Source organism: Triturus cristatus, chromosome 6, assembly GCF_964204655.1.
Source record: "Triturus cristatus chromosome 6, aTriCri1.1, whole genome shotgun sequence".
NCBI lineage: Eukaryota > Metazoa > Chordata > Amphibia > Caudata > Salamandridae > Triturus > Triturus cristatus.
The window spans coordinates 1,210,614,207-1,210,686,295 of NC_140589.1; positions in this window are offsets into that span (position 1 = coordinate 1,210,614,207).

Consider the following 72,089-nt stretch of genomic DNA (forward strand, 5'->3'; position numbering starts at 1 on the left):
GCTTACATGTTCTGTTTCTGGGATTGGTCTTTATGTTTTTTTACAGCAATAGTACAGGTGGAGTGGCGCAAATGAAGAGGTGTTGGGCTGTAAAAATGTGAAGTGAGAACAGGAACATAGTTCACTTTTTATTTTCGTATGTACAGTGGAGCCCTTTAAAGTGGGTGGGGTAAAATAACTTTAGGGTTTGGCCTTTTATTTCTCTCCCTTTCTCTCACTCATGCACTTATTATTTTCCCTTCATACTTTTGTTCTTCCTCTTTCATCTCCATTTCTTTTCTGTCTTTCACTCACACTTTCTTTCTTTTCCCCATTTGTCTTCCTCTTCTCATGCCAGACTGCCCAAAAATGGGATGTCCTAATATATTGCAGTTCCTTTTTTGGTAATTAATGGTTGTGGAAATACAGCCTCTTGCAAACAACTATGCTGCTCTATATGCTTTACATAATAACAGATACAATATTTAACTTTAGTTTTGATTATTCAGAATATATTGAAGCAATATGCCAGATATGTTGCAGGCTGGATGGATGGGTGGATGGATCATTGATTTGATGAATGGACAGATAGATGAGCGAGATAAATAGGGAAGTATAATATGCACACATTATAGAGACCTCAATAGAATGATGGTAAAGAATTCTTACTCCTTTGTTCTGTGAGATCAGATCTGAAACCCAAAGATATTCACAAGGTTGAATCCCAGAGGAGCTTATTACCTAGTCAGAATTCGAGATGGTGATGAATGGAAAACAGCATTCCATACGAAGTTTAGCTTGTTCTGATACCAGGTCATCCTTTCACATTCTGCAGATCTCCTGCACAGGTTCAACATTTTATAAATGAAATATGGAGAGTTCTTGGACGTGTTCTGTCTAGTCTATTTAGAGGATATTTTGATATTTTCAGACTTCTTGGAAACTCACAGACCACGTGTTAAGGCAGTTTTAGAAATGATGAAAGATCATCATATTTTGGCTAAAAAGGATGAATGCATTGCCCAAACCACTACTGTAGAGTTATTTGAATATATAATTACACCTGGGAGAGTTCCGAGGTATGCAAAGAATTTGTCAGTAATTGTTCAGTGGCCCACAGCCACTTCAGTTAAGGGAATTAATAGATTTTTAGGCATAGCTTTTTTGACAGAAAGTTCAGATCTATTACCAAGTTATTGCATAAAGCAATTTTGTATGGTCAAATAAAGCTACCATAACTAACTGATGAATCATCTTACACCAGACTCAAGCAGCGACAGCCATACAGGCACCTATTGCAAGAATCACAGAATCAATAGTCCAAAAGTAATCCACTTTAATCCATATGCATTCCAATATTCTTCTGTAATTACTAAATTCACACAGAGGCAGCATTATTCCAAACTTTAAATGCTGAAGAAATGCCCATCTAGGCTTTTTTCTGCAGCATGTTAGAATGCATGTTTTATCTTGAGTAACCATGCACATATTCACCCAGTGCATTTCGGGTAGACAAGCCCTTGTCAGGGGTAACTGTAATCTAGAAGAAGTCCTTCCGTAACCATGAATAATCTCATGAAAAATGAACCTAAATAAACCATTAAAACATATGCAACATACCCTCCATAAAGTGAATACAAAAAAAACCACTACATCATGCTCCACCCATTATCGCCACAAATTTGTGCTGAATGTAAACCCAAACTTTTTTAGAAAAACGAACAAAGAAATATTCTATACTGAATGAGTGTGTTATTATGCAGTGAGTTGATTACACCCCGTGCTAATAGCAAACCCTGTGCAAAAATCCAAAATGTGCCACCCTGACCTCCACCAAACAACGGGGCATATTTACGAGGAAATGGCGGAGTGTGGAGCTGTGCCAAATTTGGTAGCCCTGTGCTCCACAATTTCCAAAACGTAGGGATGCACCATATTTACAACAATACAGTGCACCCCTGTGTTTTCCCTTGTGTTTGCACTAAGAATAGCTGACTAGCGCCAATGCAGGAAGGTCTCCCTTCCTGCAATAAACTATAATTAATGGTGATTTGTTACTTCTATGGGTGATGCAGAATACAGCACACATAAAAGTAGCAAATCGGCATTATGTAATGATTGTTTATGTGCAGGAAGGTGTCCCTTCCTGCACATAAACAATCATTCTCTGCAACACAGGAAGCCTTGCACTAGGTTGCAAGGGTGGCTGCGCTGGCGCTAGTCAGCAATTTTTTAGTGCCAACGCTAAGGAAAATACAAGGGTGCACATATTGTTGTAAATATGGCACATCCCCACGTTTTGGAAATGGTGGAGTGCAGTGCTGCCTTTTGTACCGCTTTGTTCGCCATAAGTTGGCAGGGTATGCTCAGACGTGAGTCCCTTGCTCACTTTGCCACTGGATTCAAGCAAGCCTGGCTGAAGACGGCTGAAATGCTAGAAACCGGTCCTAGGAAGCTTGTTTCCGGTCCAGGGAACGCATGGCTTGGCAGTTCGGGCTGGACTGTTCCCATGAGGCACAGGGTCAGACTAATTTGCATATGGTCATGTCTGAACTGGGGTGGCAGAGTGGGCTTAAGAACAGTGATGGATCAAACCCAGATCTGTTGACTGGGTGTGAGTGTTTGATTGGTTCTGATGCTCCGACCATCACCACCCCCTTTTGTACCGCCAAATTAGGCGCAGCTCATTCATGGCGTTTTGCAGAATGCAGCACAAATAGAAAAAGCAAAAACGAGGAGAAATAAAAGTATTTCTCCTCGTTGCACCATTTTAACGCCTGTTATTGCATGGCTTTAGTTTTGGGCGCTGCCTCAGAGTTACACATCCTGTAAATATGTGGCACCATCAAAAAGCAATGGATGTTGCGGTGGAACACCCACAGCTACACTCATTGAACGCCCCGTTCATGTTAAGTGAAACGGGGCTGTATTTACAAGGTGGCGTTAAGCCACAGAAAGTGGCTTAACGCCGCTTTGTATGGAAAAGGGCATAGTGACACCAGAATGTTGCTAATAGTGACGTTCTGGTGACACTATCCCTTTGTAAGTATAACCCAATAAATGCTACAAATATATAACCTGCAACTCCACTGTCTCAACGTCGTGACCAGCAGTGTGATCCCTTCAGCTAGCATCCATAAAACAAACGAATAGAGTGAGCTGACCATAAATCACCCTATTAACAACCCCACAGATGACACCCATGCTGTGTAGTTTAAACAAAATTCTTGACCGTAGCCACTGGCTCAGAAAATAAACATTAAAGAAATACCTAATCCACAACATTAACACATATCCTGCCATGAAAACTTTAAATCCTGCTGATAACTAAAGTGGCAAAATGATAAAATAAAATATGCTTTAAGAATCACATAACCAGCAAGTGAAAATGGTGTAAAACCTAAGGATGAGTTAGTGACAGCTATCTCACGTTTGGCACAGCCTAATAAGAAGGAAGAAGTTCAATCTTTCTTAGATATGGCAGAATTTTATGCCAGTTACGTGCCAGATTTTGCTAAAAATTTGTGTTGTATCAGGGAGCTACTCAAAAAAGGAACTTAATTTGAATGGACAGAATCTTGTCAGAATTATTCTAATGGTATTAAATGTGCTTAGTTGTCAGCACAATCACTCAAAAGTTTCCAGCCAGGCTAACCATGCTGTGTCATTACTGCTGCATGTGACAAGGGTGTGGGATGTGTCCTTAAGCAAATGCAACATGGAGAGGAAGTCACAATAGCTTTTGCCTCCTGTGCTCTAAGAGGAGCAGAAACGCGGTATTCCACTATCAAGAAAGAGACTCTAGATGTATTTTGGGCTCTCAGGATATGTAAGCAATTTTTATCGGGTGTGCATTTTGTTGTACAATGTGATCATAAACCATTACAAGAGATTTTTGGAAAGAAGGGTTTGGACTGTGTCTCTTAACGTATTTGTAAATGGATTGCGGGTTTGCAAGATTTTCAATTTGTAGTGAAATATATTCCTGGAAGTGAGAGTAAATCGGCAGACTGTATGTCAAGATTAACAAGAAAAGCCCCATCCTTTTCATCAGGGTGGGGCTGTGAACCCTGGTGCTTTCCCATGGTCCTGTGTACCTCCTTACTTTGTGAAGTTCTCTCCTCTCTCATGGTATAAAACAATCAGTCTCATGAGTTCCAGCAACTCAGGTGCCCCCTTGGATCCTTGTCCCCCTTTTATTATCAACAAGGTGGCTAGCATGGTGGGGGGGCCACTGAAAGATCTATTAAATGAGGTCCTCAGTTCTGGGCATTACCCAAATATCTGGAAAAAAGCTTCAGTTCTTCCCCTAGTGAAGAAACCCTCCCTGGACCCTCAGCTTGTGGAAAGCTACAGGCCAATTTCCCGGCTTCCATTCCCTGCCAAGCTGCTAGAGAAGGCCATAAAGGAGGAAATTCTGACTTGTTTGGACACTCATCAATGGCTATATTCTGCTCAATATGGTTTCAGAGCAAACCATTTTACGGAATCAGCTCTGGTGGCTGCAGCAGAGGAAGTAAGAGAGAGGGTGGATAAAGGTGGCAGAGCAGCACTAATTCTACTGGATCTCTCTGCCGTCCATCATGCGCTACTTATTAAGCATCTGCATGCCTTAGGCTTTAGGAACTCTGCACTAACACTGCTGAGGTAATTTCTGGCAGACAGAATACAGTGGGTGGAGATGGGAGACGCAAAGTCCAGCCCCTTCTCACTCCCCTGTGGGGCGATGCAGGGCTCGGCACTTGGTCACACTCTTTTTAACGTGTATGTTACCCCTCTGGTAAAGCTCATCCACAGATTTGGTCTGACTATACTGTCCTACGCGAACGATGCACAGATAGTGGTATCCATCTCATTACAGGCTGAGAAAGATGAAAGCAATTTTTGCAGATGAATGGCGGCAGTCGCGAGTTGGATACGGAGCAATTGCCTGAAGCTAAACTCAGGTATTGCTTTCTGGGAAAGAGACCTCCTTTTGGAATGCATCCTGGTAGCCGTTCGAGCTGGGCAACCTTCCAAGCCAGTGCAGAAGGTAGGAAACCTGGGAGTCATTTTTGACACCAAATTGTGTTTCTCTGCCTAAATAATGCGGTAACCTCAGGGGGCTTTTTCAAGTTGGGGTTCTCCCAAAAATCCTCCCGTTCATTCCGTTTGACTTACAGAAGACTGTAATGATGGCCCTCATCACATCCAAAATGGATTACTGTAATGCTCTTTATCTAGGAACCTCCAAATACCTGATAAAAAAATTGCAGTCCCTACAGAACGCTTTAGCATGAACACTTCTGAAAATTCCCAAGTTCAAACCAGTTTCTCATCTATTGCATGGTCTTCACTGGTTGCCAGTGGAGAAGAGGATCTCTTTTAAAGAAATGTGCCTACTGCATAAAGCTCTTCATAAGACAGACCATCTTACTTCCAAGAACGGTTCTCGTGGTACACGCCAAGCAGAAATCTTAGATCTAGCTCTGCGTTTATGGTCATCGTTCCAAGAATTAAAAGAGTAAACTGGGGCGGCAGAATGCAGGCCTATCAGGGGGGAAAGTTATGGAACTCTCTTCCCCTTGCTCTCTGTTCACAACCGTCACTGCAGCTATTCAGAAAACAGCTAAATACCTGGCTATTTCCACTTTAATGAGCAGAGTCACCCAGGTTTCTCCCAGCCCACTGCCCCTCTTTTCGGCTTTTGATCTGCTCTGCGCTAACACACCCGCGGGTAATGCGGGCTCTATAAAATTATTTCATTCATTCATTCAAGTTCCAGGTGTAGGAGAAAATGATGGTTCTTAGTGTGTTGAGAATGATGTTAAAGTATGTGTTGTGACTGGTAGTTGCGTGTCAGAAAATGAGTGCTGGAAGGGTTAAATGAGAATAAGAAGTTGAAGGCTGTGAAAGAAAGTTTTGTTTCAGTTAATGGCTTGTGATGACATTTTGATGGGATTCATCAAACTTTCAAAGGAATTGTCAGTCAACAATGGTACTGTACTGAGAGGTTGTAAATTGGTCCCTCCCAATAGTATAGAGCAGCGTCTTGTATGCTTGGCTCATGAAGGACACCAAGGCATGACTAAAACAAAGGAAAGACTGAGAACAACGTACTGGTGGCATGGGATGATCCGATAGTGGAAAGGATTGTTAAAGATTGTGAGGAATGCATCTCTCATGGTAAAAAGAGAGATTACAAAAGAAGTGTGAGAAGATGTTTCCTGGGATAATATGGGACATATTAGCTGTGGCTCCACTTCCAAGTGTGTGTTGGTCTTGATGGACACACTTTCGAGAAAGCGGAAGTCATGGTGACATCTGAAATTACTACAGCATCTGTTATGAAGTTTCTGTCAGTATAGCACAATTTAGTTGCCATTGATGACATGATCATCAATTTTCAGGGATTTGGAGAGAATATGTTTCTTGATTGGCAGCTAGTGAAGGAGCGTGAGGATGCTATCAATCAATCAATCAATCAATCAATTCACTGCCTCATTGTCAGTGAAATTGCTCTCCCCCCTCGCAGCTCCACCATCAAGTGAGGCCTTCCCCCGAGCTCCTGCACTCTCAAGTGCTGGTGTTCGAGACCCTCCTCCACCCGCAGGTTTTACCTGCGCCTCATCCCTGGTGGTCCAGTGGACCTGCCTCCTTTCTCTCGCTCTGCTCTTTCTCTCCGTTTTCACTTGTTTTTCACTGATTTCAATCTCCCCCTTTTACTATCCTTTTGTGTCTTTCCTTCGTTTTCTCTCCTTTTTTACTGATTTCAATCTCCCCCTTTCACTCCCCCTCTGTGTTTTTCCTCCGTTTTCACTCGTTTTTTACTGATTTCAATCTCCCCCTTTCACTCCCCCACACTGTCTTTCCTCCGTTTCCACTGATTTAATCTTCCCCTCTCACTCGCCTTCGGTGTCTTTCCTCCACTTTTCTTGCACCTTTCACTGCCTCATTTTCACTCTTTCCTCTCTTTTTTCCTTTTCTGCCCGTTTTTCCCTGCCGCTGCTGCCCCCGCAGCCCCTCCCCCAGCACGACCAATGCAACCGGCCCAATCCAGCTCCCCTCCCTGCTCCTGCCTCCCAGCTGTCCAGCCCTCCCGACCCCTACTTAATGGCGGCCGCTGCACATCTGCTCAGCGGACGCAGGCAGCGGGCGCACCGCTGGCGCGCCAAAGGCGCACCAAAGGCAAGCCCGTCGGCGACCGTCCGCGACCCAACCGCGACCAGCGCCAGGAACCCTGGACCTCCTCAACGCCAACGCTATGATCCAGCGGCACTCCACGCTCTCAACCCAGGACGCAACAACAACTGCAAGCTAGCATCACCAGCCGACACCCACAGACCCTTCAGCTGTCACCGCTGCCGGCACACCTGCAGCACCTCCAAGACCAGGGCCCGGCGCAACTCACCCGCAAGACCACAACCCAACCGAAGACCCTGCAATGCATCCTCCTCAACGTCCGATCCCTCCACAAACATGCCACTGAAATCTGGGACCTCTTCGACAGCACCCCCCCGGACGTAGCGTTCTTCAACGAAACATGGACCAACACCACCTCGAGACCGGACATCGCCATCGCCATCGCCATTCCCCAAGGATACAAGATCTCCAGGAAGGACCGCCCCACCCGCCCGGGTGGAGGAATCGCCATCGTCCACAAATCCAACCTCCCTGACGAGCCCACAGACCTGATGGAACACCTTCACTTCAAGATACTGGCCAGCCCTACCACCACCCTCCAAGGAACCCTCAACTACCGACCCCCTGGACCCTGTGGACTTTTCGCCAAACTCCATCACAGACATCATCTCCCCACATGCCATTGCATCCACCAACTACACCCTACTGGGAGACCTCAACTTCCACCTCGACAACCAACTGGACCCCAGCACCACATCCCTCCTGGACAACCTCCACAACATTGGACTCCGCCAGATCAAGACCGAACCCATGCAGTCAGTGGACACATTCTCGACCCCCTCTTCACAACAGGCAACTTTCAGCCACACCACCAAACTCCAATGGACTGACCATCAATGCGTCCACTTCATCCTCAGAACACCCTTCATCCACAGACACCTCCTCCCATGAAGAAACTGGTCCAGAATCACCGACGACCAGCTAACCTCATCACTCAGCAACTCCACTCCAACCATTGCAGAAAATGACGACCCCAACACCGCAGCCCGAACCCTGCACAGATGGATCTCCGACAGCGCCAACACCATAGCCCCCCTCAAGAAAAACAACAACACCCACGCCAAGAAAGCCAGATGGTTGACCACCGAACTTTGAGAGTCCAGACGCACTTTCCACCACCTCGAAAAGGCCTGGAGGAACACCAAATACACAGATGCCTACAACAACTTCAGAGCCGCCACCAACGCCACCACCAACTCATCAGAAAAATGAGGAAAAAGGCGATTGAAGACAGAATCTCCACTCATGCACACAACAGCAAAGAAAGCGTCAACATCATCAAGGAGTTCGCCAAACCCACCAGCGAGTCCACTGACATCACTCCCTCCCTCACAAGACCTCTGCGACAAACACAGCACCTTTTTTCACCACAAAATCAAGAGCATCTACAACAACTTCGACGAAGACAACCAACACACTGAACCCTCATCAACCACCCCCGACACCCTGAAGCCAGTGATCGACAACTAGACAGCCCTCACCACCAAACACACACTGAAGACGATGAAGTCAATCCACTCCGGGGCCCCCATGGACCCCTGCTCCCACCACATTTTCAACAGAGCCGCCGACACCATCGCACACATGCTCTGCCACACCATCAACCGCTCCCTTGTCGTACTTTAATATTCGGGACCGCGTAGGGGACAGGGCCCTACCCCTGTCTATCCCGGTATTAGCAAACCGCAAATGGTTAATACGGTATGTACGAGTGCTTTATATATCGTTCTAGCTATGAATGCACTGTGTACACGTTATTCTGCTTCACTACGCGGGTTCCATTTTGGAAGCGGTGGCCATCTTGTCATTGCCCTCACATAGGCTACAATGGAGCAAATACGGGCCTCACAGTACATGGGCTTCTCCTCTGACTTCTCTGTGACCTGGGCAGCTGGCTCTGCTCCCCCGGGTCAAACTGGTCTCACGAGCTCCCCTTCCTACATCCACCTGTGATTAGCATCAGGGCTTAACCCGTCATAAAACCCTTTCATTCTACACGAGCCTCCGGCTAATCTCTTTCACACCTGACTGTTCCTGCTTTATGACTTGTTTCCCAAAACAGGAGATGCTCATGTTTATTGGGGGGTCTATTGATATCCGATGTGGGATCTGAACCTTGCTGTGTAAATCATTGTGGGCTGGCCGAACTGGAATGTGGGATGGTCATCATGACTTTGCTTTTTCGTTTGTAATGTATACTTGTATATTGCCGTATCATAAACCTAGGAATGTATGCTTGAGGCAGGAAAAAGCGTATTTAAGATGAAGTCCGTTCCTATGATTTTCAGCAGTCTCCTGAGAACATACACGCTGTTGTACTTCTAGGATACCTGTAATTGGTCTGCAGCCAATAAACGATTCTTTGACTTCACCCAGAAGACTCTGTGTTTCTGTAGGTCTGGAACAGGGTGAACCCAGAAGTCATAGGGTGTGTGCCCCTGCACCGCTGGGTCTAAAATACCCAGTACTTCAGTTTGGCGCCCAACGTGGGGCGATTTCAGCAGTACCAGTCCAAGCCAGAGGTTCGTGGGGAGCTTCGTGTGGAAATTCCGGAGGAAGGCCGCCACTTCATCGACCCCTGCATGTCGACGTGGTCCGAAAGTCTTTTCTGCGAGGTTCTCAGCGTCCCGACGGCTACGAAGGACTGCTGCCCTGATTAATCGACCTGTTTTGGACCCTTGACGAGTTTGAGAGAGCGAAACAATCGAGAGAGTCTTCTGGTGACGCCATCGATCAACAATATTCAGTTAAGTATAAGTGGAGCGTCTCCCATTTGTTTTGGTATCCCTCGGGATCGTTTGAATTGGTAATTTGGAGTTTGCAAACGCCAAAGCCAGAGGACTCGTGTATTCACGAGACTATCGTAATCGATAATCCTTTGACGTTTGGATCTAGACTAGTGAGCGAAGATGCCTGGTTCTGGAATATTTGGTAGATTGTTTTGTTTGGGTTGTGGAAAAGATTTCCAGCTGGAGGAATCATGCCCGGTTCCTCCGGTTGGAACTCCAACTTATGAGCTCTATGTAAAACATGGCGTAGGCCCCATTGCATATAACGAAGTATGGATCCACTACACCAGGAAAGACGGTGTTTTAAAATGGCCCCAAAATGGTAGTTTCGATACCGATATTTTAGATAATTTGGAAATTAAATTGTTCAAAAAGAAAGCCCGGCCGGCGATGTTTGACTCTTTCCGCTTATGGCGAAAGGAAGCCAAACAGAAGGAAATTAAGCTAGCGAAAAAGAATAAAAGAGAGAGAGGTATGACAGTAATGCAAGCAGCAGTACAATTCAAAGACAATGAGGAGGAGCAGATGAATGAGCAATTACACAGGCAGCGTAAGTTAGGGATTGACAAATGTTACCCAGCCTTACCACACTCTAAGCAGAATGAGTTAGAAGAAAAGGAGAAAGATCCCCTGATGTCGCATTTGTTGAGTTCGCCACCCCCGTATGCTCAAAATGCCACGGCGCCTCCCCAGCTTGTGAATATGCCACCTCCAGTTAATATACTGCAAGCCTTGCCGCAACCGCCAGCTGCTTTGCAGCCGGCTCCTATCCCTGTAGCGCAGCCCTCTCAAGGGCCGCCAGTTGTGCTTCCAACTGCCCCCGCACTTCCTGCGACTTTGCCTAATTCAGCAGCTGCCTCCCCTGACACTCTTCTTTGCACCACTCCAGTACCTGTTTCTACATCCTCTTTTCTTCCCTCTGTTTTTCCCCCTGTTTTCGCCTCAGCCTTTCCTTCAGCGCGACAGCGCTTAGCTAATGTGGTTACTACGTTAATGTCGCCTCTCTTTGAGTCATCTGGTACGACTCCTGGTTTACAGCGTAAGCAATTGCGCAGTCAATTGCCTAACCCTGATGAGAAAAAGGTAATAGATAGCATGGCGCATAGATGGATTGTTTTCCCTTCACTGTATGATGTGGAATCAGTTGTCAACGTTTTCCATCAATGGGATGCCCCAAAACAGAGATATGTGTTTGAGAAAATGTGCGAAATTCTCTGTGAAGAATTGGAGGATAGTGGTAAAAATCCGAGCCCGCAGGAGTTGTGTAGAGTGAGGTTTGATTTTGGAACTGGTATAATTGTGGACCGCGAGGTAGATAAAGCAGTTGCGGTTGTATTGTCCTTCAGGAATGATGATTGTCAACAGTCATTGTTTGAACAAGATGTCCTTGTGGGGAAAAAGGTAAAAGCGCGACAATACCCCATGAGAGAAGTTCCCCCGGTATGGAAGGAAGCAGTTGCAGCTGATGCCGGTGCCGGTATCGCCGCTGCGCCAGCGCATTTCCAGCGTGTTTGGGTGCATGTTCCATGGAAGCGCTCTGAGGTGTTAGCGCTTAAGCAGTCATTACCTGATCCCCGTAAAAACCCAGCAGGTTATTATAAAGAGTTGTCACAGACGGCAGGGTCATGCGTTATGAATCTGGCCGACATAGACATGTTGTTTGGTAATGTTGTTCCACAGCCTCTATGGGGGTCAATTCATAATGCAGATCACGATGCAGAACTAGGGGATACATGGGCTAACATCATTGCTGCTGATGCTAGACAAACTGGTGGCGCGAAACCAGAGCCTTTAATAGCTGAACTGCCTGGTAGAATCATCACGTATATGAAGACAATAATGCCTGCGATGCGCGTAAATTGGGACAAGTTATCTGCATGCAAGCAAAAGAAAGATGAGACAGTGTCAGACTTCTTTACTAGGTTTGAAGAAACGTTTATTGACCACAGTGGGCAGGATATGAGTACTGAGGGTGGCCAACGGTTATTTGTGGATAAGTTTGTGCAGAATTTACTTCCTGACCTGTGTAAAAAGTTGAAAGACTCAGAGAGTTCTTGGGCTGTTTCTTCTTCAGCGCAAATACTGGCTACTGCACAGTATTATGAAAACAGAGATAAAGACGAGAAAGATAGGACAGAAAAGAAAACGAAAGAATTAAAGACAAAGGTCCTTTTACAGCAGGCTTATCCGCCACGTGGAGGTCAGAATAATTATAGGCAACCCCAAGGTGTCTATCACCAACCCCAACAATTTCAGAACAATCAGCAAATGAACGGGTATTATCAACCACGTGTCCCTGTAGGTCCCAACCAATGTTCATACTGCAAAGAGGAAGGTCATTTTAAATATAGTTGCCCTAAATTGATGCAACGTAACGGAAATATGTATGGCGCCAGAGGAAGGGGTGGTCAGCAAGCTCCTAGAGGCAGAGGGCGAGGAAATGCTCCCCAGAATGTGCGTCCTCTTCCGCCCCAAAGCGCCATTAATAGCTTTGATCAGCAAGCCAATGCGACTAGTAATACGGCTCAGTATTATAATAATGATTATTATGCAGAGGACGGCGATGCAGACAATAATGATTACTAGGACAGCCATAGACAGAGAGAGGGAGTTGTTTCAGTGCCAGTGGATCAGAGCGGACCGTATGTTGAGGTGACTACAGCAAATGTAACGGAGCCCTTTCTGCTAGACACTGGTGCTGCAAAGAGTTCAATCATGCATTCAAAACTCCCTGGCGCACCTTTGTCTGGCGATATAAATGTTTCAGTAGGTTTTTCTGGCGCCCCAGTTAGGAACCCGATTTCTAGTCCCATGTCACTTTCTATTGGACCTTACGAGCTGAAAGCACCCCTGATCTTAACAACAGGTTGTGGTGAGAATTTGCTAGGATTAGATTTGTTGAAAAGATTGCACGCTACACTGTATTGTTCTCCTTCAGGAGTACAACTTACATTAGGCAAGAAAGTGATTTCCCCGATGTACTTGTCTAAAAATACAATGCCACCTGAATTGTCATCCCTTCCGGATGCCCTTTGGGCTACTGGTCCCAATGATGTGGGCCTCTTGGAGATACCGCCATACGTGGTGACTTTAAAAGCTAATGTCAGACTGCCACGTATTCCCCAGTACAAGATCTCTAATGAAGGCCAGAAAGCATTGTTAGACATTGTCAGCGACCTGATTAATAAGGGTGTGATTGAAGAGACAAGAGGCAACGTTTGCAATAGTCCGATTTTACCTGTCCTAAAACGAACGGACCCTTCACAGCCACCTGTTTACAGATTTGTGATTGATCTTAGAGAGGTTGATAAGATTGTTGTGCCACAGTTTCCGGTTGTCCCTGATATAACTGCCTTGTTAACGATGATTCCAGCCTCTGCTGCATGGTTTTCAGTGATCGATTTAAAGAATGCTTTCTTTAGCATCCCAATTGCAGAGGAGAGCAGAGACATTTTTGGCTTTAGTCTGGGAGGCCGAAGCTTCCGCTTCAAACGCGCTCCCCAGGGCTACTGTGAGAGTCCATCCATATACAGTCAAGCTTTGAAAGCGCAGCTTGATGCACTTGTTTTACCTAGTGGCGCTATTCTGATTCAGTACGTGGATGATTTACTAATCGCCGCGGATACTGAACAGATCTGTAAAGAAGCCACATTGTCGTTGTTGCGCCATTTATCCGCTTTCCATCACAAAGTGTCTCTCTCTAAGCTGCAATATTGTCGACAAGAAGTGACCTACTTAGGTCATCTCTTGTCGAAGGAGGGAAGGAAACTGACCCCAGAAAGAATTCAAGCCATTGCACAGTTGAGTGTGCCAAGAACACAGAGAGAAGTGCGTGCTTTCTTGGGCATCACTTCATACTGTAGGCATTGGATTCCTAGTTTTTCCTTGTTGGCAAAACCTTTGTTAGCCTTAACATGCAAAGACACACCGAATCCTATCCCATGGTCCGAAGAGTGCCAGAAAAGTTTTGTGGAATTGCGCAATGCATTGTGTTCAGCACCTGTGTTGGGTACTCCTGACTACAGCAAACCTTTTACATTGTATGTTCACGAGAAAGATGGATGTGCGTTGTCAGTGTTAACACAGCCTTTTGGCGACAGACCGCGCCCATGCGCGTATTTTTCATCAACCTTGGACCCTGTAGCGAGGGCATTGCCGAGCTGTCTGAGAGCGACAGCTGCTGCAGCAATGTCTATCCGACAATCTGCTGGTTTGGTAATGGACAACACATTGATCGTTATGGTTCCACATGCCGTAGACACATTATTAAATAGGACCAAGACACAACACTTGACTAGTGCGCGATTATCAGGCTATGAGCTCACACTGTTAGCCAATCACATACACATAAAGAGATGTAATACGCTGAATCCAGCTACGTTATTGCCAATTACAGCAGACTCAGATGAGATTGAGCAACATGACTGTCTGTTCAGAACAGAAGAAGAGACGAAAGGGAGAGTAGATCTAAAAGATACTCCCCTGACTGAGTGTGATGGTACTTTATGGGTGGATGGTTCGTGTTTTAAGCTCCCTAATGGTGACACGACTGCTGCATATGCTATCACGACTTTACACACGGTCGTGGAAACTGCACGAGTGCCACATAATTCGGCCCAAGCAGCAGAATTAATCGCCCTCACAAGAGCATGCGTGTTGTCTGAAGGAATGAGAGTGAATATATACACAGATAGCCAGTACGCCTTTGGCGTGGCTCATAATTTTGGGCGACTGTGGAAAGAGCGTGGGTTCCTGACGTCGCATGGAGCTAAAATTCAGAATGGCAAGCTGGTGAATGATCTCCTTGAGTCACTGACCCTACCGTTACAAGTTGCGATCATGAAATGCAGTGCGCACAGGAAAGTCACAGATGATGTTGGACGTGGGAATGCGTTTGCTGATGAGACCGCGAAAGAAACAGCACAGAATGTGAAGACTAGAATGTATGTTGCAGGCCCCGCAAGATGGGTAGATAATGTTGGGATGTGTGAGAACACAATAGAGAGTGTGAAGTCGCTTCAAGCTGAAGCCACAGAGAGAGAGTTAAGCAAGTGGAGAGAAAGTATGGGTAAGTTGGATGAGAATGGTTGTTGGATTGATCTGACAGAACATAGGCGATGGTTGTTGCCTGACGCATATGTGCTTCCAGTGGTTACTATGGCACATGGAATGGCACATATCAGTACGAAAGGAATTTGTAAGTTGTTGGCTCCAGTATGGCAGAATGCTGGGATTCCCAAGTGTGCAGAGAATGTGGTCAAGAATTGCATGGTATGCTTGAAGTACAACCCTGGTAGGGGAACCCCAACTCCAGCTGGTCACTTTGCACCCCCATCATGTCCATTCGAAGTTTTGCAGCTGGACTTTATTCACATGGAAAGATGCAACAACCTGAAATATGTACTGGTGGTTGTTTGTGCTTTCTCAAAATGGATAGAGGCTTATCCTCTGAAAGATAACACTGCCCTATCCACAGCCAAAGCCCTTGTGAAGGAATTTTTCCCTAGGTTTGGAATGCCAAGAATGGTGTGGTGTGATAATGGAAGTGAGTTCGTGGGTAAAGTGATGAAGAATGTATGTGAAGGGCTAGGGATAAAGCAGAAGTTCCACGCTGCAAATCACCCCCAATCAGCTGGACTAGTAGAGCGCTACAATGGAGCCTTAAAGCTCAAGCTGGCCAAAATCCAGGCGAGCACCGGTCTTAAATGGCCTGACGCTCTGCCTTTAGCACTCCTGTCCACCAGAATGACCGTACACTCACGAGTGGGACTTAGTCCTTACGAAGTGGTTTTTGGCCGCCCGGCCAACGTATGGCGTGTACCGAGGCCTACGAAGTGTAGTGAGATTGAGCATCCAGTACTACTCGATTACCTGTATGATTTGACTGTTAAACTGCGTGTTTTGCACCAACAGGTACATGATACTCTTCCCCAAGCTTCTGAACCTCCTGGACACCCTATCAACCCTGGCTCGTGGGTCCTGATCCGAAATTTCCAGCGCAAGAGCAACGACGAGCCTCGCTGGATCGGCCCTCACCTTGTGCTTCTATCGACAAGATCAGCGGTGCGAGTAAAAGGGAAGAAGCACTGGATCCATGGTACCCACTGCAAAGTAATCCCCTTGCCTCTGCCATATGACCGGTGGGTCCAGGAGGGTATCGCTGACTCTGAGGCAGACACTGTACCTCGTTTTATACCATTCAGTGACGCACGCATAAGAGGCACAGTTTCAGACCAAGAGAGTGACAATATTCTGCAGGAAGCTGTGCCACCATCAAATCGACTGGACACCACTGAGCCTGAACTTTTGTTCCAAGACCAAACAGCACTTGGCCGTCTCCGCTATAATCTGAGACCAAGGCCCATGGACTAATAAAGATTTCCTTACTATTTCCTTTTTGACATTTTGGCTCTCCCATCTGAAGGACTTTCTTGATTTTTGTTTTTCGAACCACCATCCGGGTTCTGCCGCAGGGTCGCGGTGCCAAGACTTTGGGGTACAGGCCGAAGACGTTAGGTCAACGGTTCTGGTTGGTCTAGGGCGTTTCCCTGGACTGACAGGCGTACTCCTTAGCAGAAGAAACTCATCCGCCGCGAGCGGCCCGATTAGAGGATGGAGTTTTTTAAGATGGAGAGACCCGTTGAGGAAATGAACTTTAAAGCAAGGATGTGTAGAATTGTAAAAAGTAAATGTTTTGTATTTTTGTGCCTATTTACACTATGTGGTATAATAATGTTCATCGTAGGATTTGTGTTTTTCTCCGCTCAAAAGCCCATTGCACCCACTGAACAGCCTATACCTCTTTCTACTGCCTCCTCTCACTCTTTTCACCCTTTGCCTGAGCACGAACAGACCAGACGATCAGAGTTCGTAAATAACTCGTTTATCCAGCTCTTGCACCAGCACCAACTAGTAATGAATACGACCAATTGCTGGGTGTGTGGGTTAATGCCACATACCATTAACAAGGGTATTCCTTATTTGGTGCTGCCATTTAGTTATAATGGATCGTCATGGGCATTCCAGACCATGTTCCTCTATGCTCTAGATGCTTACTCCCCGCGACAACCGCGTTCCATCAGAACGGGTACAAATAATAAAGCCTTAGTGAGAGGAATTGCCGATATGAGTAGGGATATTAATGCATACTCATCCATTCCCAAAGAAGAGCTGAGACCTTATGTAGGATGGAACGCGACGGGGTATAGTATTAGTCTGGGTGAAAGACAGCGAAAAATCTCATCTCCAATCTGGGTCGTACCCCACATGGGTCGGTTCTGCTTACAGGGTAATGGTCAGAATCCTAGAGCTCAGCTGGGAAAAAGTGACTGTACTGAAATGTACACTTTCCCGTCACAGTTTTCCCCTGCGTTTTTGACTGCCAAGGGTACATATTTCATCTGCAATGACCGAGCATATACATGGTTGCCCCCTGATTTCTCGGGCACATGTTATATTGCGAACTTGCTACCGCCGACATTCACTGCTGCCTCTGACTATCACAAGACCAGAGTTGTGAGAGGCGTGATTAGTAAGGAGGATACTGCCGGTCAAGAAGCGGGAGACTTCTTCTTGGGTTTCCTGCCGTTTTGGGGACCTATGGTCAATAGTAGGAACCTGAGACAGCTGACTCGTGTGGTTGAATCCACTGTCAATGTAACGGCTGGTGCCCTTGGTAATCTGACAGCTGAGCTCCAAGCGGATCGCCTTATGACTTTGCAGAACCGCATGGTTCTAGACGTTATTCTTGCAGACCGCGGTGGGGTATGCAAGGTCATCCAATCTAGTTGCTGCATTTTCATACCAGATAACGCTCCAACAGTCTATCAAGCCATCTCCAAACTCCATAAAATATCTGAATCCATACACGTGGATAAGGGAGACTGGTCACTGGTGGGGTGGTTCTGGGAATTGATATCTGCCTGGGGTTGGAAAGTTCTGATGGTCATTGGAATGATCTTAGCCATTCTTTTCCTGTTCTGTCTGTGCATACAGTGTGCTCCTGCGATATGTGGCCTCTGTGCTACCTTATGTGTAAGGAAACCTGTATCGAGGGATGAACTAAGTAATAGGATGATGCTACAGCAACATCTCCATGACTTTGTGAACATTGACCTGGACTCGGATTAAGATGAGTATAGTGATTGCCTATGTAAGGGCAAAAGGAGGGTCTGTAGTACTTTAATATTCGGGACCGCGTAGGGGACAGGGCCCTACCCCTGTCTATCCCGGTATTAGCAAACCGCAAATGGATAATACGGTATGTACGAGTGCTTTATATATCGTTCTAGCTATGAATGCACTGTGTACACGTTATTCTGCTTCACTACGCGGGTTCCATTTTGGAAGCGGTGGCCATCTTGTCATTGCCCTCACATAGGCTACAATGGAGCAAATACGGGCCTCACAGTACATGGGCTTCTCCTCTGACTTCTCTGTGACCTGGGCAGCTGGCTCTGCTCCCCCGGGTCAAACTGGTCTCACGAGCTCCCCTTCCTCCATCCACCTGTGATTAGCATCAGGGCTTGACCCGTCATAAAACCCTTTCATTCTACACGAGCCTCCGGCTAATCTCTTTCACACCTGACTGTTCCTGCTTTATGACTTGTTTCCCAAAACAGGAGATGCTCATGTTTATTGGGGGGTCTATTGATATCCGATGTGGGATCTGAACCTTGCTGTGTAAATCATTGTGGGCTGGCCGAACTGGAATGTGGGATGGTCATCATGACTTTGCTTTTTCGTTTGTAATGTATACTTGTATATTACCGTATCATAAACCTAGGAATGTATGCTTGAGGCAGGAAAAAGCGTATTTAAGATGAAGTCCGTTCCTATGATTTTCAGCAGTCTCCTGAGAACATACACGCTGTTGTACTTCTAGGATACCTGTAATTGGTCTGCAGCCAATAAACGATCCTTTGACTTCACCCAGAAGACTCTGTGTTTCTGTAGGTCTGGAACAGGGTGAACCCAGAAGTCATAGGGTGTGTGCCCCTGCACCGCTGGGTCTAAAATACCCAGTACTTCACCCTGGCAACCGCCACGTTCCCCGACAACTGGAAACACACCAAGGTCAACCCCCTCCTGAAGAAACCCTCGGCGGACCCAACCGACCTAAGAAACTACAGACCCATCTCCCTGCTCCCGTTCCCAGCAAAAGTAATCGAGAAAGCCATCAACAGCCAACCTGCCACATTCATCGAAGAGCACAACATCCTCGACTCCTCCCAAATCCGGCTTCAGAAAAAATCCCAGTACGGAAACCGCCCTCTTTGCTGCAATAGACAACATCCGCACCCTACTGGACAAAGGAGAAACAGCAGCCCTCATCCTCCTCGAACTCTCAGCGGCGTTAGACACAGTCTTTCACCGCACCCTAATACTCAGACTCCACGAAGCAGGGATCCAAGACAAGGCCCTCAACTGGATCTGCTCCTTCCTCTCTGGCATAACGCAGCAGGTCAGACTCCCCCCTTTCCTCTCTGACCCTACACCTACCACCTGCGGAGTCCCCCAGGGGTCCTCCCTCAGCCCTACACTCTTCAATATCTACATGGCTTCGCTCGCCCCCATCATCAGAACCTACAAACTCAACATTGTGTCATACGCAGACGACACCCAACTCATCCTCTCCCTATCCAACGAACCCAATACCGCCAGACCCAATTTTCGAGAAGGCATGGAAGCCGTCGCCAAATGGATGAAAAACAGCTGCCTACAACTAAATACCAACAAAACAGAAGTACTCATCATGGGCCCAAACCCCGACGCATGGAACGACACCTGGTGGCCCCCCGCCTTCAGAAGCCCGCCCATCCCCACGGACCACGCACGCAACCGGGGAATCATCCTGGACTCTGAGCTCAAAATGGACCGCCAGATCAACTCCGTCTCGTCCTCCTGCTTCCACACCCTCTGCCTCCTACGTAAGACCTTCAAATGGATCCCTCTCGAACACAGAAAGACCGTCACTCACGCCATGGTCACCAGCAGACTCGACTACGGCAACGCACTCTACGCCGGAATAAACAAAAACCTCACCCGCAAGCTACAGAACATCCAGAATGCCGCCGCAAGACTGGTCCTCGACCTGCCAAGACACTGCCACATCTCCCAGCACCTGCGAACACTCCACTGGCTCCCCATCGAAGCTACAAGATGCTCACCCACGCCCACAAGGCCCTCCACGACACCGGACCAGCATACCTGAACAGCCGACTCAAATTCCACGCACCCCAGAGGACCCTACGATCTGCCCAGCTCTCCTACGCTGTGGTCCCCCGCACCAGAAAGACCAGATCAGGAAGCCGCTCCTTCTCCTTCCTCGCAGCCCGAGCCTGTAACGCACTGCTACTCCACCTCAGACAGACAACAGAGCTCCCCATCTTCGCAAGCAACCTAAAAACCTGGCTCTTCGACAGACCCCCCACCCCCTTGATGGACTGGAGCCTGCTAACCCCCCCACCCCCAGCGCCTTGAGACCCTTACGGGTGAGTGGTCGGATTTAACAAACACCTGATTGATTGATTGAGGTATGATAAACTCAGTTGATATAGAGCAAGATCTTCTTCAATAGCTTTAGCCACCAGAGACAAGTTCTGGCAATGGAAGAAACTTTGGGCCTCCTTACGATGTCGGGCGGACTTAAGTCCGCCTGAAACCGTCTAGGTCCCCACCTCCTAATTAGGATGCAGCAAACACTGTTTGGTCTCATTCCTATATTTCCCTATTGGAGCATGCATTACTGCCATAAACCAGCCGTAATACATGCTCCTGAAGGGAAATGGGAGGTGCTGTTCAACCCTGTACCTCGTGGCAGGCACCTCAAGGTGACTGCCACCTCAAGGTGCCTGCCACAAGGTGCAGAGATCAACAGGGAGGCACCATAGGTGCCCCATCGGCCCACAATCGGAGGCCACGCACACACAAGAGGGCTCTGCTGGGGGCCCCCAAACACACTTTCTGACATGGTTTCCATTGTCGGACAGGCCGACATGCAAACCATGACAGAAACCGTGCATCGTAATCCCAAGGGTGGAAAAGCCGCCCTTTGGGATTACGAGCCAGTTCTGACTGGCCGAAGGGCTCCTTGAGCCCATTAGAATCCACCCAGAATAACTGACGCTTTCAATTCCGAACGGCTGATACATAATCAGCTGGTCAGAATTGAAACCAACGATGGGGATCGGAAAGCCGACCTTCATCGTAATCGGCCCCTTTTTGTTCACCTGATAGGTCGGTGTTGATGTAGGTACTTAAATTTGCTTTGCAATGTGATGGGGCAGGTCCCATTATATCTGGCAAGCTGGACGGATTGCAGTTTTAAACTAATCTTTTTGTGATAAATAGCTCACGTTTTGTAGTGTTAAGCTTTAGAAAGTTGGCAGCCATCCAGTGGCTTATCTGTAGTAAGAGCATAGAACTGGGAGTTCTGGTACAAATTCAGGCCAGGGTGGAAAGGATGTGTGAAGAAATTCTGAATATAAACTGTTTTTGTCAACATAAATATGGAAGAGGAGCCCTTTTTAATGAAGAACAAACACCAAAGGAGTCATATAAATGTTAAATTGAAGTAGTGACAGGATTGAACCTTGTGTGTCACCACACCTAGTGCGTTTAGGGTCTGACTTAAATTGTGAAAGAAAGATACTCTGAGACCAAGTGGTGAGGAAATATTTAATCCACTTCAAGAATTGTTGCGCATACCCTAACTCATTCTATCATGGCTCCCAATGACGTATCTTCAGGGGGTGTATGAAGTGTGGCACACTCCCCAAATATCCCCTAGTCTGGTCGGTCAGCCATGTGTTTTTTGGGTGACTAGGATCCATTCTTGGCGCCACTGATAGGAGAGTGTTCTCTTAGGCAGCAGAGATGTATGTGAGATGTGGTGAGAGGGCTGAAGGCCTCATGGATGCAGGTGTGATTTAGAATTGCTCGCTGGCATGGGTATTTGGGTGGGCCTTGTCACACTGTTTGCCCTATTGACCTAACGTTCAACATAAAGAACAGCAGGCATCACCTGCTGATCTCCGCACCGCCTCCTTTTCCAGTTCCTCTTAAATCTGCAACTATATGAGTCTACTTTCAGCATAACCTCTCTACAATCTGAGTCCATGATGAATCTCTCTGCAATCTGAGTCCATGATAAACCTCTCTGCAATCTGAGTCCATGATGAATCTCTCTGCAATCTGAGTCCATGATGAATCTCTCTGCAATCTGAGTCCATGATGAATCTCTCTGCAATCTGAGTCCATTATGAACAGAAATATTTACACCTGGTTTACAATCGTGTTGAAGGGAAACACATAGCTACCGAAGGATTCCATATGAAGTGGCAGTTTGAGACTGTTCTAAATATTTAGTCAACACCACTCTTCATGATGAGTTTTTTTATCAAACAATTGCAATATCAAATGTAAACCTAGAGGTCCAGGAATACTTGGTACTCATGGTCAAAAGCCTAGGACTGCCGGAAATTGTCACATATGACATGCGGCCACTTGGCAACTATGTATCAATTGACTTATGGCACTCACTGGACATCAGCACTGAGAGTAGGGTCAGGGTAGAAGTATGTATACTTAAGAGCTCTTGAAGTAAGGAAAAGATAATATCTGGAAAGCTGAGAAAGTAGAGTAACAATCAGATGTGGAGCCAGGACACAGTCAGGTCTCGAGAGTAAACCCAGCATGGTAGTGTCATGGAGCAATGAAATCAGGAGAGCACAGCAAGACGAGTGGAGTATAGAAGACAGTATCAGGTGACTGTGAAGTCGAGTGACAATGGCTTGTTGTGGAAGGTACATGCAGGGGGCAATTTAATCAGAAGACAGTCAGGCAAGTGCAGCCATAAGGGTAAAGTCAGGAGGGGGGTGTCTGGGAAGTGTGGTCAATAGTCAGGAAAGAGCAGCTTGGAGTCTGGGGATTCAAGACACTTGAGTCGGACGAGTGAAGGCAGGAAATAGAGGATTTGTGAGTTATGAAAATAAAGTCATGAATCGGAGAAGCCAGGAGAGAGGATTCAGAAGAGCAACAACACGAGTCAAGAGAGCAGTGATATGAGAGTATGGGCAGGAAAGTGTAGAAGAGAGGGAGCAAATAGCAATTTGAAGTCAAGAGTGAGAGGAATCAGGAGATTTGAGTTAGGAGTTGGTGGGGTCCTTTGTCTGAGCAATCTGAAGATTAGAAATTACAAGTCAATGTAGTTGGGGTAGTGATAAGTAGAGAGATGAAGAGTGGTGCCAGGCATCGGTGGAGACAGCAGAGTGGAATTAGGAGGCAGGAGAGGCAAAAGTCTGAAGTCCAGAATCAATTGAGACAGAAAAACTGCTTTACAGTTAGACTCAGATTAACAATCAATGGAGTGTGAATTCAAATGAGCCAAAAAAAGAGGAGTCAGATGAGTAGAATCAGGACCCAGTAACGTCAGAGAAGTGGAGACAGTGTAGTTTAGTCAGGAAAGATGAACTTTAACAGTGTAGTGAGTTCCCAAAATCAGTGAGAAGAGGGGATAAAGTAATAGAAGAAAGCAGTGTCTGTAAGGTCATATATAGGAGGACCTAAAAATATTGGAGTCTGGAAAGAATTAATTCATTCAATTCAGGAATCAGTGGAACCATTAGAAGGGAGTCTTTAATCTGGAGACAGTTGAGGCAGTAGTCAGGGGTCAGTGGATTTAGGATTTTGTCTTCATTTGGTGGAGTTAGAAGTTTCCCTTGCTTTTTCACAATATACCATTGCATTTCAAGCAACGTTTACCATAAGAAATCAACACACACACCTCCATATTGGAGACACAGACAATACTGCTATCTCCTAAGGAATGGGCTTCGGTGACTTGTCCTTCCATTTGTAGGTTTAGCAAATCTTAACCTCCTTCCCAACTGGAAGCCAAACTCTTCATGCTCCCTCAGGGCATTATCATGGTGACATTTTTACCCTCCTCTATCCCCCTTACATGGACTCAAGGACAAGAGGACGACGATGGCTCCATCATGGAAACAAGCAATATAATATTTTTGGAGATCAGATTAATTCTCAGGTGGTCCTGCAGAAATAGAGATGCTCCTGAAAAATCATGCCGCGGCTCTCTGGAGTTAGGTTCATTCCATTTCAAATATATTACATAAAATAGGGAAAAAACTTACAAGACACGCAGACGCAATCACACATACAGAGATTGTATTGTGCAGCAGGTGCATTAACCCGACCAAGCAATTTTACTCGCAATGTAACCTCCTTTCAGGTTATACACGGAACTCAGTCACTCAACCTCCTGGAGCTGGTAACCTGCTGATGTCACAGAAGAGCTCCGGAATTTACTATGTGGCAGTCACACTAATTGGTACTCAATTTTAAGATGGCATTTACTGTCCACATTTCCTGTCCATGACTTGACTAACAGGAGATGTAGCAGCTGATTAATATGCATGTTGTAATTCGCCTACCATATGGGCCAGTTCAGTCTTGATACGCTTTTGGACCCAGTCCAAAATCCTGTAAATGTAGATCTTTCATGAGAAACCTGCGCCTTGTAACATTGCTTGGGATACAGTTCAGTTCAGTAAATCTTTATTTCGATGATTAAAAATGATCATAAAAATACATTTGGTATAAAATTCATATAATTTACATTTCTGAACTGCATTTGAATAAAAGCAACACCAGACCAGATTGATACAATTCGTACAAAGGGGTAAAAATAAAAGATACAGACAAGGGTCAAACCTGGAGCCAGTGAAAAGAGGTGGACAAAAATTTCCAAATTCTCTACACTCTGTTTTATGCCCACAAGTCAAATAAACAGCAAGCTTCATCTCTTCAAGAGGAACATCCTTCTCATAACTGTGCAAAAGTTCTGGTACAGGGTATTCTCTTGCTAAATCTCCTCTGCCATTGCTAGGACGTTCACAGCATAATCTCTGCCATAGTATGGCGTTAGTCAGTTCACATGGAATAAACCCTCCTGGGGTCCATTGGAGCACTTGTATTACCTAAATAGTTGACTTAGGAGCTCTTGTGGATCACTTTGTAGGGTTTGTTCTATTTGTCTTCTAAAGCTTGGCTGTAAATACATTTCAAAACCAGTGCCTTTTACATTCCTGTTCCCTAGTCAGCATTGCTTTCTGGTCATATCGGTCCTTCAACAGCTCTTGGTTGGCTTAAAGTTTATTTTCTGCTTTATTTAGCAACTGTGCTGTTAGCTTTCTGAGGATGAGAGCATATTCCACTATGTCCTTAGTAGGGGAATCAGGAGTACCTTTCTGAACCTTTCTAATTAAAGTCAGTGGGTGTGATAAGTTGACCTGGTATTTGCTGTCCACTAATTAAATTGGACACCTTGCATCAGTCCAAACAACCCTTATGGTGATTTGAGAGGTCTAAGATAACCTTAAAAAGCTATCTTGAAGGAATATTAAGCAGCTTGTTTTACCAGAATGCAACCTTATTGTATTGGTTAAATGAAAGGAGAACCACACAGTAGTTATAAAAATATGTATTTATTATTATAACACACTCTCAATTTCTCACAGTATTTGCTACAAGCAGACAAACACAAAGCACACAATGCTATAGCACAGAAACAATCGCAAGTAGCACTAATACACAAAGACTCCAGAGGGAGACCAAACCATATACTAAAATAGTGGTATAAGAACCACGACTTGAGTCAAGACAGTGTCTGAAGGATGTAGAATCGCTGGGACCCCAAGGAACCACCCAAGGTGAGTAAGTAGTGATGCCATGGAGGATGGGGGCAGTGTGGGAATACGACCGTGTGCGCCGTGCAATTCTCTGGGAGGGTCGCGGTTGCAGTTTTAAATTTTAAGGACCCTTCTAAGTGGACTTTGAAGAAACCCCGTGGAAGTTAGGAGGTTGAAGAGCCACCCCACCCGTCGATACTGTAGTACCAGAGTTACCTATCCCAGGGAAGCCGGGTTCATAGTGCTAAATTGGCGTCAGAAACCGCCATCGATCTCTATGGAGGACTTAGAAGAAGAGCCAATGCTGGGAAGAAGAAAAGTATCCGAAGGAATCCAAAGGTGGATTATTGAAGAAGAGTACCTGAAAGCAGAGGGAACAGAGTCTGGGTCACTCAGGAGTGACCAAGGGCTCGGTAGACGAATGCCCACCGATGTCAGGTGATTCAGGTGCGTTGAGGGGATTCTTGACTCTGCAGCCACTGGGACCAGGAGACGCAAGGATGACTAAGAGCCGGATACGAGCTGTCCCACGAAGGATGTCGAGTGCTGAGGGGTAGATGTCCAGCGGGAGCACCTACAATCCTTGCCAGCGGCAACCCGATGAGGAAAGTTACGGTTTGGACCAGCAAGGTCCAAGAGACTAACCAAACACAGGGGAGTCAGGAAAGGCCTGGAGCAATCAGGGAGCCTAAGAAAAGCAGTGTTGACCCTCAAGAGGACCTCGAGTAGTTTCACAAAGCAGAAGCCCACAGAGAACTCGGTGTGAGAAGGCTGGAGTTCTTTGTAGGAAATGGTGCCAGAGTTTGGGGCTACTTAGAGCCCAGTGCACTTGTTTTGGAAACGCCAACAAGCATATGCACTTGCAAAAGTATGTGGTGCTCAGGGGCACAGGTATTGCAGTCCCCATGAGGGATTCTAACCTCAAACTGGGTGAGAGGGCAGATCGGACCTCAAGAGACTTGGGAAACTACCTGCTGTGTTGCTGGAGACTTTGGAGTCCGTAGGAGCTCTGGAGCAGCAGACCGGTCAATCGTGATGAGGTGCTTGCAGTTGCAGGGGCATGAGTCCTTCACTCCAAGGGAGATACCTTCAGTTATCCTTGATGCTTCACAGGTCCTGCATGGAGCCTGTATGGTGCACGGGCACAGACAATGCTTTGGACGGAGTGGGAGGCAGAGTCGGGCCCAAACGAAGTCCAGCGTAGTCCAGAGTGTCCAGACGGTCGAAATTAAGTGGTTTCTGGTTCAGAATCTTGTCCACCTCGAATCTAGGGTACTACAGCCAGGTAAGATTCAGGGGACCCTCCCAGGGGAGGGTCTTGACAGTGGGGAGGTTACTCCCATGTCCTTTGTCCAGTTTCGCGCCAGAGCAGGAGCCAATGGCTCCCAGACTAGTTTGAACTGGACTATGCACAGGGACACCAAATGTCCCCTTCGTGCAGACTTTCGGTCGCTAGCAAGCGCACCCACCCAGGCTTATACACTAAATCCTGTCTGGGAGGTGGTCACACCTCCCTGGGACAGGATGCCTATTGTTCTGCCTCCCCCTGCTCGAGCTTGGCTCAGTAGCAGTAGGGCAGAAATGTGCCTCTGGTCAGCAGAAACCCTTTTGGGCTGCCCGGGACTAGAAGGCTGGTACCGGGAACATCAGGGACCTCACAAAGCTCATTTCTGAGGGGTGGAATCATACTTCCCACACCGGTTACCGGTGTGGGGGTATGATTCCACAATGTTTGAACATGGTAGGGTTACTTTCAGCCATTTTAGAGTTGCTCATTACGTGGTCGCATAATGACACTCTATATGTCGTAAATTGCTGATAGACTCAACCCGGGAGAATGAACTCCTTAGGCTGCAGGGGTGTCCTGCTCATGCATGGGCACCCTCTCACTTAGCAACCTGCCTTCAGTATTGTCAAGGCCTGCTATAGAGGGGACTTATAGGTTTTTAGTGCATTGACCCTTAGATATAGGAAACCTATATCTAAAGTAAGAGGTGCATGCACCATCTTACACAGGCCGCAATGGCAGGCTTGTAGTTCCATTTTGCATGGCCTCTCATTGGTGGCATAATACATGCTTCGGCCCATGGGAGGCCTCTGGGGTACCTATGACCTGGGGCCTGGGCCTCTGGAGTACCTATGACCTGGGTACATGGGTACCATATACTATACTGCCTTCAGTATTGTCAAGGCCTGCTATAGAGGGGACTTATAGGTTTTTAGTGCAGTGACCCTTAGATATAGGAAACCTATATCTAAAGTAAGAGGTGCATGCACCATCTAACACAGTCCGCAATGGCAGGCTTGTAGTTCCCTTTTTCATGGCCTCTCATGGGTGGCATAATACATGCTTTAGCCCATGGAAGGCCTCTGGGGTACCTATGACCTGGGTACATGGGTACCATATACTAGGGACTGACAAGGGTACCCCAGTATCCAATCTGAAGTGTACCTAAGTACATGCCATAACAGTTTATGGAGAAAGCAGATCGACTGGGGTCCTGATTAGCAGGATCTCAGTCAGACTAGTCAAAAACCAGCTTAGCACCAGGCAAAAAGTGGGGGTACACATGCAGAAAGATCCTACCTTCCTGCAGTGGGCCTTGAACAGGCTATACAATCAGGACTTCACAGGAACTGAACCCATATTCTAAGAAATCTCTTGGCATGCGACATGGCAGGAGAAGATCCCACTTCTCCTTATGGTCTCTGGATTAGTCTTTTTCAATCTGTTCAAAGTTGTTTTAAACCATTTGACTGACTCATTGTTCTGGGAGTGATATTCCTGCCTGATTCCACGTCTCTTACATGTAAGAGGAAATGAAATGTGTTCCAAAAGGTACAAAGGAATGTCTTTTTGATTACCTTGGTATGTGTGCTCCTCAGAGGTACCACCTCTGGGTACCTGCTGGCATGATCCAGAACAACAACAAAATATTTTTTTGTACTATGCCAAGGAAATGTCATAGAGTCCAACCACATTGATGCCTACCCTCTCTAAAGGCGCAATTACCACTGGGGGAGACACCAGTGGAGATGTTGACTTACCTCCAGACCTGCTACTCACTTGACAGTTGAGCAGGCCCTATAGAACCACTCTGTATCCTTGTGCATACCTGGACAATAAACCAGAGTACTAGTCCTTGTTTGCCCTGATAAAGGAACATTGTGGGCTAGTGTCAAAAGAAAGGTCCTGTACATTTGAGGAACTACCATTCTTTTTTATACTGCCATCTAGCTCATTGGTTTGCTAACAAAAATGTGTCTTTAGAAGCCATGCTCTGTTTTCCATCCACTCATGTGGTGAACTTGTCCTTGGCTTTCTTCTGAAGACTTACTATAGTACAGCTGCACTTTTGAACTCCTCTCAAGATGGTTCTCCAGCAGCTAGCCGACCTTGCTGCTGTGGCAGCAACCCAGACTTCAATGCATTTTCTGCCTCTGGGGCCTCATCCTCCTCTCCATCAGTACAAAGGGCAATGGGTTACCAGTATGGAGTCTTCTCAGAGCCTGACCTAGTTCTCTCTCCTCTACCCTGCCTCTGGCCTTTACCGTTGTCACAACTTCCACTGGAGCAGTGGTGGCTGGTGACATTTGAAAGTGGTGAGGCGTAAAAGTTAGGGATGACTTTTGAGGGGCCAGCGAGCACTGCATTTTCATTTACTTTCGCCTTGTTCTTATTTTAAAGACTGTGCACCCCCATAATGGGGGTCCCATCACACCCATTTGCACAGAATCACAATTACAACAGGAGTACATGACCACTGCCCTGTGCTCTCTGCAGAGAGGCCAAGGATTGGATGGGCATGTATTCCGAACACATTTTTGACTGACTGGCACACACTGTGAGAAACTCACAGTACCTTCAGCTCTAGAGCTCTCAATTGCAGCATAATACGTAGTGCTGCTGGTGTGACTCTGTTCAAAGGATGGGTGATCAGGAATGAAAAACTGCTCCAATGTGTTCTGGCCTGAGATATTGAGTGAACTGATTTATAAGGCGGCTGCGTGCCTCTTCTGCAATATCAGTTCTGTAGTGTAAGGGCAGCACCTACAATGCAAATCATGTAATGAAGCTGGCACCTTCTACTCAACTGTTTGTTTGGTGTGCTGCTGACGTACATGTGTTTCTGAACAGTGTGTAGAAAGTTAACACGACCTATGCTGCGACTGCAGTCAGACGTATTTGAACACATTAATTAGATAATGAGTGGGCCAGTGCGAAATGTTGACTAAGCCCCTTTATTGAGGAAACTACAACTGTTGCCTCTATTGGCATATATGGGAGCATAAAACGGCTTCCTGCAGTGACTCACTGTGGGTGTACATCATAGTATGTACTGACTGTGTTGGTCTCCAGCCTTGCCACCGGCAGACAAAGGCCAGGCAGGATGCAATCACAGAGCCAGGTCCATACAAACAGAGCTGAATTTCATGGTGTTGGCATGGTTCACGCTGCCTTACATCACAGATGTGGTGGCAGATTTGAGATTTAGTACATTCTGCTAAGTAGCATTGCTAACAATCACAGTCCCATCTTTTTTAATTTATCCTCAGGTTTATCATAAACAGACACCCCAGATTCAGTCCTTCGCTGAACTATGTATCATTACTATATGCATCTATAGAGACCGATACATACAGATCGTGTCACATGGTCACAGCCACACTTTGGAAAGATGCAGGCAGACATGGCAAGGCAAGTAGTGCACCGGCCTGTCTGTCAGCGGCAAACCTCAATCAGAGCTTTCAGATATCAGCTCCTACTAGTATGAATGTCAAGCTCAATCTAATATTAAATATACCTCCCTGGCACGAAGTGAATGCAGTGTGTTTTCACCTGACTTCTACCCTATGTAGCATCACAAGTGTACTCGAGAGAGGCTGGGTCCCTGTGCCGAATGATAACCTTTCAAACCAATTAAATAGCTTTCCAGATCCATCCCGGAGTAGCTAGGGTACAGTTTTCTTTGCATTCTGGAGATTGCATTACAAGAACTACAAGTCCCAGAATGCAAAGATGCAGACATGTCAGCCCGTTAAAATAATCTGTGACGGCTCACTATTTAAGCAAACTCTCGGTTATATTAAAATAAGGACTTCAACAAACATGCCCTCAGTGGGACAGATATAACTATGCATTTACGCACTCTGTAATATTAGAAAATAATGTATTATCGAATTTAGCGCCGCTTGAAAAAGATGTAGCTGGCGCACATCTGAGGGGAAAGAGTGAGCAGGGGCCCCCGAGGTGGTGAATGGTCAGACAGCTTATTTTCAGGAAAAATACAGGTTTCTTTCAAGTACAACATAGACATAGTGCTAGCAAAGAACATATATGACATTGTGCCATGAGCTTGCCTATGGACAAACCGGTCCTCAGTATACTTCACCAGTCACCCCAATAGCAAGTAAAAAAGCATGAGGGCAAGCCCAGTAACCTGGACTTTGGAGTGTCTATGGCTATGCTTGGAGTGAAGATTAGCTTTACTGGTTATAGCTTATAAGAGGCAGGCTTGAACCTGAGTGAGTTATTAAAGGTTTCTTATAGGGTAAAATAAATGTAAAAACATTATTTTCCGGTGACATTCAGTCGGGCCTGCCTCTGCGCTTTCCTTTCACTGTTGGCCCTTCCTTCCCTCTCGCCGCTGTCTCTTCCTTCCAACTGCCGTCGCTTCCCTTTCCTCTTACTGCTGTCGCTACCTTCCCTCTCACCACCATTGCTTCCCCTCTCACCACTCCTCCTTCCTTCCCTCGTGCTGATGGTTCCTTCCCTCTCACCTCTGTCCATTCCACCCCTCTCACCACTGTCGCCTTCATTCCCTCTTAGCGCTGTTGCTTCCATCTCTCCTCTGTTGCTTCCCTTACCTCTCACCAATGTCACTTCCTTAGCTCTTATTGCGGTCTGTCACAAAAGATCAGCAGTCACTATCTTTCCTCCTGTCCTCTTTCGTTCTTGCTTCTTCTCACATCACACTCTCTCCTTTTCCTACATTCTTCTTCCTTCCCTCTACTGAGGCTTCACCCTGTCCACCTCTCATCCGTTTCTCCCCACTCTCCTACCCATATCTCGTCCATAGATCTGTGACTTTAAAACGGACTACAGTTGCTGACTTCCCCTGAGGGCGCCAGAGGAACAAATAATAATTTATATATATGATGCTGACAATATGCCGATTACTGTTTTTAAGTAGGAACAATAACAGCAAGTGGTGTCATGTGGCAGGGGCAGCAGGGCTTCGGATCAGCAAATAAATCGCAGAATGCCTCTGGTAATTAACCCGCTGAGCCATCGTTCCTGATAATAGCATCACCAGGCACCCTGCTTGCAGTATCACTGAGGCACTGCTGACCCACAGTATCACGAGGTACTGTGTACTCTCACAAACCCAAAGAACTCTAGAGTATCACCAGGCACCGTGCACGCAGTATCACAAGGCACTGGGTACTCACAGTATCACGAGGCACTCTGTACTCGCAGTCGCGGCTCACATCGCAATACTCGCGGGGTGGAAGGGGGAGGTTTGCACAGGGGGGCGGGGAATTAAATTAGAGAAAAGAAAACTTACCTGACCGCCGGGCCGCGCCGCCTCTGCTCCTGAGCCCCTGGCGCCTTCACGAAGAGCACTGGAGTGGCAACCCCTCTCAGCCAATCCTGGCGCTGCTCCAGCAGCGCCAGGATTGGCTTAGCAGGGTTACTCGCCGCCCGCCTGGCCATTAGGAGACTGATGGTTGCGCCTTTGATCAACCCTCGCTCTCCTAATGCGCAGACGCCAGCCAGAGCAGACACTAGTGCGCATGACTGGGCTGGTCGGAAAAATTCTCCAACCTTCACCAGTCATGCGCACTTGTGCTGCTGCCTGCCCCTGGTCTTCACTCTGATAATGCATCTCAGTCAACATGACGCCGGACCGCCCACCCCCTTCAGACTCTGAAGGGTTGGGCGGTCCGACGTCATGCTGACTGACATGATTGTCAGTTCTCCCTCGGCATCTCTGAACTTAAGTAAACTGACTCAGTTTACTTAAGTTCAGAGATGCCCCAGTGCCCCAATGGACGCACCGCCACTGCTGACTGGAGGTTGACGTGCAACCTGTGCTCTGCTCAATCATTACTGACATCATCCATACCATATAGGACTCAAGTCCTGCATCAGACCTGTGTCAATCAGGTTATTATCCTAAAGGCTTCTAGCTCCCTGCTTGTTTCCCACCCTTTAACCAACATGACTGCCTTGCAGTTGACCTTTAGTTCAACCCTTGCAGGCAGATCTTACATGTTATGCCAGAGAAATCGGGGATAACCTTCTCAAGTATAAAACACTTCCTCTTTACCATAATCTATCGATGCTCATAACCTTCAGGGCAAGAACCTTCTCCCATTGATACCCATATCAAAGACAAAAACCTAGTGTGTGAATATTTGAGCTTGAAAGCATCTGAGTCTCACTATTAGATGACCATGGCACCAACTTTTGAATGCCATTGGACACTCTCTAATCCTCATCCCACAAACAGCATGCTGTCTATTTGGGGTGCAGCTGGTAAAGGATCCTTAATGGGGCAATCCTTGACCAGCCTTCCTCCAAGGAACGTAAAAGACAATTACCACGCTGGGCACATAGAAACTCCCTTCTTTATCTTTGTGTTTCTGATTTCCTAAGAACCTAGCACCCGTAAGTCTACTGTCCTGGTCGGGAGCCCCAAGATCCATTTTGGCTCTTCTCTTCCAGTTTGGAGCCGTTATGCTAGGAGTTCTATACCGCCCCCCTTCAACCAGAAACCATGCTGATCCAAGCCCTTGTTTATGCAGTGGGCTAGCTGCTTATCAGCCAACACAGCAAGCTTTTCTTGATTCCTTTTTGTGAAGTCAGACAGGTGCAGCCTAAGTTGGGTAGATCATTCTTCTCTGTGCTGCTCAGCCACCATTGCCTTGTTAAGAGGCTGATATTCTCTTCCCTTCCACCCTTTTCACCTACTAATTCCATTCATAAAATATATCATGGATTCTATTTTCAATTAAAACCCCACATACATTCTTTATCTACCAAAATCTCTTCTAATACTAGGCGTGCTAAAGCTAACATTGTCTGATCTGAGCTTCCTTCATGTGCCTATAGTTCAAGTTGTCATCCTCAGACATTGAGTCTCTCCATGAAATAAAACTCAGTATGGCCGCTGCCTTGGTAGTTCTCATTCAAACATTATGTTTTACATGGTGTCTCATAGCTAACAGACCATGCCAAAATATATGAGTTAACTAGCAGAAAAAACAGCTGTGATGCACTCAACAAGAGTCAGTATTGAAACAATATACCACTTTTACACTAATAAATAAGCTTATACAATCATGTGTGCACCAGGTTAAGTGGCTCTGCAAACCACTAAATACAACAGTACAAGTGAAACCCAGAAATGTGTCTGGGGATGCCCAGTGCACTACGAAAAAACACTATCCAGTGTGAGTCCAACACTTTTCAAAACTTTACGTAACAGTATATATCACATGAAAACATATTTCAAAAAAATGAGTCCAAAGATGTTCTTAGTATCAAACGGAATCAAAACGAAGTCATATTAATTACACGACAATTCTTCTTTATTGTCGAAAAATGACCATGTTCATGGTTGCTGTAGCATGAATCCACATCAATAAGTGTTCAAAACAATCATAGCGATGTGCGAATTTCCCAATGCATTTCGGGCTGATAAAGCAAAGCCCTTCGTCAGGGGAATCTGAAATGCATAAACAATAATGGTCTATATACTTGACATAACAAAATGTGTATATAATGGTCTTAACAATATGGTTCATGAGGGGACAGGACTATCGAAATATCAACAGGAAAAAGATGGTAGTGGAAAAGAACTGAAAATAGAAAGGAAAAAATCGATCCAGTGTAGAACAGGTCACCAAGCTTGTGCTCAAGAGCTCAACAGATATCATAGTGAGCGAACCATCACCATGAGCCGTGATTAAAAACATTCCCGAGGTCTAAGAACAAACTAACATACCAATGCACGATCGGCAAATCAATGTCTGGTGGAGTAAACACCGGACAAACGTCCAACGAGTTATGAAGCCTGAGAAATCAATGAACATTAAATAAGCAATCAAATGGTGTTTGGTGTGAAATAACCGTCACCAGATAGCGTGCTAAAACCTTACCCCGTTCTTGGGTTATCGGGCGCGACAGTGTCGGACCGATTCCAGAAGGGATTTCAAAAAATAGCTGAAAAATATAAAACCACGTCAAGTACCTAAACAGGCTAAAACCAGTCATTGTAAGTTGGCGAAACTAATATACATGCACTAAAAAACGGTCAAAAGCGCTTACCCTTCACGGTGAAACGGACGTCTCATCACCCATTACGCCAGCTCTCGCGAATGGAGGCGAGTGTCTGGCATAATAAGGAGCATGCGCGTTTGAAAAAAAATCACCCAAGTGGAAAGAGGACTAGGTGAAGACCGACGGTGGCCATGATAGAGAGTGCATTGGTTGTTAAATCGTGTGAAAATGAAAAAAAAGAAAAAGAACCAGGTGAAAGAAAAACAATACCATTCATATAAAAACAAGACAATATCATTGCAAAACAATCAACATAATTCACATGGCAGGAAAGCCACAGTATCAGAAATATACACAATAGCTCAAAGAATTTTTTATACAATGGTGAAAAAAAAAAAAATTAATAATAATGAACAGAAATTTTTTGTTATGTAGAGTACCAGGCAGAGAGAGACATCATAATTACAAGGTACTCAGACTACTATAGGAAACATGATAGTTCAAATTTATCATTCAACCCCATGGGGGAAAGTGTCTGCAGAAGCCATATCCAGTGAGCCTCACGTTGTGATAGCATTTTAGACATATTTCTTCCAGGAAGAGCCTCAATGATTTCAAGAACTCCAAATCTGAGCTGAGCTATAGTGTGTTTAGCTGCTGCCCAATGTTGTGCGAGCGGAGAACTGATGGTTTTAGTTCGTATCCGACTCTTATGTTCGGTGATTCTAGTTTCGCCAACTTACAATGACTGGTTTTAGCCTGTTTAGGTACTTGACGTGGTTTTATATTTTTCAGCTATTTTTTGAAATCCCTTCTGGAATCGGTCCGACACTGTCGCGCCCGATAACCCAAGAACGGGGTAAGGTTTTAGCACGCTATCTGGTGACGGTTATTTCACACCAAACACCATTTGATTGCTTATTTAATGTTCATTGATTTCTCAGGCTTCATAACTCGTTGGACGTTTGTCCGGTGTTTACTCCACCAGACATTGATTTGCCGATCGTGCATTGGTATGTTAGTTTGTTCTTAGACCTCGGGAATGTTTTTAATCACGGCTCATGGTGATGGTTCGCTCACTATGATATCTGTTGAGCTCTTGAGCACAAGCTTGGTGACCTGTTCTACACTGGTTCGATTTTTTCCTTTCTATTTTCAGTGCTTTTCCACTACCATCTTTTTCCTGTTGATATTTCGATAGTCCTGTCCCCTCATGAACCATATTGTTAAGACCATTATATACACATTTTGTTATGTCAAGTATATAGACCATTATTGTTTATGCATTTCAGATTCCCCTGACGAAGGGCTTTGCTTTATCAGCCCGAAATGCATTGGGAAATTCGCACATCGCTATGATTGTTTTGAACACTTATTGATGTGGATTCATGCTACAGCAACCATGAACATGGTCATTTTTCGACAATAAAGAAGAATTGTCGTGTAATTAATATGACTTCGTTTTGATTCCGTTTGATACTAAGAACATCTTTGGACTCATTTTTTTGAAATATGTTTTCATGTGATATATACTGTTACGTAAAGTTTTGAAAAGTGTTGGACTCACACTGGATAGTGTTTTTTCAAAATATATGAGTTGGCATGTGTATATGTATAAAATGCTTTGGAACCTTAGAAATGTGTTCCCCAGGTTTGGAGGAAGAATCATCTTTTCCTGAGTTCACCTTTCACTCTACTGCAATCCTGAGCTTATGTTTCTTCCTTAATATTACTAACGTCTTACCTCTATCTGTTTCATATTTTTTTTATTTCCTTTTGCTGCCTTACCCCCTTTCTGTTCTATTCTTCTCTATCCATTTTCTCCTAGAACTCATTCCTGTTTTTTTCTCCACTCTCCACTCTCTTCCTGTTACTGGTGAGCTAATCTCACATTCTCCCTGTCAAGTTCTCTTCTGAAGCCATAGTTTTCTGAAGGCTAAATTGGAGAGTCGTGCTTTTAGCTTTAGTTCTGGTGATAGGGAAAACTCCAACATCAGAGGGAAAGGAATGTCACAGGGAAGGCCCAGGAACACCCTTGTGGATACCCTAGTGTAGGCCTTGGTGAAACCTGCATTTGAAGGATCTAAGACCATGCCAACACAGCTCTTCCATGGTCCCTTCCACTGAACCCTCCCGAGTCTCCCACAGCCCTCTCCAAATTTCCTGGGAGGACTTGTTTTTCTAGCTGCCTCCTCTTAAACTATTCTAAACACCATATCCAACACATTTACCTCAACTGGTCTAGCCATTACTTCTTCTCACCTTGTATCTGCCATTTCATTGTGTAGGTTGTGATAGAAATAAAGTGAGGCTTAATACATAATAATTGAGGCAATGAAACTGGAATCTAAGGGACCCACCACTGCCATCAATTGTTAGAATTGATTCAGGAGCCACAGAGCACACAGGGGTTACCTTCAAGAAACGTCTTCTAACTACCTCTGCTGCCACACCAGTAAGAAAAATCATCAACAATTGCTTAACTATGGAAATATTTCCAGAGGATCTAAAAATGTCATTTATATGCCCACTACTAAAGAAAACATACCTGGATCCGCGTAACCGCGACAACTACCGACCGATTACAAATGGACTTTTCCTGGGTAAACTGATAGAAAGTGCAGCATTCACCGAGATGTCACAATTCATTGAAGATAATTAAGTACTTTCAGACTTCCAAACAGGATTCCATCCAGGAAGAGACACAGAATGTGCCCTCATTGCCATCTGGGATGACCTTAATAACACAGTTGACCGGTTTGGGGTTGATGCATAACTTCTCTTGGACCTCTCAGCTGCATTTGACATGGTAGACCATGACACTCTAAGACAAAGATCCTACAAAGCCAGCATAGAGGGGGCTGCTCTCAACTGGATCACATCCTACTTTCAAAACAGAACTAATGTCATCCATACCCCCCCTTTCTCGTCCAAACCGTACTTCACAAAAGCAGGGGTGCCTAAAGGCTTTATCATCTAACCCATGCTTTTCAACATTTACATGAAGTCATTACCGGCACTGATCAATTTAACCTCACATGATATAACTATGCAGATACTAACTTAAACTGGAAAGCACCAAAGACATTAGAAACTCACAAATTTTCAGTTGTCTCAGAGCCGTGGATCAGTGGATGGCATCAAGCCATCTGCAAATACTCCTTCAACTGGAAAGCCCCAAAGACATTAGAAACTCACAAATTTTCAGTTGTCTCAGAGCCGTGGATCAGTGGATGACACCAAGCCATCTGCATGTGGCAATTGGAAAAATGATGACCCACTCCCCGCCTTGCCTGATAATTTGGGAACACCGCCTAAAGTATCTAAGGATTGAAGAAACCTCGGCATTGCCATGGACTCCAAGCCATCAAAGAATGCCCAAGTAGACAAACTAGCAAAATCAAGCTTAATTGCTATAAAAACTCTGCAACGCATCTCCCACCCACCTGGGATTTCCACTCAAGGTCCAGGCTCCTATCTCTCTTGTTCTGTTTAAATTTGATTCCGCCAATAACCTCTACCACGGATCATCTCTAACAACTATGAAAAGACTACAATGGATTCAGAACTCTGCTGCCAGACTGCTCTTACATATAAAGCCAAAAGCCCACTTCTTCCCTTCCTTGAACTTTGGATACTGATTGCCAGAAGATCCATACTCAAGCTGCTTTGTCTCACCCACAAAGCAATACATGAAACAGGATCGCTCTTAATCAGGTATAAAATCACCACATACATTAAAAAAAGAACCTCCTCTCTAGATTGGCACCTTGCCTCGAAATCCCACCATACAAGAATAACAATATAGGGGGCACATCTTTCTCTGTTTAAGCAGCCAAACTATGGAACTCTTTAACCCCTAACATAAGATCCACAGATAACAACTACCTCATCTTCAGAAGACTACTCAAGATGTGGCTCTTCCCCACATAACCACCATGCTCAAATGTAAATATACAGCATATCCCTCTGTATAGAAGCATTTATGTGGACTATAAATGTGTACCTACATATGTGTATTGCTTTGTATAAAAGTGTATAATAATTATATTTATAAATATATAGATATTTGTTAATTCTTCTTAACAAATGAATATATTACTTATGGTTCTACAATTGCTTCACTATTAAATTACAAAGAAATATATATTTAGAAACAAATAAATTTACTTAAAGTACAGAAACACTTGAATGTCTGCGTTTATTAAATATAGCTTAAATCTACATATATTACCATCCTTGTACAGATATACCTTCCATGTACTTATGTATCTTTATGTTTATCGCTTTACTTCTAACTCAGCATCACCAATGCACTACCCTAAATCTCACCCTATACCTCTCGCAATATATCCTTTACCTCCATTCCCTAACTCATCTCGAACCTCATTCTACTACTCTCTCCAATGCACTACCCTATTTCTCACCCTATATCTCTCACAATATATCCTCTACATCCACTCCCTGACTCATCCCAAGCCCCTTTCCACTACTATAAACCACATAATAACCCTTTCTAGACTCTTCCCTCCTCTACACCCTTGCGTCATCTCATCCCTCTTTTACTATTCTGATATCCCAAACAAGCCTTTCTAAACCCTTCCTTCTGACTCTTCCCCCCTCCACCCACCTTTACCCATCCCAAACCTGCTCATACTGCTATGAGCTAAAAAAAAACTTTCTAGACCCTTCCCTCTTCTATCCCTTCACTCTATTTTAATCCAACTAACAGACTAACATGTCCACCACTCAAATTAATGTCATATTTCCCTATACTAATTCCCCACTAATCCTGTTTGTGTTCCAGAGTAGCGTACTAATCGTCAAAAAGCGCTTTGACACCTCATCAGGGGTAGCAAGCGCTATATAAATGCAAACTCTACCCTCTTCTATTCCTCCTCTATCCTTTTACAATCCAAATGACAAACTCAATCAATCAATCAATCCTTTGTAAAGCGCACTACATACCCGTAAGGGTCTCAAGGCGCTGGGGGGGGGGGGGGCGCTACTGATCGAACAGCCAGGTCTTGAGTATCCTCCTGAAGGTCAGCAGGTCTTGGGTCTGTCGTAGACTCAGTGGGAGGGTGTTCCATGTCTTGGCGGCGAGGTGGGAGAAGGATCTCCCGCCGGTGGTTGTTCTTCAGATGCGCGGGACGGTGGCGAGTGAGAGGTCGGCGGAGCGTAGCTGGCGGTTGGGGATGTAGAAGGAGAGCAGTCTGTTGAGGTAGGCTGGGCCGGTCTTGTGGAGTGCTTTGTGTGCGTGGATGAGGAGCTTGAAGGATATCCTCTTGTTGACGGGGAGCCAGTCCAGGTTTCTCAAATGGGGGGTGATGTGGCCGTGTCATGGTACGTCGAGGATCAGTCGCGCCGAGGCATTTTGGATGCGTTGTAGTCGTTTGATGAGCTTAGTCGGGGCTCCCGCGTAGAGGGCGTTTCCGCTGTCGAGTCTGCTGCTGACGAGGGCCTGGGTGACTGTCTTTCTTGTATCTGTCGGGATCCATCTGTAGATCTTGCGGAGCATACAGAGGGTGTTGAAGCAGGAGGAGGAGACGGCGTTGACTTGCTTGGTCATTGAGAGCATTGAGTCGAGGATGATTCCCAGGTTGCGTGCCTGGTCGGTGGGTGTCGGGGCTGCCCCCAGTGCCATCGGCCACCTGGAGTTGTCCCAGGCTGAGGGGTTGGAGCCGAGGATGAGGACCTCCGTCTTGTCCGAGTTCAGCTTCAGGCGGCTGATCTTCATCCATTCCGCGACGGCCTTCATTCCTTCGGGGAGGTTGGCTTTGGCGGTGATGGGGTCCTTGGTGAGGGAGAGGATCAGTTGAGTGTCGTCTGCATAGGAGATTATGTTGAGGTTGTGCTGTCGGGCGACGTGTGCGAGCGGGCCATGTAAATGTTGAACAGTGTCGGGCTGAGGGAGGATCCCTGGGGTACGCCGCAGATGATCGCGGAAGCTTTGGAACGGAATGGGGGAGGCGGACACTCTGGGTTCTGCCGGAGAGGAAGGAGGTGGTCCATTCCAGAGCCTTGTCTTGGATCCCTGAGGCGTGGAGGCGTGCGCGTAGTGTGCGGTGGCAGACAGTGTCGAAGGCGGCGGAGAGGTCTAGGAGGATGAGTGATGCGGTCTCACCATTGTCCAGCAGGGTTCTGATGTCGTTGGTGGCGGTGATGAGGGCAGTCTCAGTGCTGTGGAACCCTGACTGGGAAGGGTCCAGGATTCTGTTTTCTTCGTGGTATCGGGTTAGCTGTCTGTTGACGATTTTCTCGATGACCTTGGCTGGGAAGGGGAGCAGAGAGATGGGCCGGAAGTTCTTGAGGTCTCTTGGGTCTGCCTTAGGTTTTTTGAGTAGGGCGTTTATCTCGGCGTGTTTCCAGCTCTCTGGGAAGGTCGCGGTCTCGAAGGAGAGGTTGATGACGTTGCGCAGGTGGGGTGCAATGGAGCTACTTGCTTTGTTGAAGACGTGGTGCGGGAATGGGTCTGACGGGGAGCCGGAGTGGATTGTGCTCATGGTCTTGATGGTGTCATCAACGCTCATGCTGGCCCAGGCTAGCAGGGGGTCGTGGTCGATGGTGTGCGGAGGGTCTGTTGTGTTGCTGTCTGTTGGGGCTGTCTGGGTGTTGAAGCTGTCGTGGATGTCTGCTATCTTGCGGTGGAAGAAGGTGGCGAGGGAGTCGCACAGGGCTTGTGACGGCGGGATGTCATTGGTGTTGGAGCTGGGGTTGGAGAGTTTCTTCACAATGTTGAAGAGCTCCTTGCTATTGTGTGCATTGTTGTCAAGGCGGTCTTTGAAGGAGGTCCTCTTGGCCGCCCTGATGAGGTGGTGGTGGTGGTTGCGGATGGCGTCCTTGTGTGCTGCGTGGCTGTCCGGAGTTTGTTCACTGTGCCATTCCTTCTCTAGTTTCCAGCTCACATGTCCACTACTCCAATTCATTTAATATCTCCCTATACTAATTCACCACTCATCCTTTATGGGTTCCGGAACAGCATACTACTCGCTGTAAAGGCATTTTGATGCCTCATCAGGGGTAGTAAGTGCTATATAAATGCAATTACTATTACAATACAATCTAGTACATCTCACTTGACACTCAGGCAACCAAAGTGAGAGTCCAAGGGAGGCGGTGTGGGGTTAGGATCTCAAAACCCAATAACTTACAAAATAACTCTTAATAAATCGACTGTTCAGGTCTCTCATATATGGTTGTAGTTGAGTGTCAATATATTAACCTACACAGGAACACATGTAGTTGATTCCGGTTATGATTAGGCGTCCTGGTGGTGGAAAACCTTATGTATGTATTTTTGGTAGAAGACAGTATATTGCCATGGTTGGGTGTTCGATACGTAGTGCGGTTATCTCCTCAAAAGTAAGCAAATGTTGGTTAAACCACTCCTGTAGTTTGTTTTTGAGTTCATAATTGATTTAGTTGGTGGGATTGTGTGCATGTATTAAGTACAATGTAGAATCTCCCAGCGCTACCAGATTTCCTGTTCCGGCCTCCTTTTGGTTTTAAACCTGCACTCCCACTCCTCTCACTGTTTCTTCTCAATGATTTAGACCGCAGGTCGTGATGACTTTGTAAATGATGCCGCTGGTTTTGAAGATGATGCTGGCCAATAAGTGGAGCTAATTGAGTTCTATTAGGGGGATGATGTGATCTTATCCAAAATGTATTCTACTAGTGACACCCACTTTTGTATTCATTGTATTACACGCAGAAACATCCACACACAAATGGATGCAGTTTATGAGCCAGCTGTAAGGGCCAAACAAGTTAATTTAGATTAAGAAGGGTGTAATGATGTGCCTGTCCATGATATACTAGACCCTCTGTATACACGCTTGATTGCTATTTGTGCTGAGGCAAGATAAAATGAGTCTAAAAACTCCAGTGGATCACTTATTGAGGAGCTCACTTTCAGAGTCATGTAGGTGACATGCCTGTTCCATTGGGACATTCCTCTTTAAACTAAGGGATATGATAGGACTGTGATTACACGTCATGGAATGATTATCCACATAAGATATGTGTGCATTGCCAGTTCTTATTTGTCCTTTAGCTATTTATTATGAAGCTTGTGACTTGAACATATCTATCAATGCACCAAGGCTGTCCAGACCTATAGTTCAATCTAGCACTAAAATCAAAGTTTTTAAAACCCTGTTTTGTAACAGAAGAAAGCAGTGTCTTGTTCGTCCTTAAGATGCAGATGACCTTATTCAAGCCTTATTCTACACAAATTCCTTAAAATCCTCTCTCTCTAGAATTAAGAACTATCACCCCTAATGTTGAGACCTATTCCTACCACCAAGGCAATCGTGAAATGTGACCCCTCCAACTCCTGTGCTTCCATATTGATGAAAATCTTCATCCAGGCTATGGTTTAGCATGCTGGATTCTACCTTCATAAGTTCGAGAATTTAATACACATTTTCCTCCCTCAGTATCCGAAATTTGCAGCTGGTGACTTGATTATGGCCCTGCGGCCTAAGCCAGTCTCCTGAAAAAGAAACATGCCCTATTAAGAACTGTTGAGCATGATGTTTTCTGGTTACTCGTCAACACCAAAAAATTGGATCAATTCACCCCTGCTCTCTCCTATCCCAAATCACTTTCTATTGAGGCATGCTGTCCTGTGAGAACTGTATGTCATACAAAAATGCGAACATCCAAATTTAAAGATATCTAACACAGAAGCTAAATGGAGGCACTTGTACCATTTTTTGCAAAATGGAAGATCTCTTCCCAAACCTTCTTTAACCCCTTCAGTGCCCCGCACTTTCCCCCTCCTGTGCCGGGCGTTATATTAGCGGGCGGGGTTCATGACGAGATAGTCTTGTCATGGGCACAGCGCAACCGTGCTCCATGACGAGACTATCTCGTCATGGGCATAGAAGAGGCTAAGAAAACCATGGTTCACAGATCCTTCTATGGCAATGCTCCCAGAATCTGTAGTGCCCACTCTTTACATATCAAGAATGCTCTTCTGTTCAAAACTATTCATCACTCTAAAACAGGGGTCTTCAAACTGGGGGTAGCCCCCATAATGGGAGGCCTCAAGTGATCCCAGGGGAGGCTCCAGGCTCTGGCTACAATAATCATTTTGCAGATAGCAGTGCTTTGTTTTCAGCAGAAGCAATGTCATGGGCCATAAGGAACATCTTTAATCATTTATATCCTGGCTAGGAGAAGGTGTCAAACGGGAAGGGACTTAAAATATTCTCTAAAACCTCCAACCCCAATTTTATATGTTAGTAAGGCCTGCCTGACCAGAATAGTCTGTTTGCCTATCATGCATTTGATTGCCTTTTTAAAACTGTAACAGTTATTAACTGCAATATTTAAATAAGTCCTGACATATTTAAACATTGCTACTTTAATAGAATAATTGTGATTTTATTTTAAGTAGGGCTCTGGTGACTTTTTTTCAAGGGGGCGAAGCGGCGGCATTAAAAAGTTTAAAGACAACTGCTCTAAAAGAATCTGCTCCTTAAAAAACATCTACATTCGGATACTTAATCATGGAACCATGTAATCTCTGCAGATCCGGTTAGTGCAGCTCCTTGCCTACTGTTCCCCTATTCTCTGAGTAGTCTACTCTCCTGATAGTCTCTGTACACCTTTATTTACTCTGGCCGCTATCCTCTCCGTAAAGTTGCATTGTCTATCGACTATTAGCACCCCGGATGGAACGTTGCTGAAATGGAGCAAGCCAATCAACCAGGACGCTCCCTTTGTGTAATATAGCCACACCTAAAGGGCTGGAAAGAGGGTGTTTTATGTCCCAGCATGCCTTGCGGCAAATCTCCATCTCCATCCGCAATTCCTCCGAGTCCCAGGGCAACCCTGTGGAGAATGGGGAGCGCAGTAGCAGCAGGAGCTGGCTGTCATCAGAAACATCGGATGGAACAATGCCTTCATCACATTCAGCAGCCGGTCCTTTGACAAAAGTTTGAAAGAACTATATCTAGAAGGGCCACTTGGTGGCAGCAGATGCTCATTATTTTTAAGTCTGCTTTTCAGATCAGTTAGATGCAAACGAAGTGACGTACTCGACTCAGACAACGACACTTAAGTACCTGAGTAAATTGAAAACAAGCACTGGCAAACCAGATAGGTCTCGTCTTTGAGGCGTATTGGCTCGGCTAGTGTGCTGTGTTTTGTTCGTCAACAACAGAGGAGTGGATAGCGTAGGAACTAAATGGGAGTGGGCTGGAAGAAGCAGGGTGCAGGGGGGAGGCGGAAGAAGCACACTTGCAGGAGCCGCCCATTTATCATTCACTGCTCCAACAAGGAACGCCCCATAATCAGTGGTGGCTCCTCCATAGGGGCGTGGGGGCGTCTCCCCACTGCTTTCTCGCAGCGCGAGAAGCAGAAACATAAAATGGCAAAACTACCATTTTATGTTTCTGCTTCTCGCACTGCGAGAAAGCAGAAGTACCTGGTTGTGGGCGGGCGGGCGGGTGGGTGGTCCTGGTCGAGGGCAGGGGGGGAGTGGCTTGCCCACTGTTGTGGGCCCTGACTGCTTTGGTCGGCCCGGGGCCAACCAAAGCAGTCATGCGCACTCTCCCTTTTCTCTATGTAGGCTGAATGGCCTCCGATTAGGCACCCGGCTGGGGCGCTGTGCGCCTGCATCTTACCAATCACAACGCTGCCATTGCGATTGGCGGAGGGGAGGGAGGCTGCCTGTGGGTTGCAGGGCTGCTTCCTGCCGAGGATTGGAGCAGCAGAAAAAGCGCGAATCGGGACCCGGCCAGGAGCTGAGGCGGCCTGGAGAAGGTACGTTTTATTTATTTTAATTTGACATAAAAACCAACAAGGTAAACCACAAAGGTGTTTTGCGCTAAGACAAGGGCACCTTTTGGATAATAAATACACGCTGAGATTTTGCAAATTGTTAGTATATCTGGACCTTAGTTTGTGACTGTTCAGTGATTACGTGGCAGTTGATGAGTTACATTGCGGATTTATCAATGAAGTGTGTATCTTTTCATTTTTTTGTTGATGGAATATGTGTGCACACGTGCACAAATGTACCGTTTACATATGCAATGTGAGATTTCACTGATTTACTATTAAAAAACGTTTTTCACGTATTTGAGTGTACAAAGAGTATTTATACAGCAAAGCACTTCAACTTGGTGATGTGAAAAGTATACAAAACAAAGGGCATGTTTGTAGAGTTGTGGAAGGCTGGGGCTGGAGCTTTGTGGTATAATACATTCTTGGCCCCAGTTTGCACTGTCAGGTGATGGGTTTTGAATCCGTTCCAAATCAACCCCTCATCCTGTCGGGGCAGGATGAGGGGTTGATTTGAGCACAGCCCGGCTACCAATAGGTGGGCAGGGCAGCGGGCAGAGACCCCCATAGTTCTCTGTCCAGGGGGTACGTAGGCGTCTCCTCCAGTGAGGTCTTGAAAACGTGAAAGAGGGCGACAACGTCACTGTGCCTTCTGTGCAAGTGCTGTGCGTGGTTGGTCATGAGGCAAAGCTTGGTGGCCACTTTCCAAAATCACATGGCGATAACCAAAAGAAAAGAAAGGGGTGCCAGGTGCCCCAATACAATTTCCACACCATCATTTAGAGTCATTCCGGGAGTTTCTTACTTCCAATAGCCTGATTGCTGCTGAAGGGGAGGAACTAACTGAATGTGCGCAGTGAAGGAGCTTGGACACTCTAGGCGCTGCACAGGTGAGCTGCTGAGTCACAGGAGACCGCCACGTGTGAAGGTCAAATTCTGCTGACTCAGTGCACAGGTACACCACAGTAAACTGGCATCTTCCCAGTCTGGCTTTGTGAAAGGCAGAGCTGGTCCATGTGCACCGCGCTGCACAGCAGGCTGTGCTTTGTGCAGGGCCAATGGAAGCAATTACTGTATAGAGGGCCTCACGTGTGCTTCCCATTGCCCCTGGCGTTCGTGCAGCCACTTAAAGCCTCCCTGGGGGATGAAGACCGGGGGGTGTTACTTTCCGTGGCTATATAGGTAATAGTGCGAGTGTGTAACCACTGTGACCTTCGGAGACCAATTTATCAACTTTCCTAAACATAATTCCCTGGTCTTTTTGGGGGTTTTTCCATACTGAGTAGCCAGCATTTCCCTAATAAGTTCTTATTGGTTGACTTTTCCAATTTTAATGTGATCTTGAGATCCTCCATGCAATGCAGGTTCAAGCAGGGCACAGTGTTTCTGCTGCTAGCAGAGTCAGCGTTATGAGACTATTTAAATGTGCTCTTTTCTTGTTTATGCCGTATATGAAAACTGCCATTGTGTTTAGCTAAGTTATTTGAACATTAATTTTTTGGGACTGGTAGTTAAGGGCTTCGACGGAAGATTGCAATGTTCTTAGTAGAGAGGACAAAATATCAATCGTCTTGTTTGCTTTCCTGTAGCTTGAAAAAAACTTTCCAGCTTTTTCCCCCCAAACGGCATTTCGGAAAAGCGTAATTTTGTCCAGCGGTGCATAGGAGTCTCAGATGGCATGGGTCCCCTTATAGAGCTAGCTCTGCTCTGCAGAGATTTATGACCTGATGACATTGAATAATTCTTAAAACAAACTGTTTAAATACGATTTTCCTTCAATTTATTGTGAATGTAGGTGGTGTGAGAGGCTATTATAGACATTTTTCAGAGGAATGCGGTTTGTTTCATGCAACTTCCATATAAAAAGCTTATTTTACATCAAAATGGACCTCACATGTGAGAGATGTGAGGTTGTCACAGAGATTAATTGCAGTACTATTAGTGAGCATTATTGATGTTAAAACTAGAATTTAACAATTGCTTTATTAACCTTCTTTCTTTCTCAAATATGCGTGAAAATGCATCATTTGCCCGCTCTCTTTTTCAAAAGAACCCCCCCGGACCCCTCTTGTGGCTGTTGGGCTAGCTCACTGCACTTGCTCGCCACAAGTCACCCATCACAAACTTTTACACCTCACCACTTTCAAGACTCACTAGCCGCCACTGCTCATAATGCCCTGTGAGGGCCTTTTAGTCATATTTTTTGGATCCTACAAAGGGCAGGAACTCCACCAAGCACTTTTTTAAATGTATGTAGGATTGCTGGGAGCGTAGCAGCCCTTCAGAAAAACAAATTAAATCTCCTGGGTCATTGTATTCATAACCCTAAAGAGAGCTTTACTGTGTGACTATAACAGAACTCCAAACTGAATCAATAAGTTTGTCAGCTGGGCCCTGTGTAACCTGAAAAAAGTGCCCAAAAAAAACCTCAAGGACTTTTTTTTCATTTAACTGTTAAAAATAGTTTATGAAAATCATTATTATTAAATATTGCAATGAGTGAAATAATAAAAATAAACATTTGATTATAGTCAGTGGTGAATTTCTGACACAGCCAGTAGGTCCGCTTTCTACATATTGATGTGCTGACCTCTTCATAAAGCCAATAGCCCCCAGCTTTTTATATTTTGTTGTTTTACTCTTTACAATTACAGTAGGTCTGCCTTACTTGGAATGGAGGGGGAGGGGAGCTGCGCAGACCTTTAGCTGTGCACAGCTGGGGGTGTGGACTTGGCCGCAGCAGCTGTGTGTGACTGGTGTTTGCGTGCCCTTAGGGGGTTAGGAGCAGGACATGCACACCACCCCACGCAGTTCACTGAAAAAAACCAAAGGTTAAAATGACGTTATAGTTAGGAATTGTAATGTCAGACTACTCATTAAAAAAAAGTCTTAAAAGTTCACTGAAAAAAAGAACAATTAAGGTTATCTTAAAACAAGCCCTACACTGCTTAATCGCCTCCCATAATACATCACTCATAACATGACCCATGACATCATTGACAGCATCACTGCAAAATCTGAATTTACTTAATTAATCACCGCACCTTGCATGGCATTAGCGTCAGTTACAGTTACTTTAGGGTGCAAGTTATATATTTACTTGAGATAACTATAACTGGTGAATTTCAGTGTTTTTTTAATTTAAAAAACAGTATAATTGACACTTTCCTTTGGTTTTTTCAATATATATGAGAGGCAATTAAGCAGTGCAGGGCAGGGCTAGTTTTAAAATAACTTTAAACTGAGTAAGAATATTCGCGGAATGTATGAATTTCTATCTGCCCTTGATGACTTTTTATATGCCATTATTTGCACCATGTGCACTTTAATATTCAATAGCATGAATACCATATGTGCCATTCATTTTGTGGATTCGTAATACAATTCTGAGATTTTAACTATTATGGATGGAACATTGTGAATAGAACTTAACATTTGAATATGAAAATGTTTTTATCCCCAAAGGCCACACTGTTGCGTTCAACTCATTATATTATTCGGTGATAAAATATATTTGTGTCATAATAAGATGGTGCAAAATTATTAACAGTTAAGTGTTAAGTGTCGATAGTGGGTTATGTGGCCCAAAGGAATTAGCATTTGAAATTATGAGTCATCACTTGCGAGATTTCAAAGTCCGCTCTCACTCTCTTCTTTGGTACACGTTACATGTTTAATTTGGTAAATATGGGCAAAAAATTGCGTCTTGGCATCAGTAAACAAGGCTACAGCCTAAATGCAGTCAATGTATTTCGACAATAAAAATCTTTGAGCCCACAAAGGTACCTCATCTGAACACGGATCATCACATCCAAGTACTTATCATTGAGAACAGAATCGTAGGAGAATATCTACGTATTTCTTTCCATCTACCTGGATACGCTCTAATATTACCTTTGAGAGGTTCCCCTAGAACTCGTGCTCATTCAAGTCACTTACCGAGGGGACTTTACTGGATCTACCAAGGTTACAGCATTATACATAGTACTTTGCCCTGAAGAAGCCCATGCTTGGGCGAAACGCGTTGGCTGTACTGAACCTTGACATCATCTTGAATAAAGATCACGTTAGAAATACAAGCAACATCGTGGACTCACTCTTTACCAGACATTCATGTGTTTTGTACTTTATTTTTACGTTTTACTGTATGTTGCCTCTCATACCCCGTGTTAAATGTCATGAATGATGTAATATGTGACATCATCAGCAGTGGATTGCGGGCGCGCAAGATGTAGTTAGTACAACTAACTATATCAGAGGAATTTCAATGGTTTTGTTCGAGTGAAATGTCCAGCTAATTATAACACCCCTAAAACCTATTGTTTTTGCAGTGAATTTCAAAGGTTTTTTAAATGCTAATTCCTAACTATATCAGGCCTGAAACCTATGGTTTTTTAAGTGAATTTCAAAGGTTTTTCAAATGCTAATTCCTAACTATATCAGGCCTGAAACCTATGGTTTTTTCAGTGAATTTCAAAGGTTTTGTAAATGACAATTTTTTATGTATTAATTGTTATACTGATTTTTTTTATACTGATTTACTAAATCTTTTTAACTGTTTATTTTTAGACATTTTATTTTTTTAATTACATCATACATTACAATACAAAATATACTTTCTCAGAATGAATTACTTTAGTTTAAATACTTTGCAAATAGGCAATACATTTTTAAGTACAGTAGTTACAGTTGTTGCAATGGGCAACACAATTTCAAACACAAAGCAACATTGATCTCAATGTGAATTTCTAGTCAAATGCAATTAGTTACTTTATGGATTGGATCCGAGATTCAGTTCTTGGACATCTCCTGTAAACAGTTGAGTAAAAGCGTTTTGGTTACAGTAGTGATTTTTAAGGATTATTATTGTATTTTAAAAGTTGACACTTAGAATTTTTTTTACATAGAATCACCAATGTTATCCTAAGGCAGTAAATTCGCTTAGCAGGTAAGTAGTGTTATCGTTACTTTTTCTTACTCAGTGGTGGATCCTGGATCCAGCACAGGTGAATCTCCTGTAAACAGTTGAAAGAATGTGTTTAAGTCATACAGATGATTTTTTAGGAATATTTGTAGTTTGTGAAAATAGACACTTAGAAACTTTTCTGCTCAAAAGCACACAATGGATTCCAATGCATGAAGGGTCAGTGCTGGGCTAAAAGATGCAGCCCTGGGTTCTCTCCTGATAACAAGTGAGTAAATAGGAATTCGTAGTTCGGCTGATTTTAGAGGAATATTTGTACGTTTCAAAAATGGACACTTAGAAACTTTTCTGGTGAAAACCACACAATGGATTCCAATGGAAAGAAATACAAGTTACTGGTAAGTATGCTTAGAATTACTTTTCAGGGTCAGTGCTGGTCTAAAAGATGCAGCACTGGGTTCTCTCCTGATAACAAGTGAGTAAATCGGAATTCGTACTTTGGCTGATTTTAGAGGAATATTTGTAAGTTTCAAAAATGGACTCTTAGAAACTTTCCTAGTGAAAACCACACAATGGATTCCTATGGAAGGAAATACAAGTTACTGGTAAGTACGCTTAGCATTACTTTTCAGGGTCAGTGCTCGGCTAAAAGATGCAGCACTGGGTTCTCTCCTGATAACAGGTGAGTAAATCGGAATTCATAGTTTGGCTGATTTTAGAGGAATATTTGTACAATGGTGAAGGAAGGGGGCGGGGCCTGAGGTGACATGTGCAAACACGCCCTGTGGCGTGTTTTAAGTTGGGGAAATAATTCCTGCGGTCCCCTGGGGGCCAACTAGCCCACCAGGTACCTCCAGTATGCGCCAGGGAGCTGCGTTGCAGAGAAGTGTTCAGAGGCCACGCCCCTTTTTACAACACTCTGCAACGCAGCTCCGTGGCACTTACTGGAGGTAGCTGGTGGGCTAGTTGGCCCCTAGGGAACCTCTGGATTGAAGAGGAATCAATTCCCCAACTTAAAATGCACCACAGGGCGTGTTTGCACAGTATCACCTCAGGCCCCGCCCCCTACCTTCACCACTGTGCAAACGCGCCCCGTGGTGCGTTTTAAGTTGGGGGATTAAGTCCCCTTGAATCCTGAGGTCCCCTGGCGGCCAACTAGGCCACCAGGTACCTCCAGTAAGCGCCACAGAGCTGCGTTGCACTGAGGTGTCAAAAGGGGCGTGGCCTCATTACAACTCTCTGCAACGCAGCCCCCTGGCACATACTGGAGGTTCCTGATGGGCTAGTTGGCCCCCAGGGACTCCCAGTATTCAAGGGGAAATAGTAGGGGGCGCGATTGCAGAGTGGTGTAAGGAGGTGGCGTGGCCTCCTGCCCGATCCCGTCTTTTTTTTTTCTTCTTTGTTTTAGAAGGGGGCTGTGTAGCCCCCCTTCTTTTTCAATTTTTTTGGCCCTGGGGACCCCATCCCCCAGGGCCTGCCCCCAATTTTTATTTATTAAAAAAAAAATCGGGAAGGGGGCCGTGTGGTTTCCCTCCCGAGGCCATAATTTGCCCCGGGGACCCCATCCCCCGGGGCATGGCCCTTTTGTTTAAAAAAAAATATTTTTATGGAGGGGGGCTGCGTAGCCCCCCTCCTGTGGTCACTTAAGGCCCCGGGGACCCCATCCCCCGGGGCCGGCCATTGTTATATATATATATATATATATATATATATATATTTTTTTTTTTTAATTTAATGGGGGAGGGGGTCGTTTCCCTGCTCTCGCTTCAATGAAGCAAAGCAGTTTGCAATGGCAGGGCGGGAGCTGCGAGGCTCCTGCTCTGCCATTGCAAACAGCAGTGTCCCGGGGTGGGGATGGCGGTCCCCGGGGCTGGGGGGCCCCCCGCATATACAATCTTCGAACCCCAGGGGTGGCAGTCCCCGGGGCAGTGTGGGGGGGATTGGGACCCCCCCACACTTTTTTTTTACTCTGCCCGCAGGATTTGGCCCCCCCGGGGGCAAATTACCACATTCAATGCGGAAGCCTGCGCTGAATTTTTTTTTCTATCGGGAGGATCCGGAAAAAAAATAGGCCTTGGGGGACCTTGTGGGACCCCCCGAGCAGGCCTAGGGGGTCAGGGTATTTCTACCCAGCCCCCTTGTCGCGTTTTGCGCCTTTTTTGGGGGGTTTTCTTGTGCCTCGGTTCTACCGAGGCACAAGATGGCTGCCAACACTTCCTGATTCAGAGTGTTGGCAGCCAATTAGCATACAGCTCGTTCTCGGGAGGGTGCGCGGATCCTCCGAGGCCATAGCTATATATGTACTTTTACCTCTAATTTTCTCAGGAACTACTGAATGGATTTACACCATTTAAGCAAAAGGCACGAGTCTGAACTGAGGACTACCTCTTTGCCAAATTTGGTGTAATTCCGTTCAGCAGTTCGGGCTGTAGCTGCGTCAAAAGGTCATATGGGAAAATGCATGGGGAAAACGTGTTTTGGCACCCCGCTTTTTTCTTGGACCCCGCTTGACAAATCACAGTGAAATTTTCAGGATAGGAGCAGACTGTAGCTGGCCAAAAGTTTGGAAAATTTCACGAAGATTCATCAATCGGCGCCAACGTTATTCCAAATAGAATGTTGCGGATTTCCTATGGAAAATAGGTCCTAACTATATCTACCTACTGGCGACCGCCAGTAGGTAATATATATATATATATATATTTATGCTCTTGATTTAGGCTTCACAAGAAAAGCTTATTTATTAGCAAAATTGTTTTGTACATTATTAATATATATTTATATATTTTATATATATTTAACTATGACAAAAAATGTATTTACAAAGTTATTTATATATTTATGAATCTAACATATACTTTCGCAACAGTAGTATTTTGTTTAGCTCCTTTTCAACTGAACGCGACGTAACCAGAACATCCAATGTGTCACTATAAAACAATCATGTGTTTCACCGGAGGGTCATGTGATCAAGGCTGTGTGTACACAGCCGAAACACGTCATGCTGACTTTGGAGTAATAAAAGCACGGAGAAACTTTATGGCACATCTTGTGGTCTGTACCTGTTGGTGTTGTGCAATCGGCACAGTACTATTGGAAAATACTGCAATTTTGGTGGAATACGGCAGTTTCCGCCATTACGAACCCTCCTCTCGTTTTGGGCTGGCTTGGTATGCGGCTGACCTCGCTGAGGCGATCATCTGACTAACCCGGACGGAGTAGACGATTAGTCAGCCCCCCGTAATTGGGATCTGCAAAGCACGTTTGTCGGCGGACTCAGAGTCTTTTTGGTGAACCTAGCTGGTGTTGGAGGACGCTTACAGGATAACCGAGGATCTCTGGGGTAAGCAGACATTGCTTGATGGACTTTCTGAATTAGCGGGTGAGAGGATTGTGCTTTCAATTTATGCGCGATACACGCTGAACGATATTAGCGTGTTCGTGAGTGCTTGAGTTGTTTATTCTCCATTGAACATGTCGACGTCAGCGGAGACGCTCCGGAGCCGTGAGGCAATAGCGGATGCTTTGTTCCTTAATTTACCGAATATGAATGACAATATTCAAGCCACCAATACGGAAACGAGTTCCCATAATGATTTAAAATCGTCACTAAGAAAATTGAAAAAACTGCTTCTCAAAGAAGTTACCAAGTGGTGGGAAAAACGCTCATTGGAACAATATATGGAAGTGGGGCGCGTACCACGGGGTTGAGGGTTCTCACAGCACCATCATTTGAGAACCTCAACCCCCTAATGTTGAAAGAATGGGCCACAAATAATTTAGAAGCGTCTATGAATATGGTATGCATCTTGATCAAATATGCAGAAATAGATCGTAAGGAAATCATAAAAGAAATAGAGCAATTAAATCAAGAGCTTGACCAACATGACAACAAAGAGTTTGTAAAAAAGAACAGAGATGAAATTAATGTTCGATTATCTAAACATGAGGAAACAATAAGAACACGTAAACAATTTAAATTAGCGCGAGACAAGCGTGATTATGAAACAGGTAGAATTTTCACGTTTGCCCGCAAATACGATACAGCAAAAAGACAGGCTCTAGTTTTAAAATCCCCTGCAATACCTGCACAAAATATCTCTAGCAACATGGTGTCAGATGTGGATACTAGTCCAGCAACTAGCAGTATAGATTCGGAGGATGGGGAATCCGTTAACATGGCACATACCCAGGCACTGACAAAATATTCACCTTCAGAGGAATTGGGTTTTTTAATAGAGGACCGGCGCCAAACCTTTCGGTCGCGGACGCAACAACAAAAGAAAGACGTAGCAGAAACAATGAGCGGCGCAAACAAAGGAGGAAATGCAAGAGGGCGAGGCTTCGCCAAGAGAGGCAGGGGAAAGAAATGGTGAATAAGACTCCAACAACCACAATTCCTGATAATACTGTGGTTAATCTATCAGATACAGTGCTCACCAAAGCAGAATCTCAACTTCTATCACTGGGTTTGTCTTTTTGCCCACGTAATAGTTTCAACTATGTACAGACTCGAATAGTTGTTTTCAAATTTACACGATAGCTCAAACTGAAAAACATTTCAAACTGAACAAAGTACAAGATCAGGCAACAACTATATCTACTACAGAACGCCTCACTAGTAAATTTCAAGTTGCAGACACCAGCATTCTAAAAACCATACATGCCTTATCAACGAATGGAGAAAGTATTACTGGTTCAACACAGGATGATCTGGCGTCTATGGGCATAATGAGTAACCTTCCATGCAACAGTCATTTCAAGCCACCTTCAACGTTTATACCTCTTATGCCAAAAGATGCTATCGATACCTTTAATGACATTGTAATTGAAGAGTTATAAAAAACATTGCAGGTTGTATCATCCCGAAAACAGAAAAGATATAAATATATGGAAATACAATATGCAAAGTTAATGAAAAAGAAAAAATTAAGAAGCAACTCTAACCTCATTATTAATAAGGCTGATAAAGGAGGCAACATTGTTATTTGGCCACGTACGTTGTATATGGAAGAGGCGAACCGACATTTGGAGGACAACCTGTGTTACAGGAAAGGATCATTCAATGACATTAAATGTCTTAAAGAGACTGTCTTCAAAGAATTAAATCAATGGAAGAGGGAAGGTTTATTAAGCAAGCAAGAACATAGCTTTCTGAAAAATGAATTTCCGGTTACACCTACACTTTATTTCATTCCGAAAATTCATAAACAAACTATACCAGTACCAGGACAGCCGATTATTTCAGCCCAAAGGAGTGTCCTGGAACCTATGTCCAAATATGTGGATCATTTTCTGCATGAATCAGTGGAAAATCTTCCTTCCTATATTAAGGATACAGGACACTTTCTGTCAAAGTTAAATAATGTGAAATGGGAAGAAGACTATGTACTAGTAGTTACGGATATATGTACCCTGTAAACAAGTATTCATCATGCAAATGGACTAACAGCTGTAAAATATTTTTTAGACAAACGTAATATGAATTTTAGTCACCATAATGGTATGATTCTATGTATGATACAAATATGTCTAGAAAATAACTATTTTCTTTTCAACAAAGAGATTTATCAGCAGCAGAGAGGAGTTGCCATGGGGGCTTGTTTTTCCCCAACCTATGCCTGTTTACATGTTGGGTGGTGGGAGGAGCATGTCCTCAGGGGCACCCATAAATTGATGTTTGACTCCAATGTAATAAGATTCTGGAGGTTTATAGATGACATATGCATTATTTGGAAGGGTACCCCGGAATCAGCTAGTGTTTTTCTGTATACCATTAACAACAACAGTTTAAATTTACAATTTACTGCTGACATTAGGAAATCTTCTGTCCAATTTTTGGACGTTGAAATTTACATCAGTAATAATGAAATTCAAACAAGACTACACAGAAAGAAAACGGCTGGGAATGCTATCCTTCATGCGAGTAGTGCCCACCCTGATCACCTCATCAAAAGCATACCTTATGGAGAATTTTTACGTATGCGCAAAATCTGTAGTTCCAACATAGATTTAGAGAAATGTCAAGAAGAGGCCCAAAAAAGATTTCTTGCTCGTGGATACTGTTTTAATGAGTTAGAACAGGCCAGAATTAGGGCTAATAGTTATACGAGAGAGGAGTGTTTAAATACTACTGCTAAATCTAAAACTAAAGGTTTAAAGAACAAATTAAGGATCCACAAGTAAGTCAAGGAGAGATCAGGCGTATAACCACATTTAGTGTGAAGGAAAGAAAGTTAGGGGGATCATAGATAAACACTGGCCTCTATTAAAGACTGATATAACTTTAGCCTCTCTTTTACCGGAGAAATCACTTATCACCTTTAGAAGAGCTCCCTCAATGAGAGATGCTCTGGTTAGATCTAATCCAGCGGTGATAAACTCTAGCAACTGGCTGTCTACTAAAACAGGTTTCCACAAATGTATTTCGTGCAGGGCCTGTAAATTTGGCATAAATACCACAGAATATTGGAGTGCATTTGAGAGTAGCCCTCTCAAAATTCAAAATCTGTATACGTGCCGCACAGATTATGCAGTATACGTATTGGAATGTACCTGCAAAATGAAGTATGTGGGAAGTACTAAACTGCAGGTATTCAATCGTATCCTGCAACATTTAAGAGAAATAGTCAATTCAGACGAAAGTTACCCAGTAGCACCTCATTTCAAATTGGTACATAATAAAAATTTGAATGACTTATGCTACTTCGTCATTGACTCTGTGAAAAGAATCTGAGAGGCGGAAACAGAGAGAAGCAGTTAAGACAATTGGAATCTAAATATATCCTTTTGTTAGATACCAGAATTCCGAAGGGACTCAATACAGGAGAGGATCTCCATAATTTTCTGTAATTTCAAACTCCAATTCAAATTTCTGCTCTATGAATTTTAACCTAAGATAAATGTCATCTCATCTGGTTACTATAGAGAGCTCCATTTGAGGCAATTCCAATCTTGCTCTGGGTACCCTCTTAGACTACTAATAATGGTACTAAATAATTATACGTCAGCAATTTTTCTTAGCATAAGTGCATTATTGTACTAGATTTCCAACCTATAAGGGGAAAAAGAATCTATGGGGGCATAGTTCTGTAATTTCTGATGAATTAATATTGAATTATGATATTTTTAAGTGGCTTTTGATTCACAATAACATTTTAGTCTAATTTTATTATAACAAAATTTTGGAGTTTTTTATTGTTTAGGAATTGAAAAATTGAAGCATCAATCAGTATATTGCTCACACACATTAATTTGTAATTGTTTATACTTACTATCTTTTTTTAGGCAATTGGTATGTTGGATGTGATATGAATATAATAACATTTTAGGGACGAATAATTTGTTTGCACAATTTTGCACATCACAGGATTTTAGCACTAGCACTTTATTGGTTTTAAGGTTACTGCGTGAAGAGGAATTTTAATGTGGGCGAGATTCATATAATGTAGTATTGATTTAGCCACTTGGCTATAATTATGCTCTTGATTTAGGCTTCACAAGAAAAGCTTATTTATTAGCAAAATTGTTTTGTACATGATTAATATATATTTATATATTTTATATATATTTAACTATGACAAAAAATGTATTTACAAATTTATTTATATATTTATGAATCTAACATATACTTTCGCAACAGTAGTATTTTGTTTAGCTCTTTTTCAACTGAACGCGACGTAACCAGAACATCCAATGTGTCACTATAAAACAATCATGTGTTTCACCGGAGGGTCATGTGATCAAGGCTGTGTGTACACAGCCGAAACGTGTCATGCTGACTTTGGAGTAATAAAAGCACGGAGAAACTTTATGGCACATCTTGTGGTCTGTACCTGTTGGTGTTGTGCAATCGACACAGGACTATTGGAAAATATATATATATATTCACTGAAAAAACCATAGATTTTACAGACGTTATAGTTAGGAATTAGCATTTAAAAAACCTTAGAAATTCACTGAAAACACCATAGGTTTCAGGGAAGTTATAGTTAGTTGGACATTTGACTCATATAAAACCAGAGAAATTCGCCTGTTATAGTTAGTTGAGCTAACTATAACTTGCGCGCCTGCAATGCACTGCTGATGATGTCACATATTACATCACTCATGACATGGTCAGTGACATCACTCATGACATCACTGATGACATCTCAAATGACATCACTGATGACATCACTGATGACATCATCCAGTGAATGTGTGTTTCTGTAAAGTTTAAATATTTTTCATATATATCTATGCCAAGGTCTATTCAAGAATAGTCGATGTAAAAGTGCCTGAATACATTATTTAGTAGATGCATGACTGACTCTATAAGTCACTGATTGAAAGTATGTTACTGAATGCATGGATTAGTGACTGGACTGTGTGAATGTCTCTCTTAGTCTCTAACTTGGTGTGTAAGCAGGTGCATGGCGAGTAGCTACATCAGTGTGTATATGTGTTTTTCATTGATTGTATGAGTATCTGTATGGGGGTCAGACTGTCTATGTGGGTGTGTGGGTGGTGTCTGTGCTTACATGTCTGAATGGCCGATTCACTGGTTCTATAGATTCAAAAGTGCATCTCAGAAGGGCTGTATAGATAGCTGACTGTGTGAACAGGTGTGTTGATTAGTGAATTGATGTCTCAGTTGTATATATGTGAGTAACTATATATGTTTTTACACACTATATGTGAGTGTTTGGGTGTATAATTGACTACGTGAAAGACAGTGATTGCAAGAGTGTCTACATACATGAATGTGTACATGTAGTAGTGATTGTATAAGAGAGTAAGTATGTGATAGTATCTATATAAATAAGGAAAGTGATGTGTGTATAAATAAGGCAGGTGTTTTGTATATATCTGCATAGGTGAGTACATGGGTGTATGATTGATTTTTGGCATGACAGAATGGATGTGTGAGTAACTCTATGGATCATTAGCACTGTGTAAATGTATATATACGTGTATGAGTGGATATTATACTGATGAAATGATGAGTGACACCATGTATGAGCGACTGTATCAGTGTATATCTGTCTCACAATATATAGATAGGAATCAGTGGATGGATATCTAGTATCTGGTATTGGTGTGTCTATGCTTTTCAAAACGGTAGTCTGTATTTTAAAGGGCATCTGTCAAAGGTTATATTACAGTGTGAAGAGGTGTGTCAGACTATCACGTGGATGATGTCATCAGTGATTTCATCGGTGATGTCATTTGAGATGTCATCAGTGATGTCATCAGTGATGTCACTGACCATGTCATGAGTGATGTAATACGTGACGTCATCAGCAGTGCATTGCAGGCGCGCAAGTTATAGTTAGTTCAACTAACTTTAACAGGCAAATTTCCCTGGTTTTATATGAGTCAAATGTACAATTAACTATAACGTCCCTGAAACCTATATTTTTTTCAGTGAATTTCTAAGGTTTCTTAAATGCTAATTCCTAACTATAACGTCTGTAAAATCTATGTTTTTTTCAGTGAATTTCGAAGGTTTTTTAAATGTTAATTTCATATTTTAATATTTATAAAACCTATATTTTTTCAAATAGTTTTTTTATATTTTGCAACTCTATCATCTTTGTTTTAAACTTTACAAACTATGCAATCTTTTATATCTTCTCCACAAAATATGTATATCTTTTTTTTTTTTTTTTAGAAAACTAAAGTCCCGTACCGGTAGTCTACCAAACTCGATCAACACGTGAATCCTATCCACCACATTTAAATGATGTGCATTTCGTATCCGACGGGTTTGTGGCACCGCGTCCCGCGTAACAACATGTACATATGAGGTCGCGCCAGCTGCTACTTTGGTATGCGACGGGTACGCAATACCAAGCCGCGCGTTAGGTCATGTAAGTATCGGGTCGCGCCCGCTGCGTGTTACGTATGCGACGAGTGCACGCTGCCACGCCCTGTGTTATGTCATAGACGTACGATGTCGCGCCGCATACGCCATTCCCTCATTTTTTTGTCTCAAAACTATATCTAAAAAACTCTAAAGTTTATATGAGAGCAAGCGATAATTAAAAATATTTTAAACAGTTATATATTTCTAACTCTAATAAACTTATATTATAATAAATCTATTTTCTCAAAATCACATCCGGTGCGGTCTCATTGCGCACTGGCTGCGCGATTGCCATGTAACCATAAAAAAAGCATTTCATTAGTTCATAACATTTCCCATTGTAACAGTTCGAAAACGCCACCCATTTTAGTCAATATCTGTACTGCATTTCATGAGACACACCTCTTCTGCTTAGAGAGCTTTGTTCAAAACTTTTTGCAATATACACATATCTTACACTACACACAACATGCAACCATCATTTTCATCAAAATTCATGCTCTGTAAAGTAGCCTTCCACCTATGATACCCATACACCTAAAAGTTACATTACCAAAATGTTCTCCAATACCACAGGTAACATGTTTGCATACGCTGTGCACAACAAAACGTAATATAGTACGGCCCAGAGACAGTATCATGCATAGATAATGAACACACAGACACAGATAGATAGTGGAAGTGGATACGGGCACGTACGCTCGACTCCTTTTTATTACCATGGTGACATATCCAGTGACGTCTGTGCTGGATGTGTGTGCGGTAAGTCTAAACCAGCCTTCAGACAATAGTTGCTAGTAGCATCAACTACAACAGTAATCATTGGATCACACACAGAGATTCAATAATAAAAGAATCAATAATTTATGCTGCAGTAAGGTAGGGACAGTAGATGTGAAATAATACAGAAATAATTCCATCGTAAAAGAACAACTTGTGGTATATTGACACACAATCAATAGATCTGAAATAATACACAAAAAGATTATATCATAAACACTCCATCAGTTCTAGTGCACTCACATAACCACATCAAAAGCATTCAGCATGTGCACAGCCTCCGATAATGCGTGCTGTAGACAGGCCGTACTAGGAGCAATATCTGTTGTCATCAACACTGCATCATCTGCAATACCGACTCAATCTGAATTATGAACACTGCTGTCTGCAGTATAGGCCATAGAGAGCGGTCACAAAGGACCCACAGATACGTAAAGTGACTTCACCTACCCAGTTTGTCATCAGCGAAGCAACAAAAAAGAGTGTGCAAAGCCTGCAATGACACATATGCATGGTGCAGACAGTACACACTGGAGCAATGTATTTTCCTACAGGACTATCTCATCTACAATAGCGACTCAATCTCAATTGTGAACACTGCTGTCTGCAGTGTAGGCCAGAGTGAGCGGTCACAAGGGCCCACAGCCACATGGCTTTCCCTTGAGCTCTACAGTTTGCAATACACAAACTAAAAAAAAACATGTGCAGAGCCTGCAATGATGCATATGAGTGGTGCAGACAGCACGCACTGGAGCAATATCTTTTCCTACAGGGCTGCATCATCTACAATACCGACTCAATGTCAAATGTGGACACAGAAGTCTGCAGTATAGGCCAGAGAGAGCGTTCAGCAAGGGCCCACAGCCACGTGGCATTGACTTGACCTCTACAGTTTGCAATACACAAAGCAAAAATAAGTGTACAAAGCCTACAATGATGCGTATGAGTGCTGCAGACAGAGTACACTGGAGCAATGTCTTTTCCTACAGAACTACCTAATCTACAATAGCGACTCCATCTGAATTGTGAACACTGCTCTCTGCAGTGTAGGCCAGAGAGAGCAGTCAGCAAGAGCCCACAGCCACCTGGCATTCACATTCGCTCTACGGTTTGCAATACACGAAGCAAAAAAAACGTGTGCAGAGCCCGCAATGATGTGTATGAGTAGTGCAGACAGAGCACACTGGAGCAATGTCTTTTCCTACAGGACTGCATGATCTACAATACCGACTCAATGTCAAATGTGAACACTGAAGTCTGCAGTATAGGCCAGAGAGAGCGTTCAGCAATGGCCCACAGTCACGTAGCATTGACTTGAGCTCTACAGTTTGCAATACATGAAGCAAAGAAAACGTGTGCGGAGCCTGCAATGATGCGTATGAGTGGTGCAGACAGAGCACACTACAGCAATCTCTTCTCTTACAGGACTGCATCATCTACAATAGCAACTCGATCTGAATTGTGAACACTACTGTCTGCATGGTTAATTAAAAGCAGTACTCACACACACAACCATCAATACTTTTTCTCACTCCCTCTTTACAAAATAAAACAACATAAATTACAGAGAACTCTACAATGAATAAATCAAAACAATTCAAATTGGGATTTCATCTCTCCACAGTCTACACTATTCACTGTTCCTTTGGACTTCCAAGATAAAGTTGGTCATTTCACTAAACCTATGACTGATATAAAAAACTTCTTGAAGCAAGTATACTAAAACAATATTGTGTATGTTTCAATAGACATTCTAATTACTTAACTACTGGATTCTCTAATTAAACAATCACCACGCAATCTAAATTGTGAACCCTGCGAACTGCAGTCTACACCAAATCCAGTGGTCATTCACAACTTACAGCCACATACCGTTAGATTCGGAAGCACGGAGTTGGTTGCATCTGATCAGAGGGGATACACAAAAATCATCACAGACTTTAACTTATGACATCCTCAATCATAGAATCAAGACCCCATTTCACTGTTTGCACCTGCTATACCACAGTATACTCCACCGACTACTTTCAACCAAGCCCAATAATCATGTGCAGCAGTTAGCTATGGAATCACAGACTGTGATGCACCTCAACACACGAACTTCTGAAAAAAGCAAGTAGCAGGTAATATCGAACATCATCATTTGTGGGATGAAGACACAGTTCCACAGTTGGGACCTAAAGTTGGATGAACCTGATCGAAGAGAGTACCTTCATCTCCACTATCAAATGCAGTTCTAATATCGTCCATTGTGGAGTCAACACACCGTTCTACTTTTGGAACCTAGAGTTGGTTGCAGCTGGTAGAAGGGAATACCTCCATCTCCACTCTCAGATACATTCTAACATCATCCATTATGGGATCAACACACCATTCCACTGTTGGGACCTAGAGTTGCTTGCACCTCATCGGAGGGGTACACAGAAATCATCACAAATTGTAACTTCTAACAGCCTCAATCATATAATTAAGACCCCATTTCACTGTTTGGACCTGCTCTACCGCGGTGTATTCCAGCAACACCAGTCAACTAAGCCCAATAACCATGTGCAGCACTTAACTACAGAAGCACAGAATCTGATGCACCTCAACAGACGGAGTTCTGTGAAAAACCAGCAACAGGTAATATCGGACATCGTCCATTGTGTGATCAAGACACCATTCCACTGTTGGTACCTAGAGTTGGTTGCGCCTCATCAGAAGTTATACACAAAAATCAACACACACTTTAACTTCTGACATACTCAATCATAGAATTAAGACCTCGTTTCATTCTTCGAACATGCTGTACCGCTGTGTACTCCAGCAACTGCAATAAACCATGCCTAATAATCATGTGCAGCAGTTAACTACAGAAGCACAGAGTCTAATCCACCTCAACGGAAGGAGTTCTGTAAAAATTAAGCAGAATGTAATAACGGACATCTTCCATTGTGGAATCAAGACAACGTTCCAATGTTGCAACCTAGAGTTGGTTCCACCTGGTCAAAGGGAGTACCTTGATCTCCACCCTCAGATGCAGTTCTATCATCCTCCATTCTGGCATCAAGACACCGTTCCACTGTTGGGACGTAGGAGTTGGTTGCAGCTAGTCAAAGGGAGTACCTCCATCTCCACTCGCAGATGCAGTTCTAACATCGTCCATTGTGGGATCAAGACACCGTTCCACTGTTCAGACCTAGATTTGGTTGCACCTGATCGGAGGGGGTACACCGAAATCATCACAGGTTTTAACTTCTGGCATCCTCAATCATAGAATCAAGACCCCGTTTCATTGTTCAGACCTGCTGTACCGCGCTATAGTCCAGCAACTACAGTCAACAAAGCCCAATAATCCTGTACAGCAGTTAGCTACGGAAGCACAGAGTGTGATGCACCTCAACGGAGGGAGTTCTGTGAAAAGCAAGCAGCAGGTATTATCGGACATCATCCATTATGGGATCAAGACACCGTTACACTGTTGGGACCCAGAGTTGGTTGCAGCTGGTCGAAGGGAGTACCTTCATCTCCACTCTCAGATACAGTTCTAACATCGTCCACTGTGGTATCAAAACACCGTTCCACTGTTGGTACCTGTCGGACTACTGCGTTACTATTATACAGAGCACTCCATGCTCCTGGGCCTCAGGCTGGGCTCTGTATGCCTGTGTCGCGGTAGCCAGCATTGATCTCAGAAGCCTTCCCAGCTCGCAGACCTCGGCTCAGGAGCTTCCGCCGGCACGTGGTGGGCCCTCTTTCACATGCGGCGGTGTTGAAAGGTGAACTGTGGGGCATATGTGCATCGCAGCGGCCATGGCGGTTTCTGGGTACCAGCAGGCTTCGAGCATTATTCCCGCAGCCACCTTCGCTCACAGCATCAGCCTTGTGGCGGTGTAAGCTGCGCAGACCTGGCAGACACGTTCGCCAATCCGGAAGAGAACCACACCCGAAGAAACGTGCCTTTTATTCATACGCCTACGCTAGCCTTGCGTAGAGGGAGCCAGCCAACTTCCCTAAACATTTTGTGGGGGGGGGCACATACGGGCTACCATTCCGTAATCTTCCCTACTGACTGTACTATCATGGTTGCATCCACTGTCCACTTCACTCAATAGACCATCAGTGTATGTTGACATGTACATGTCTGTGCTCTGCATACTCAATTCTGTCCGGCACATCCCCTCAAGACTTTGCATTGTATACTTTTATAATCGAGAATTACTTGCCACCTTCGCACATACTTTGCTCTCATCTCTCCCCGCATTCTGCATAGTAAGGCAGAGGTGCCATGCCATGTTTAGTTTGTATTGATGGCTAGCCACGGTTCCCACAGTATGTAGTGTCATTGAGTCTGCTACGGGCACATGTTGTTTGTCATGTTGAATGTCATTATATAAGGTAGCACATTTATTCACGAGCAGTGGCTTATTCCATTTTCATTTCGCTGTCTTAAAGAGCATACAAAGGTTTTTCTCACAGGTGAATAGTGCGACCACAATAGCAGTCATTCAATACTATCCAAGAATGTCCAACTACACGACGCTTCTAAGCTTACAGCCACCAATCTTGCGTCCTTTCTTAAAAGGACGCCAACTCCCACAATCACACCAACATTCACACAGCTTTCTAACGACAGTTATCTGCTTCTCAATAACATACACTCCTACGGAATATGAGCTGGCATACCGCATGTCCTTACTGTTTCAAACACAGCAACTTCCTGTGGCAATATCTATTCCCACCCACACAAACTAACTCCCAAACTTCAACTTGGCCTTCAATTCCTAGTTTGAGAACACATATCAAGAAACAAAACAAACTAAAAGCACCTTTGTTCAGAACAGAAGTATCCCTCACTTTTGCAAAATACATTTATCGACTGCAGATACCACAAACTTCAAATAAAATACACTCCCTTTTAAATACGAACCGCCAATTACACTTTGTGAATTGTTCAATTTTCAACACATGTCACACTCAAGGTCTGGCACACTTTTTTAACACGGTCTCCTACAGCCTCCTAACACGCTTTCAAACTGTTCTTCTTTTAATACCAAACTACATTCAGACATTCTTTCGATCATCTCTGGAATAACAGGAACAGTGCCCATAATTCTCACCCTCTTTGCGACCATCCTACTTCTAATTCTACTTCTAGAAATGGCTACGCTCTCTATGGTAACAACTATGTCCGACAGAATACGCCTCTACGCCAAGCTACATCAATACTTTAAAAAAACAGAAAAACTTTTCGGCTGCCTGCCTCTATCTATTATCAGAGCTAGCTACAACATAACATTTATCTACACTTATGCAATATGCGTACAGCCATCGTTTGATTACAAAACTTGCCCATTCGACTGGCAAATGGATGTATGCCTTACCAACATCTCAACAATCGCTCCAGATATCCAGCAGGTAAAGGAGTATCTTGAAAACCATGAACGTGATTGTTCTGGCAGCGGAGCAATGGTGAATGCAATGCAAAAAGGAATCGCAGCACAATGGGATTTCTGCGCAGCCGCGAAAGATCTCTTGCATGCCCATTCAAATTACCACTCCAACATTCGAGGAACATTACTTTCCCTTCGAGAATATGAATTGGATCGTTTCACTTTACTCACACGATGGCAATAATAGCCTCTTGGAACATTACGCATCTCAAGCAGCTGAAGAACTTCTGGACTGGAATCTCCAAGACTTGTAAGAAACTCACATTATTCTTGAATGGATTTTTTTCCATCTTTTTTAACTTTTACCTTAAAATTTTTTATAATACACTTCAATCCTACTACTTTGATATAATAACTTTCTAAGGATACTCAGACATTTGAACTCTATCCTCATTATTCCCCCTTACGTCTCCAGTCAAACCAGGAATCGGTGATGTATGGCCTATGCAAATACGCTATCTACTTCCAAAATTAACCTAAACCCGACACCCATTTAGAAACCACGTCTATTCTTTGTGCACACACCTCTCTGCCTGCCTGTTATTCACAAAGCCCTTTCACACAATTTTACACAAAATCAGCCTCTGCTCAGAATCTCACGATAAAAATGTAAAAAGACGACTTTGTTTAGGAACTGGTTGGCACAGTGTGGTAATCGTAAACTACCTTTATTTTCATTGTATTTATTCATGTCTAATAGCTATTTTGTAGGTCACATAGACCTGTAACATATAATGTGCAATTCACTGATGCAGGAGCTTTGATTTGACTACAGCAGAAGCAATTGGAGTTTGTCTAAGCTCGATGCCTTAGCTCTCTACACAAGAATGTTTTTTTGAAACAGCTGAAGACAATAATGTACGGTTTGACTACAAAGGTACCAAATGTGCTTCTCAGAAGCAAAATGTTTGTATTCATCCTCAAAGTTCAAATGTGGGTAGAACTAGTACCAATTCTGACACGCACCACATTGAATCTACTGTACAACAGATTGCTAACTATTCTACTGTTGTTAATTGTCTGTTACAAAAAGCACTGCCAAGGTACACAAAAGGTTTGATGACTACATTTTGCAATTTCTTTTTTATTCATTTCTTTTCTTAAACGATACTTGTGGTAATCGTATCCTACCTTTATTTTCTTTATAGAATGTAGAGTCATTCAAGTGTAACAGCTATTGTTTATTTCACATGCAACTGTAACATGTAATATACAATTCAGCTATGCCGGAGCTTACGTTTGAATACAGCAGAAGTGGTTCAACTTTGCATCAGCTGGATACCCTAACTCTTGCACCAGTGGGTCCAATTATGGCACTTAAATAAAGACATTTTCTATATAATTTTCAAACTCCATCCCTTTATTACACACAACCACTTTCTTAGACACAACTCATTTTACCATTTTCCTTCTCTGGCCTTGCAACATTCTGCAGTATATTCTTCACGATTATTCCTTTATTCCTGCTTCCTAAAACACTACATTCGACTCTTCAGACCAATAGGGATGAGTAGTTTGTTTCACACTCCCTGTTTAGAATAAACGCACACTAACACTACTTACACAGGTATGCTACAGCGGCCAGTATCCTACAGCGCCCACAGCACATCATTTCGCAGCAATAAACTCACGACTTACATCATGACAGTTTAATCTCTGAGTCTTCATACCGATACCACTAAGTACTTTGCTTCCCACTCCCTCTATACTCTAAACGCATACTAACACCACCTGCACAGATATACTACAGCACCCACTATGCTACAGCGCCCAGAGCACATCACTTTACAGCTCTCAGCTCACAGTTTAGACGCACGGTTTAATCCCAGAGTGTACCGGCACCTCACCTCAGCACCATCTCACAGTGGGCAAAACAGCACTTTCACACCAGTAGGGATAAATAATTCGCTTCACACTCCCTCTATAGCACACCCTACCCACCCTACAAACCTCACTGCTCTCCCACCCTCCTCTTTCCCACTTTTTTCTCCCTTTTTTCCCCTTACTCGCTTCAACTGAATCACAAAATGGCAGCCAACACTTCCTAGTTGCACCCGCTCGCAGCCAATCAAGCTCGTGCTCATAACGCCTCAGCCAATCAGATGGCAGAATTCCCAAATATCAATATCTGTAAATTTCGATATTTCTCAAAAACTACTTAATGGATTTACACCAAATAAACAAAAGCGTGCCTTCTAGACCAAGACCCTTCTCCCTTCCAAATTTGGGGTAATTCCGTTCACCCGTTCGACGTGTAGCCTTGTCTAAAGATTCCTATGGAAATTAACATTGAAAAAACATGTTTTGGGACCCCCCTTTTTTCTCGGCCCCCTCTTCACGAATCACTCCCAAACTTTCAACATAGGAGCTGATCTCAACAAAGAATTAGTTTCGAAACTTTTGCGAAAATTCATCAATCGGCGCCGAAGTTATTCGGAATAGAATGTTGCCATTTTCCTATGGTAACTAGGTCCTAACTATAACTACCTACTGGCGGCCGCCAGTAGGTAATATATATGAATGTGTGTTTTTCTGAAAATTAAATATGTTTTATATATGTATATCTCAAGGTCGATGGAAGAATAAATGGGTATATAAGTGTCTAAATGGATGATTTGTTTTTGAAAAATTGATTGTGTAACTGACTGATTAAGTGTATCATAGTGAATACATGGCTTAGTGAGTAATGTTTAAATATGTAAATATCTGTATCAGTCTCTTACTTTGTGTATAAGTGGCTGCATGGGTTGGTGAGTAGCTACATGGGTGTCTATATAGGTTATTAGTTGGTTTTTGGAGTATCAGTCTGAGTGTCTGCATGGTTCGGTGGGGGGTATTACGTAGTGCATAGGTGCATGAATGAGTGACTCACTCTTTGTATGTGTTGAAGACAGCATGTGTGCAGGACTGTATGGGTGGATGAGTGTGTGTATGGGTGTGTTAGTGAGTGAATGACTGTCTCAATAGTGTCTTTATGAGTAACTCCATATGTTGTAAACTAGTATATGTGACTATTGGTGTATATAAGTGAGTATATGTGAGAGTGATAGATTGAAAGAGTTCCTGTATGAATAAGTATGTGTTTCTATAAAAGATTATTTAAAACACTAAGTATGTGTAAGTTTCCGTAGAAGTAAGTGTGGTGGTGTGTGTATAACTGTATATGCAAATAAATGTATGTTTGATTCTTTATTAGCATGAGTGACTATGTGTGTGAGTAACTCTATGGATGAGTGGCATTGTGTAACAGGATGTATAGGTGTATGAGTACATATGATGAGTGAATACATGTATGAGTGACTGTATAGGACTGTTGGTGAATGAGTGGATGTGTATGTGGATCTTAGAGTTACTGAAGAGGTTGTTGTAACTGGTATTGGTATGTCTATTGTTTTGAAAAGTTTAGTCTCTATTTTTGAATGTGTGTATCAAAGGTTATATTAGGGTGAGAGGAGGTCTGCCACTCTATCACAAGGATGATGTCATCAGTGATATCATCAGTGATGTCATTTGAGATGTCATCAGTGATGTCATGAGTGATGTCACTGACTATGTCATGAGTGATGTAATATGTGACGTCATCAGCAGTGCATTGCGGGCGCGCGAGTTATAGTTAGCTGAACTAACTATAACGGGGGAATTTCAATGGTTTTGTACAAGTGAAAAGTCCAGCTAACTATAACACCCCTCAAACCTATGTTTTTTTCAGTGAATTTCTGAGGTTTTTTAAATGCCAATTCCTAACTATAATGTGCCTGAAACCTATGGTTTTTTCAGTGAATTTCAAACGTTTTTTAAATGCTAATTTCTAACTATGCCTACAGAGATAGGACATGTGAAGAAAGAAGAAAAAATGCACAGAAAGAAAAAAAAGAAGTGCAGAAAGAAGCAACAGAAGTCCTCAAAGACGAAGAAAAGTGCAGGAAGAAGGATAACGTGCAGAAAGAACAAAAAGAAGAGCAGAAAGAAGCCTTGTTGCAAAATTATCCTGTACCCTCAACTTTTTCAGACGGATACTGGTGGTAACTGAGTCTGACTAACCAGTCCTAGAGCCAGTGCTATGTTAAATGACACTTAGAATACAGTGAAAACACCTACATACACTAGGGAACATTATGCGTTGGGATCCCCCTGTGATTAGCATGACCTCCTCTGTAAGCCCCTAGTATATAATAGGGCAGGGGGATTAAAACTACCTCTTAAAACAGGCCACAGGGCGTTTTTGCACACGTTAACTCAGGCCCCGTCCCCTCCCTTCACCACTGTGTAAACACGCCCTTTGTCCGTTTTTAGTTGGGAGATTAAGTTCATTTGAATCCTAAGGGTCCCTAGGGTCACTGGACCACTAGGTACCTCCAGTAAGCGCCACAGAGCTGCGTTGCAGAGAGGTGTAAAAAGGGGCTTGGCCTCAGAACACCTGTCTGCAGCGCAGCTCCCTGGTGCATACTGGAGATGCCTGTTGGGCTACTTGGCCCTCAGGGACCCTCAGTATTGAAGAGGAATTAATTCCCCAACTTACAACTCGCCAGGGGGCGTGTTTGCAGAGTGCTGCAAGGAGGGGGCGTGGCCTCTGGCACGATGCCAGTCTTTTATTTATTTTAATTTTTTAAGAAGGGGGGCTGTGTGGTTCCCCTTCTTATTCTAATTTATTGGCCCTGATGACCCCATCCCCCAGGGCCTGTCTCCTAATTATATTTTTTTGACCCCAATCCCCAGGGCCGGCCACTGTTTTTTATTATTTTTAAAAAATTTATATATTTATAGACACACCTAGGACATGCTGGACAAACCGTACGTACCTATCACCATGACGATTTGCGTGATATTCATTAAAAGGCGACTATGCATACAATGAATCCACGTGGAATGTATTTACACCACTAGTGAAGCTCTGACATGTCTGATGCCCTACCGTGCCTAATCCCGGTAGACACCCTGGTCGTTTATTTATACAAACATGGGTAGCTATTGACGGGCACATTTAATACACATGCACACCAAGCCATTCAAAGGGGATTCGACAAAAATTCGACCAAAACTATGCAAGAAACCCCCCTCACGGTTAATAAAACACACATCCACTGCCGGATGTGTAATACTTTTTATTTTACTCTCTGGAAAGGGGACGAACATCACTTGAGAGTCACAGCGCGCTCCTGGCAGAGCCCAATGCTGTGTTACACCCACCATTGCCTGCTGAGTGCCACACACCTCTGTGTTGTATTCCACTAGCTAGTGCATATGCTATGACACTCTCTAGCCCATGTGCACTGTAACACCACCCCGTGAATATGTCATGCCACACTTGTCTTCGCACGGGTTATATTGCCCCATCTAACGTGCCTTCCTCGATG